This window comes from Rhipicephalus microplus, chromosome 9 (assembly GCF_043290135.1).
Source record: "Rhipicephalus microplus isolate Deutch F79 chromosome 9, USDA_Rmic, whole genome shotgun sequence".
NCBI lineage: Eukaryota > Metazoa > Arthropoda > Arachnida > Ixodida > Ixodidae > Rhipicephalus > Rhipicephalus microplus.
In genome coordinates, this window is record NC_134708.1 from 40,847,153 (window position 1) to 40,919,241 (window position 72,089).

General features: G+C 46.1%; 2 long non-coding RNA genes across 2 annotated transcripts; both read left to right on the forward strand.

Moving 5' to 3' along the window:
* Positions 1 to 27,578: 27,578 nt before the first annotated feature.
* On the forward strand, positions 27,579 to 53,873 carry LOC142771685 (uncharacterized). The gene is made up of 3 exons (XR_012886068.1): positions 27,579 to 27,738; positions 30,099 to 30,359; positions 50,362 to 53,873. It is a non-coding gene; the product is annotated as an uncharacterized LOC142771685 (long non-coding RNA).
* Positions 35,965 to 45,783, forward strand: LOC142771684 (uncharacterized). The gene is made up of 3 exons (XR_012886067.1): positions 35,965 to 36,156; positions 42,324 to 42,579; positions 45,130 to 45,783. It is a non-coding gene; the product is annotated as an uncharacterized LOC142771684 (long non-coding RNA).
* Positions 53,874 to 72,089: the final 18,216 nt, after the last annotated feature.

Here is a 72,089-nt window from a genome sequence, read left to right on the forward strand (position 1 = left end):
AAAAACATCCTCACCATTTCGCTGGATGCATTCTTTCACCTCCTCTCACAGATTGCCCAGAGGTAGGGAATAAAATAAGTCCTTAACGCCCCCAGAAAACGCACAGGCATTTGTGGGACACCCATCACCTAAAGAGTGTGAGCCATCCTGGGGTGTTTTTATGATGAACGGATCTTCAATGGTCAGGGCTGTAATATGCATTTGTAAATACTTTCAAACAAGTATTTGCCCGGAGTCAGGCTCCGATACGATGACCCCAAAAAGGACAGAGTTTCTTGTGGGTATTGGCAGTGAAGAAGACAGAGAGGCTTGTACCTTTGCACGTCCTCACTGACAGGGTCAATCTAGTGAGCCCCGCTATATCGCACGGCGTCTGAGGTTTTCGCTTTACTTTTGCCGGAGCTACTTTCGGCAGTTCTCTGAAGTTCCCTGATAAGGCTGCTACCACCTTTTCTTCATAGAGTGGATTGGGAAACAGGACAAATCCTCCTTCATTGTCGGACTGGAGTAGCTTGATGTCCGCTTTTTTAAGAGCAGACACGAGATGCAGAATTTTTAAAGTTCCTTTTCTCATGGATTCCTTGGGCAGGCACTTGACTCCCTGTTGAACGCAGCTCTCAAATTCACCAGCTTTTGTTCTTTCCGAAGCCTGCCTGACGAGACTGACCAATTCAGTCTTATCAAGCCTCGGATGGACGGAGTATTTTGGTCCGAGTTCCAGAAGGTACTCCACGTCGTTTGGAATCCTTTTGTTGCCAAGAACGACCATTTTTTGCCCCAAAACGGGTGATTTCAATTATTTCTTTGGTAGCCTAATCACCATGCATGGAACACCAAAGAAACTCAGCAGTTTTCGAGGCCTCCCGCAGATCCTGCTGGAATATTTTCTTCGTTTTCTTGAAGGGGCCCTTATATATATATATATATATATATATATATATATATATATATATATATATATATATATATATATATGTTCAAAGGTTCTTTGACTGGATGATAACTGTGCGGAAATCTACGCTCTCACTTATAGCACCAGCAAGTACGATTTTTCCTGCCCTAGCGCAAACCACAGGCATCGTGCGGAATGAGGTACCGAAAGAGATAATCTTGTTCAGAAGTTCGCGTCCACGGCTGGTATTTTTCTATATGATTTTGTATGTTTATTTGTCATTGAAACACTTTCATGTGTGGTATCTTTTCTGACAAAAAGTAATTAAGGTTAACGCACAATGATGCCAAGAAAAAGTAAAGGGGACGTTAACTATATAGTCATTTTGATGTAGATGGGAACAAAGAAAAGCGGACAAAAAGAAACGTAACTTCAGATGGGTAGCACAAAAAAAACGTATAAAAAAGACAGAGACGTAGATAGCACAAGCGCTGACTTCAAACTACGTTTATTTTAAAACATACAATAATATACTATGTGTTAAACTATAAACCTAATGTTTTTCACAGGAACCAGCACTGGGGGGAAGAACATGAAAACGACTATTTCAGATAACCTGTATATCCAGAGGGAGTGGAAGCGAGGCAATAGTTACCTCTGTCAGGTGCCGAATCAAGTAAGATTCAATAAACTTTTCAGTGAATGGACAGCGATGGACAGCTTTTCAATACAAGTAAGCATGCTTGCTTGTATTGAAAAGTTGCAGGCAGTAGCCTTTATATACAATTCTACTTGGAGGAATTCTTCTAGCATGTCTGTGCTCCAAGATATTGAGCAGCAATGCTTAATTGTGATTTCACCATTTCGAACGCAGGGTGGTGTCGATAGGCACAATGTTTCTCCACGAACAGTCAATTCTTGCTGTCGCCAGCAAGTAGCAAAATGGTAACCGTTATCACCATTCAGCATGTTCCTTTCACCCATTGTCACATTAAATAACGCAAGCAACTGCTCCGACACATCAGAGGGGCTTTGCGCCAGTGGAGCTTGCATACGTAATCATGAAGCCATGGCACAGTCAAGTTTTGCAGTGAGATAACTCAGAGCACAGATACTGATAGAGGAATTCTTCCAAACAGAACTGTGCATAAACGTGACTGCCTTGAACTTTTCAATAGACACGCTTGCTTGCTGTAGCCACTAAAGATTTGATTGTCGTGTCTTAGTTAATTAGGGAGCTGACAGCGATGATTTTTTCATTTAATTTTGTGTTCACCTGAATAAATTTAAGTTATTTGGAAAGTGGCTTCATGGTCTTGCATGTGCTAAATTTTAAGGAAACCATAAAACTCAATTTTGAGCACACCGTATACTGTAACAATTCGCAACGATCTCACGCATCACGCTCATACCAGGACATCAATAAAAATCCTTTAGGCCATAAAAAAAAATGAAAATCTTACTACTGAGCAGAATACCACATTCTTCAGTGTTGCCAGATCCTACCAAGCAAGTAAGCGAATATTCATCACAAAAGAAGCCCAAAAGAAGCTGAAGCATTATGATTTTTTTCATTCTTCAAAGTACAATGAAATGCACATTATTGCTTCATTTATTGACTTTGCCAAAGGCTTCGAAAAGGTCTTCCATAACCACCGTAATGTGAAACTGAGCGCCTTGAACATCAACCCTAACATCTCTAAATGGATTGCTTATTTCTTGTCCGATCGCCATCAGTCTTTTTTTGTTAAGAGGAGTACCTTATCTCCATTTGTAAAGGTAAAATCAGGTGTACCGCAAGGTATCACGCTAGGTAAAATCCCATTGTTAATTTACGTCAACGATATGAGTAACCACCAGAGTGACTTGTGGGGCGAGTTGGTTAATTCTTAATGTAGCTTATGGCACTAAAGAAACACAGGAAAGAAGGACAAGCGCAGTTGCGCTTGTCCTTCTCCCTGTGCTATTTAAATGCGAAGCATTTCTTAGCGAACTTCGATCCCTTTGAGCGTATCTATCTATCTATATATAGCCGCTTACGACTTTCAGCTCTCCTGGCCATTCCTGTTATGGTAACGATACCAAACTTCGTATGGCATGGCATGACCGTATGACGAGCATAAAAAACTAGGTATAACATGAAAACCATGACATGTATGTCATGAATTTCATGATTTACATTACATGGTCTTGCTGCTCTTGTGGTGGTTTTGTTCACATGACATGTTGCAATACTAGTGTGGTATGACATGACTGCATGGCGAACACAAACGAACGACCCTAACAGGAAAATCAAGACATGCGTGTCATGTCACGACATGACTACACGCCACACTCATGATGCGCTCGCGGCCGTTTCGCTAGCTTTGCATAGGCCAAATTTGGTAACACGGAACGTGAGGGGATGACGAAGGTACGTGACTGGTGCAAACATGATAATCATGAGATGCCTGTCATGTAACAAGGCTACATGCCACGCTCATGATGCGCTCGCGGCCGTTTCGGCAGCTTTGCATAGGCCAAAATTGGTATCACGGGACGTGAATGGATGACGAAGGTATGTGACTGGTGCAAACAAGATAATCATGAGATGCGTGTCATGTAAGGACATGACTACATGCTACGCTCATGATGCGCTCCCGGCTGTTTCGCTAGCTTTGCATAGGCCAAATTTGGCATCACGGGACGTGAATGGATGACGAAGGTATGTGACTGGTGCAAACAAGATAATCATGAGATGCGTGTCATGTAAGAACATGACTACATGCTACGCTGATGATGCGCTCGCGGCTGTTTCGCTAGCTTTACATAGGCCGAATTTGGCATCACGTGACGTGAATGGATGACGAAGGTATGTGACTGGTGCAAACAAGATAATCATGAGATGCGTGTCATGTAAGAACATGACTACATGCTACGCTCATGATGCGCTCGCGGCTGTTTCGCTAGCTTTGCATAGGCCAAATTTGGTATCACGGGACGTGAATGGATGACGAAGGTACGTGACTGGTGCAAACATGATAATCGTGAGATGCCTGTCATGTAACAAGGCTACATGCCACGCTCATTATGCGCTCGCGGCCGTTTCGGTAGCTTTGCATAGGCCAAAATTGGTATCACGGGACGTGAATGGATGACGAAGGTATGTGACTGGTGCAAACAAGATAATCATGAGATGCGTGTCACGTAAGAACATGAGTACATGCTACGCTCATGATGCGCTCGCGGCTGTTTCGCTAGCTTTGCATAGGCCGAATTTGGCATCACGGGACGTGAATGGATGACGAAGGTATGTGACTGGTGCAAACAAGATAATCATGAGATGCGTGTCATGTAGGAACATGACTACATGCTACACTCATGATGCGCTCGTGGCTGTTTCGCTAGCTTTGCATAGGCCAAATTTGGTATCACGGGACGTGAATGGATGACGAAGGTATGTGACTGGTGCAAACAAGATAATCATGAGATGCCTGTCATGTAACAAGGCTACATGCCACGCTCATTATACGCTCGCGGCCGTTTCGGTAGCTTTGCATAGGCCAAAATTAGTATCACGGGACGTGAATGGATGATGAAGGTATGTGACTGGCGCAAACAAGATAATCATGAGATGCGTGTCATGTAAGAACATGACTACATGCTACGCTCATGATGCGCTCGCGGCTGTTTCGCTAGCTTTGCATAGACCAAATTTGGTATCACGGGACGTGAATGGATGACGAAGGTATGCGACTGGTGCAAACACGATAATCATGAGATGCGTGTCATGTAAGAACATGCTACGCTCATGATGCGCTCGCGGCCGTTTTGCTAGTTTCACGTGTCCCAAATTCGGTATTACATGGTGTGAACAGACGACATAGGTAAACGACACGTCCAAACATGATAATCATGATATGCGGGTCATGTAACAACATGACATGCCACACTCATGATGCGCTCGCGGCCGTTTCGCTAGCTTCACATATACCAAATTTGGTATTACGTCACGTGAATAGGTGATGAAGTTGTGTGACTGGTGCAAATGTGGTAATCATGAGATGCGTGTCCCGTAAGAACATGACTTCATGCCACACTCAAGGCGCCAATAGAATTCGACGTGACCCGGCGCGCGTTCGCGCCGGCGTTCTTTTCGTCGCGTCACGCCGGTGATGCCCCGCCAGCGGCAGATCTTGCTGCCATGTACTCGCAGGTGTGCGCCGCGTTGCGTTGCTTTTACGGATGCGAGTTTTAGATGGTTTGAGCGCGCCCGCGTCCCTACGTCACGAACAGAGGCAGACAAGGTGCTGTCTGGGTAACGTAGTAGCCGCGAAATGCAGCATGTCGCAATTAGCTCCGGTTGCCGCCGGGTCGCGCTGACGGACGCTGGTCACGCCGGTGCTCGCGTTTTACTAGTGTATCGTTTTATTAGTGTATCATTTTACTAGGTTCATGCACACCCGCGACTAGCACCAGTCGCGAAACGAGGTTGGTCACAAAACGGCTGCCTATGAATGATCAGTCTGGTCGTAAAACGCCTGCGTTGGCTCAGTCGCTCGTTGGTCACATTTTCAGTCGTATCACCACAGTGCCAATAGCCCGAACCAATCAGGAGCACAGGAACTGGCAGGCATGTACCTTATGTTGTTGGTCAATGGTGGTACGACCCGTATGTTAGGAGACGAATGCTCTGTGGCAATTAGGGTGAGTAACATGCAGGTGTCAATCCTGGTCTCCTTGAGTCGCCATTAGTCCCCAGCCATAAACCACCTCGTGACTGATGCTAGTCGCATGTGCGAACGAGCGTTTATTCCAAGCCACATGCATCTGCAGATGCGTTTCCACTGATGATGTTGCTATAAGTCGCTCATTCACAACTAACAACTTTGCTCCGACAGCTGAATAACAGCGCGCAAACACACTTCCACCGCTTACACGGCATGGCGACGTATATACAAGGCTTTGTTCAATAACACCTGATCTATGTGCAGGTACGTCGCCAGAGTGGTGGACCGCGTGCCCCGATAACCGGCCTTGTCGACGAGGTGGCTAGGAGTGCCAAACTCGACCAAGCTGAACCAGTGGTGTTGGTACGCGACCACCTGAGGCAAACACGATCCCTTGACTGATTCATGCGGGTCGCCGGAGTCGTGAAGGAACGAGTCATCTGCCATCCTTCGGACGACGGTCACATGCAACTGGATGAGCTCAATGAGGACTGTTGGAGTCACCGGCGAAGCTACATCGCGACCGACGACAACGAGTACGGCGTGGTGCAGATCAATAACTAGTGACCATAGAACAGGCTTGTTTCACATATGGCCTTGCAGCAACCGGCAAAATATTCATGATCAATGAGGCTAATAAATAGCCTATTTCATGAGGGCGACCCGAGACCGGTCATATCATTTTTCACGAAATTTAGCGTCTTTTACTGGAGCTGCTCGAACAAAGCCTAGTGAAAATGCAAAGCCTAAGAAAGCCTTCAGCTTACTTTTAAGGAACCAGGTCGAGTGAAAAATGAGATTTTGTTTGTTGCTCTGCAGTAGATCTTCCTTTTAAATGTGTAATGTATAACGCTTGTCACAATTTTCGCATTTTCTCTTCAAAAGGCATATTGCAAAGATGTACGTTCGTTAACAATAAGAGCGAAATCGCTGAATGGCGTAGCTAATGTTATCGAACCCGACCGGAGGCTATTTGTAGCGGCCGTTGTGGGAAGCAGAGTAGACAGAGCCCTACAGAAACCGCACGCGTTGGACTTCCGGCCTCACAAGGGTAGATATAAAATATATATAAAGCGGCTGATCATTGCGCGTCACCATTAGCTTGCGATGACGACGCGGAAGAACGATGTAGAACGCGGAAGCCTTCAGCCTACCACTCTGCGCAATATACCAGTGTTATACTTCGTTACAGTACAGAAAAATGGGCGCAGAAAGAATAGAACTGATGTTGGTGGCAGCGCGACGGCTCCAGTATTAAGCTGTTATCTGTGTCATGCGTTTCACGAGTCGTAAAATGCAGACAAATGTAGACTGATTGATTGATATGTGGGGTTTAACGTCCCAAAACCATCATATGATTTTGAGAGGTGCCGTAGTGGAGGACTCCGCAAATTTCGACCACCTGTGGTTCTTTAACGAGCCTACAACATTTCCGCCTCCATCGTAAATGCCGCCGACGCAGCCGGGATTCGAACCCACGATCTGCGGGTCAGAAGTCAAGTACCTTAACCACTAGACCACCGCGGCGGGGCCTGGTCAACGAAGTGATCTAGCGCCCACAGCGAACGTCCATAAAGGTTAATGGCTTTGTCCCTTCTGTTTTAGAAAGGTTGCTCGTAATAACGAAAGTGGGGGGTTGTGATCCGCAACACTTTTATTTAGCTTTGAGCTAGCCGAGAACCCAGATGCTCGAAAATTGAATCACCGCTCATTCGACAAGTCGTGCACGTGATTTTCAGCCAGCAAACATCGGTTCGACCAATGCTGCTGAAATTCGGCCGCGGATGAGAAAAACAATAACATGTTTTCGCTGGGAACCGTATATTATGATGCCTCCATTGGCAACCGCGTCAGCACGTTACATTTCAAGTTACGACACCTAGGGAAGTGACGTCACGTGGTCAGACATTCTCTAGATTGTCAAACTGCTTGCTTTAGCGAGTGCTTTCGGAACGATAATAATTGTTTTTTTCTGACGTCCCAACTGCACGACATGATCATGACAGATGCCGTAGTGGTGGACTCCGACAGTTTCGAGTACCCGGGGTTCTTCAATGCGCATCTCAATTTAAGTGCGCGGGCTTCGAGCATTTTCGCCTCCCCCAAAAATGCGAATTCCGTGGCCAGGATTTCATCAGGTGACCTGCAAATCCGCCCTTCAGCACCCTAAGCACTTGGCAACCGCGCCGAATGACTTCAAACATGCTGAATCTTTAAGAACTCGAGAACAAAAGAACTCGTTGGCTTATGAAACGCCCACGACTACGATTCGGATTACTTTACGAGAATTTGAGTATTGCATGATGCTCACCGAGACCACGTGAGCATGGACTGCTTGCTTATTCGCGCATATTTCTACGAAATATGCGCGAATATATAGCACTGGTTATACACTGGAATATATAGCACTGGTTATAGCACTGGTTATAGCACTGGTTATAGCACTGGAATATATAGCACTGGTTATAGCACTGGTTGCATTTGCAGTGGGCTTCACCCACTGCAAATGCAACCAGTGCTATAACTTCAGACCACGAAAATTCTCTGTGCTCCGGCGACTCCTCTATTCAATTAGAATATTCTGATATGACTGGACGCAATCCGCCACGGCGTATCATTGGTTAAAGTGCCCTGCTGTGACCCGAACGTCGATGTGCTCGATCCTGGATGTGGCAGTCACATTTTGGTGGAGGTGAAATGGTGGAGGCCCGTTGTTAAAGGTCGGAAGGAGGTAGTTGCAGACGATGGCATCCCACCGCTGCCACCAGTTATATCGAATGGGGGTCTACCCGGTCTCCTGTGGTAGCGTGGTGTAACCGGGTGGAGGAACTGAACGCTGACAAGAAAAGGATACGAAAAACAAACAGGTTTATGACACTATTTACACTTATTTACAGCAAGGAAAGGTTATTGGTTTCACAAACCACGAGCGTGGTGGTTGAACCGTTACATGGTTCAGAGCGACGTCCAGTACTCGGCGGCGTCGTTTTAAGCCCAGTCGGGCTCCTCCTCTCCGAGTGGAACACCAATCACACACACACAACAGGTGAGGGGGACGAGCATGCACGGCTTACGTGCATGTCCAATATTGAGTCGTGATAATTGCACTGCAAGGTGGCGCCAGCAGGGCTCTTCCTCGTTGTGTGTGTGTCGCTAGTCGAGAGGTCCCAAGATCCTGACAGCATACATCAAAGAGTCCGCTGATAGGTTCGCTCAATTAGTGGGGTGATTTGCGGCGGCCGCCACGGTCTCTTCCAAGGAAGATGCTGTCTTTGTTGTTCTTTCTCGAACGGTTTACGGCGTCGTGGCGACAAGGCGTCTCATCCTCTGGCTAGCACGGACAATGCCTGACGAGCATAGGCAGCCGGCCGGTCAGCTACTTGATTGGGGATTTAAAGAGCGCCGCTCCCCCATCAGCTCTGGCGCCGGTCACAACAGCTTCCCCATCGCCAGATGAGTCGCCGAGGTCATCAGGCACCGCTGCTGCTTGAAGGGACGACGAAAGGGTCCACATTTGAAAGACAGGAACTTTGAAAGTCAGGAATTACCCACATTGTCTGGGTAATTGCCGAAATCTTCGACAGCCTCTGGCAGACTAGGCGCCGATGGAGTTGAGAGCCTCCCCAGTAGACCAGCTTACGCACAATGGCGTCTGCCCGGACGAATCACCGGGCCAAACGTAACACCGTGTACTGTGTGCACTGCACTGCACGTTGAATAACATGAGACGCTCTGAAAGCCCGGAAACCTTCACTATGCCACCTCTCATAATCATATGCTAGGTTCGGAAACGTAAAACTCCGCTTAATATTATTAGCGTGTATTCTTGAGCTAACACGAACACCTGTCATAAAGTATGAATTATACTTTCCAAAAGGGTAAAATGTTACGCGTGCCACCGACCTTCAGGGTATAATCGATGACCACCGGTCATACTCGCCGCCATTGCTTCATGGTTGTTATACAAGAATCTAAAGTTAGGCTTCTTGATTTCCTGAATGCGAGTTCGTCCAGTAAAGAATTTCGTGCTTAACAGAATGACTACCAACCTATTCGTCCCTAACAACCACCTAAGAATGTTTGTACAGTCTTTGAAAACTCGAAATTGATTTCGGTGACCACTATAGCCACACGAACACCTATAGGCGTACAATGAGATTGCTCGAGTATGTTTAACCTACAGGAAAAAAAGTAATTGTCCGGAGCGTTCACACATCCGCCGATGAAATCCAATACGGGTCGAGAGCGAGATTGCCTGTGGCACGCTTATCGTTGCTGATAAAGTAACAAATTACGTGTTGCGTACAGCCATTGTATTTTTTTAGCGTAAAGAAGAGCCATTGATAGTAGATCGCATTTCCGCTTATCATTAAAACCGACGCAATGCAGGCCGTCCGTTCACGGTGGATTGCTATACAGTTTGTCGCATGCATGAGCAAGGTGCTCAGAGATGTGCTCTTTCCTATTTGCCATTAATGCGGAAGTTCCCACGTTGCCTATCAATTTCGGCGCAAAAGTTCCTCGTCGAGAAACTTCCGCTGAGTGATAATGACGCTGAATATAAGAGCACCATATTGTATGTTTTCTCATATGGAATCAATACTTTCACTGAGTCCACGTCGGACAGTCAAGCCACTCTTCCCACTCAGGCGTGCTCGAACATTCTGCACAGGTGCATCATTCTGCCAGTACTATTTGCCAACGCGAAGAAACCTAAACAGTTCCAAGTCACCGTAAAGGTTGCGAGCAAAGCGACCATGGTTGCAGGCCCCTTTCGCGCCGCTTCCAAGCCAGGTGTGTTCATCACTATGGTGGCCTTCTTCGATATTTATGGCAAACATGAATCCGTCGTCAACAAGAAAACGTCGCTCGAGATCAGCGGAGCTAATGGAATGTCGGGTGGTTACATGTTTGCTTTAGACTCCTGGCTTCGGCGACAGGATGGCGATGTAGCTCTTTCCTTTCGCATGCGCCTGGCGTACGGCCAGTGGGACGACTATGTCGAGTGGCCCTTTTCGAGGAGGATTACAATCATCATCACTCACCTGAGGGACCAGGCGAAGGACATCCGACTGCCGATACGAAACAGTGGACACGATTACTTCAAGAAGCCTGCTCCTCGTGAATGGAACAAGATAATGAACACTGGTGACATCAGCTGGCGCACTATTGAACACAACGGTTTCATATTCAACAAGACATTGTATGTGAACGTCGAATTTGATTAGTGCTTGACATGCCGTGGCTCGCTCAATATGCGCAGTACCTTCGTTGTTGGAGTTGTGCTGCAACTTTTTGTTACTGCTTAATGTCAGATATGTGTGATCGCGCCCTCTCAGATGAGCTCCGGCAACACTACGTTGGCAGAGCTCATGCCGGAGGCCACGGTGCAGCGTGTACTAGCGTTAATCTTGCTTATCTTGAAAAGTAAGTGTCTGAAATACGATGCATAACACTTACGCAAAAAAAAGTTAATCCTATCAATGGGTTGCTTAGTGCAACACAAAGAATATGTAGAAGGCTTCCGGTGATTGGAAATGATGTTCTTGCGCTCATTTATTATATGTGTTTTCGTCCACTGGGTTTTGTAGGTGAACATTGTACTCCTAGCTGCTCGAGGTTATTTTTTGCTTCCGGTTTTCGGTTCGTTTATTTTCGAGTGAAATGTGTTGCTTGCTTTCGGAAGTTTGTAGTCATGATTGAAATAAATTGTGGTGGCTTTGTGTCCCAGATGTCACATATTATCACGACGTGTGGCTCGCAGAAAAACTTAGTGCGACTTGATGAGGCCACAAGAAAACAGAAGTCTGTCTCTTTTTTCTTTTTTTTGCGCTTCACATGCCAAAACAATGGTATGTTTACTACGCAAGTCAAAGTCGAGGAGTGAGAAAGTTTTGGTTCACCCTTGAATGTTTAGCTGGAACCTAACTCTACGTCGGTGGTGTTCTCGTTTTCTCGCTACCGTCAATGCCGCATGGTCCTGGAACCCACTCAGAAGTAATGCAATGTCCTCTCTCCTATAATTCCTGACAGGTTTCTTTTGTTTCTAGTACGAGTGATTTCCAGCTGCCGGAACCGCATTCCGATGAGTGCGGAATCGAAGGAAATTCTCAGTGAAGCACATTGTGTCACGATGAAGAAATCCCAGAATACTGAAACCAACGAGGAGCGCTCATAACCAGACCGTTTTTAGCATGTAAGTTATGACACAATATTCAAAATTGCGGTAATGTAAACGCACGTGTTAGCTATTAGAAGCTACACATTACGCATTACATATACCTTTATATTTATATTTATCACACCACTGACCTTTAAATTTTAAGCGAGGCCTATATCTGTGACAGCGGCATGATTCTCAAGAACCTTGCTTTGGAGAATGCTGCAGAAATTCGGGTGTAAACAAGCAGGCCCTCGAGGGAATTCGTAAGTGCTCTTTGCAAACCATTGATGCTCTTCGAATAGTGGACATATAGATGATGAGATGCTTCTTATACAAAAATGCATTTTTTATCAAGGTGACTTGTCATTTCATTGATTGATTGATTGATTGATTGATATGTGGGGTTTAACGTCCCAAAACCACTATATGATTATGAGAGACGCCGTAGTGGAGGGCTCCGGAAGACTTGTCATTTCACATCCTCCCAATGCAATGCTGTATTTGATAGCATGAAATATTTGTTTTACCTAAAAAAACTCCAGGCCTGGGTGGAAGACGCAACACAGTCACAGTGAAAGCTACAAGAGCGGTCTTTCAGAGCCTTCCAGAACACTCATTTGGGTAATTGTTGCAAGCACACTTGCTTGATACCGCCACTATGGCATTAACAATAAATTTTTCTGGGTAGTAGGCCGGCATTTGCTGTGCTATTTTTCGTCACTCTTCTGAAAAGCGTTGTGTCCGCTTAACAACTGCAAGGAATTTCGCGCCAATCGATTGTGCAGTGGCTGACAACAATGAGGAAGTATGGCTGAAGTGGGTATGCGCTACAGTTAACAGGGGAAGAATAAAAAAAAAACGTCGTTCTTTACAGAACAAAATTTGGGGCTGAAGGCCTGATAACCCGCACAAAGAAGACAAACGGTAGAGAAGGAAAGGCAGGGAAGTTAAACAGTCTAGAATAACCTGTTTGCTAGCCTACACGTGGAGACGAGATGGGGAGATGGACAGGTAGAGAGTGAGAGAGAGAGATAGGAAAGAGCGGAGAAAGAAAAAGATAGCACATAACATAGCAGGCACGCTATGCACGCTATACGCAGACACTCAAAGCCCCATCCCTGTGGCGTGGTACGCGACATTAATGTCGTCATTATGTTGTCACTAGTCGTCAATGTTGTCAATAATGTCGTCAAAACGGACTATGACGACATTAATGTCGTCATAGTCCGTTTTTTCCTAATACCTCAGTAGTCCCCAAGTGGCCTTCAGCGGCGGTGTTCTATATCAACAATATGCAAGACTAGACCCACCAGACATTTTTCTGGAAGGACAATGTTAGGCGTCAGCGTGGCGAATGTGATGAAAAGAAAGAAAGAAACTGGGACTTGCGTGCGTAAACCAAGCTTCGCTTAACCCCATGTTTCCTGCACGATAAGGGTTCCCAACCACTTCACCATCTAATTACAGCCAAGGCAAAGTGCTCAAATACTAGCATTTCTTAACGATGAATTTACTCAACACTTACCGGTGGTTTAAGGGTATTTCCACTGTCAGAATAGGGTGGGTGTTGCTTGTCAATTCTTTCGCTGAGTCACGTGTTAGAATAACCGCCCCGTGGTGATAAGTCGCTGATTATAAGAATGCCACGGCGTTCGACTGCAACCGTCGGCATCTATACCTTCGCCGTGTCCACGTCAGACAATGCGCGTACGCCTCTGCGACAACCAGCCACTCTCCAACATGCTCTACAGTTGCACAGACACCTGAGCGTCGGCGCACAAGCTGAACAGGCCTCATCATTTGAAAGAAGTAACTGGAAAGCTGCCAGAAAACTGACCATGATCGTGGGGCCTTTCCGCGGTCCTTCCAAGGCAGGCGCTTTCGTCACCTTGTTGGCCTTTTTCGACATCTATACGCGAAGCATGACTCCCCGACTAAAGGCAATAAGCACGAAAGCATTACTGTTTGAAGCTTCGTGGGCGGTTACGCGGTCAATGTTGAGTGCTACCTTTCGAAGGATGAAAGTGGGAATAAGCTTTTGTTTTTCGTGGACCTGTGTGATGGCCGATGAAACGATTACATTGAGTGGCCCTTTTCAAAGAAGGTCACGCTAACTGTCACGCACCTCAGAAACCGAAAGAGGGACATCAGAGTGTCATTGTGGGTGGATTACAGTGGACATTATGACTTCATCAAGAGGTCGGCTTCTGGTACTTGTAACTTGTCCATAGTCTCTGACGATGTAATGTGGAAAGGTATTGAACTAAATGGCTTCATAGTGAACAAGACGTTGTTCGTGAACATTGAATTCGAATGCAGCAAGTCTCCGTTTTCTAGTTTCTTTTTTTGTGTGCTTGAAAGGAAATATTTCCGTAGAACTTACTTTTCTTATGGACTATTTTACAGCTGTGTTTAAGTGCTGCATGTTGGGCAATGAACATCGCCATTTTGCATCTTTAACAACAAAATGAAGGGTGCCATAGATGACTAACAGTGGTAAAGACAGCTGAATAAGTTATTCGAGCTAATTCTGTCCCCTGCGAGCGTTGTGTGCTATCGCAATCGACATGAAATGGTGGACGAGTCAGCCAAATTTTTAGGTGGCATCACCGTGAAAAACCTAGCTCCTTTGACTCTCGTCTGCATTTCTTGTCTCGGCATCTACAGCTAGCGTGGATTTTTTGACACAGCTTGGATTAATGTACACCGCAACATACACATTGCAAATAAAATACTTGTGTAATTTTTATGGTGCTTTCGACAGCACATATATTTATGAAATTTTTTAGAAAAGTTTCGCATAACGTATATTAAGTGATCCCTCGGGCATGTTGGATTTGCTGTGATACGCTGTTGTTGCTATTTGAGAGGGAGTAGCAAAACTTCAATTATAACGATGCTAAGAAAAAGACTGTCTCGCGGCAGACTGGAATCTATCAGAAGTTAATAAATAAATAAATAAATAAATAAACAAATAAATAAATAAATAAATAAATAAATAAATAAATAAATAAATAAATAAACGGACATCACACTTTGAGGCCCGACAGAGATGCTCTGCAAGAAGTTAGTCCCTTACAGTGAATTGATTTCAATAACTTGTGCTCAAGAACTCATCACAGATTAGTTATCCGTCAAGGCCTAGGGTGAAATAAGTTTAATCGGTGCAATGCGGATAACTTATCACGCCCATGATTTGCCTTGTTCGAAACAACTTTGAGTCGCGTGTTCAGTAAATTCTGCTCCGCTCGCCTCCACGACATTTTTTGTATAAATAAAAAGTGTCGCCTTAGATGGAGTCTGCTTTTAATCACAGAGTTTCCTACGATTAACTTATGGGGACTCTGAGGCTACGACCGTTCAGCGACCATGGGAATGATGTGTAGTACACAGATTTGCATAGTACTCGTACTTGCGAGCAGTGAATTGCACCTGTGGCTTCGTTTATTGCTGTGTTTCGGTTTTGTTTCCGAGGAAAGAATGAACCCTCATGCACGTCGTTACCCGATTTGGAATTGGAAGCCTAAAAGACTAAGGTGGTGAAGAGCAACCGCTAAACTTTTCCCGATTTTTGTTTTGTGAGAAAACAGCTTCAGGCCACACGAACACACTTGGAGCAAGAAGTACGAAGATTAGACAAATCCGTGTACATACCCATCATTCCCATGCTCGCAGAAGTGCTATGCGTTGAAGCTCCCATAGGCACTAGCGCCAGAGCTCCCTCTAGTGTATATTTGGGAAACTATGCTTATAATTATATAAAATTTGTCCTTTCCATGTATTCGGGCTTTGCGCGTCGGTAAACATCCTTTATCTGTCGCATACCAGTACCACCAAGTGGACGTATATCGGATTAAGCGGATCAGTGAAGTAACGCCATTGGAGGCTGGCCTGTTTGACGTCATAAATGCACAATTAGTACTTCCTGTTATTACGCCTGGTGTTACAAACTCAAATGCTCCTTTACACAGATCTAGTGAAGGTTTGGTGCAAAAAATAAAAAAAGAAGATATCTGCTGGTGAGCTGCTGTAGGACTCGATCACAAGCCCGCATTTAGCCCTGTGAGATACGAACAGCGAAATAAATTGGAACAGGGGATGGACACTGGGGGTGCCACGATCGAGGGCTGACTTCAGCATTTTTAGAAGCGTATCCGTTTAAGCTCGTTTTGCTACGGCATCAAAAAGAATATTGAAATAAGATGAACGAAGTTCAGTCTCTTTTCAATGGATCCTTTTCCATCAAAATGAATAATTAAAATATAAACACTTGTTCTATTCCTGTTTCTATTATAAAGGAGTTACTTTCTAAGCTATTTGATTAGGAACCAATTTATTTAATTAATATCTTCCCTTTCTAAAGCACGGCAGCCCGTGATACGTGACCAGTCTCTCGGGGTGAGCTGCGCCCTGTGAAAGCGTACGGGGGGGGGGGGCAGGGGGGTCGCAGTGCAAGCCCCGTACATTGTTATAATATGGAGGGAGACCTGAAGGGGAGCCCAGCGCACGCTTGTGGAACTACTAACCATTCAACTTGAAAAGTCAACTCTGAAACTCTTTCCGAGTAGCTCCACTTGTAAACAGTCGTCCGTTTTACTTGCTATTATATTTATCGGCTTACACATTCCCGTAGTTTTACAACGCTTGATTTAAGGTCTTCTAATGAGTAACGATGCATCTAATGCAATTACTTCTTTAGCAGAGCTGTCGAACTTTTTCGTTTGTACAAGTGGATCGTACAGAAAACTCGGCCGGGTTTTCACCACATGAACTCGACAGGAACCCCCGCCCCTAAAAAAAAAAAAAATGGCAGATCCCACGTACAGTGGCAATCGATGATATGCGAAGCACGAATGAGAGAGGCTGATATGTCACTTTAAAATCAGCACAACGTTACGACGTGGAGGTAAATGATGCCGTACATGACTTCCGGGTCGTGATTTTCAAGTTTGGATGAGTCATTTACCTTCGTCATCTATTAGCATCACGTGATACTATATTTAGTATATGAGGAGCTACCAAAACGCCCTTGAGCACGCTATGAGCGTGGTATGTTGTCATGTTCTTACGTGATGCGCGTGTCAGGATTATCATGTTTGCACCAGTCGTATATTTCGTCATCTATTGACGTCACGTAACACTAAATGTGGTACATGTGAAGCTAGCGAAACGGCCGCGAGCGCATCATGGGCGTAGCATGTCATTTTGTTACATGACACGCATCTCATGTTTATCATGTTTTCACCAGTATCATACCTTCGTCATCCATTCATGTATCGTAATACCAAATTTGGTATAAGTGAAGCTAACGAAACGGCCGCCAGCGCATCATGAGAGTGGCATGTAGTCATGTTACATGACACGCAACTCATGATTATCATGTCTGCAACACTCGCAAACATTCGTCATCCATTCATGTACTGTAGTACCAAATTTGGTATGTGACGCTAGCGAAACGGCCGCGAGCGCATCATGAGCGTGGCATGTAGTCATGTTACATGACACGCATGTCATAATTTTCATATCAGGGTCTGTCGCTTGTGTTCGCCATGCAATCATGCCATACCAAGTTTGGTATCGATTCCATTATCGAAACGACGAGGAGTTAAAAGTCATAGGTGGCTAGATAGATACGCTCAAAGATGCCGAAGTTCGCCAAGAAATGCTTCGCTTTTAAAAGGACTAAATAAGGTAGCTTCCTACCTTATTCCTACCTAATCCAGTGTGTGTTTTTATTGGGTCATTCCATGCCAATTTTCCCAAGCAGAGCAGTCGCCAAAAATCACTTTCTGTACAAAAAATCTGAGCAAAATACACATGTATAAGCATTAGTGTTTGTCTATTTTCTTAAGATATTTCGAGCGGGAAGGCTGTTTTGCACAAGTTACCGCCAGTCGAAATAACGAAATGCGGGAAAACCTGGCAGGAAAAGAAAATTCTCTTCAGAAAGAACATTTCGCGCATTCTCTCAACATCTGCTTTTTCGCATATTTCGAGCAGCCTGTTTTTATGACAGAACAGTTCCTCAAGATAGCTTTCTGTTTTCAACTCCTTAGCGCATGGGTAATTGAAGAGTTTTAGAATATTTTGGACGAAAAACGATCATGAATAAAAGTCATCAACTAGTTGTATCGAACTCCCCATTAAGCTTACCATTTCCTTAATATTATTATTTTTTGCTGTGCGCGGTGCATAGGCTAAAAAATAAAATCCTGAAGCACGCCGCTCTGTAATACTCAGAAAACGTGATCACTGCGGTCTACTCCACGAATTACCGAGATCGTTTGGGGGGTTGTAAAAAAAAGTCTGCGCCTGTTGACTGGCCCTTTAAGAAAAGTCTGTTTGAACACCCATTTTTTCGAGGCCCTGGTAAGTAACTTTTCCAGGCAATGAATGCTTCATCCTTTCGTCTCAACACATGCAAAAAGCACACTTTTCAATGATCTTGAATGCGATTTGAGATATACTGAAAGTGCACATACCTCTTGAAGCTGACTGGCCGCCCGATGGCTGCAGCAGCATGATTTCTCCAGCAATTTTTCTGCATAAATATTTCATAAACATAAGTAAGATAATATCATTCCTGCACATACACAGGGTTCATAAAGGTTTGAAAGGTGAAAATTGAAGGATAATCATGGAACTTCATGGCCCTGTCAAACGTTTCTCAGGGACTTAAGGGAACAGAGTAAGCCCTGTATTTGCCTTGTAGTTGAGGCGAAGTTTATGTACTTTTTTCTCCATAACCGTAAGAGCTGGAGTAATTATTTTATTATCATTGTATTAATGAGCCATTCTTATTTTTACTAAAGCAAATTTATCACTGAAAATTGTAATGCTAACTTTTGGTAAATTTTTACTCCAGGTGCCTCGCTATCGCACAATAGCTATTAGATGTCACATTGCGCAAGAGCACTTTCTCATACAACAATTATTGTGCTTCAGCCTATTCCCTTTTACGTTACCTAAATACTAGCCGAAATCTAGGATCCTAAATACGGTGGTTGTTGCGAAAAAGGAACTTAAGTACGAAAAAAGCATGTTTTGAGATAATCGCATATAAAGTTGGGAATCTACATTATTTCAAGAGTATACAACGAGTAACAGCAAATTGACGGACCCGTTCAATAGGCATAAGTCAGATACGCATCACCAATATAAGTTTTTTTTTCTTTTTGTGCTGAAACGTCTTGGCTGGCTACCTTCACTTGTCACCTGGTATGCAGTCGTGTTGTCAGCACAGTACTGTCAATGCAGTTCAAGGGTGCGTGGGTCCTACGTTGTGCACTGCCCTGGTGAAATTCTAAAGTAGTTAACACATTGACACGGGCTATATTGCCATCATTAAAAGTGAACACGTACAGACTCAAGGGTGCACATTTACAGTGTTTGATGCCCGAGGAAAACGTTTTTTGGAGCCCACTCTCACACGACAATCAACTGAATCGTTATGGTTTTGAGTTTTCCCATAGAGGCATTGAGCAAGTATTCTGGATGAGCTAGTTCCAAATAATTTGGCTTAATAGCCCGAATACAGATGCTGGAAGGTGTTCTTTATCAACCAATGGTTCACCATTCAACTGCGCTTTGTTGAATTACACTAAGTTTCGGCATCGTTCAATAAGGCCGTGTCAGTGATTGATATTTTTTGAAGCCATGGAAAAATATGTGAACCGGACAGCTTTTCGCATGTCCTCTAAACTGGCTCTATTTCGTTTAATGACTTAACGACAATAGTTTTGGTGCTTTCCAATGATGACACCACTAAGAAGTATCCAACTAGATATGTATTTCCCGACAGAAAGCTTGATGCCTTTGTTTTCGCAGTTCCGCACCCATTTTTTTTTCTCAATGTGCCAAATGCACTCTGGCTTGCTAACTGTAACTTCTGCATATAGCTGTAATGTTTGAACTGCAAGAAATCCCTCGCTACGTAAGATTTCGGGCATGGCAGGCCTCCACCGAAGTTGTGAAATAGTGTCATATTTAAAGAGAAAAAAATTGCGCTAAGACAAATGACCGCTTATAGTTCAGAAAATGCAAAAAGAAACAAATAATTTTTTAAAAATACATTTACTTACCCTGTCCCCTACGGTACCCAAACAAGACATTTTTTTACAACCTTTCAAATTATCACAAAATTTACTACACTTATAGAGTTTAACACAAAGCCCAAATTACTTTGGTAAATAGGGAAGTTTCTAAAATCAATAAAGGGGTGTTACAACCCTTTAAATGCGAAATTGTAATAGACAACCAAAATCTACCGCACCGCTTTTGCAGCTAACTCATGCCTGCTCTGGTGAAGTCTGTTTAGGAGTACTGAACATTCATTCTCACACATGTGCTCCAGGCAACACAGGTCAGGTAGAGTCACAAAATACATGACATGCAACCGAAATCCAAAGACAGGGAGAACAAATGCAGTGATTATGAGAAGAGGGCTACCAAGAAAGTTGACTATTAGTGTAACCTGTCATGCAAATAAAAAGTAGTGTTCTTGTGGGAGCATTGTTAGGAAGGATAAGCAACCACCACTCGTACAATGTACTAACCACATGCACCACTCGTTAAGACAGGGAAGAAAGAGGGAATACAAATGGAACGGTGATCAACCTAGGCCGGCAGGCAAAAGAAGCATAAATGCAACAGGCATAAGTTTCGTAAGGAGATAAGTAGAGAGAGTGAAAGCACGACATGATGACATGATGAATGAGGAATGAAATTATCGATTGTAGAAAGCATAAACAAACAGAATACAACTAAACTCGCACAGGTGTATTAATCCTGAAGGGGGAAGCTTGCTGTATTAATGCTAACCTACAACAGATAACGGATTGCACTGTGGACCTGTCTGCACTGGTCCCAAATTCAAGTGTTTTCATCACCTTTAGGAGCCTTCAGAATGAAACTTTCAAATTCAAGGCTTTGCAAGGTGTTCCAATTTACTATACAAACCCTGCACAAATGCTTACCCATCCCTTTGACCACGACCTCTCGTAACTCCCGGTTTCGTTTTTTTTTTCGTCAGCAAGTTTCCTTCTCAACGATACAATTTCTTGCTCAAGCCTCGCCATCTTGTTGTTTCTTTCTTCACCTTCCACTGCAGGCAATTCGGACAAGGCCACCATCTCCTTTCGTTTGGCTGCCTCCTTTCTTTTCTTTTTTTCTTTTTGGCTCGGCTCTCCCTGCAAAATCAGACTGCATGACAACTCTGCGTGGCTGAAGAGTATTGCCTCGACATGCCCACATTCTCTACTATGAAAATGTGCTTGCTCGAAATTATTTCAATTCTATTAACACATATACAACATATGTTGTGATGTAGTCCAAGCCACATATAATGAATTATTGAATGTATTGAGCACTTGTGAAATCCTTTGGTTTTTGATATACGAAATATTTTATAACATATTCACTTAAATACCTTATTTCCTTCTGATTGAATATCATTAGAATACTACTTGAACGAACTACTACTTGAACGAACATCAGTTCAGAAAACTGTGCAAGCGAGCATGCCGAAAGCAATGGAGAGAACTGAGGTTGACAAGGGTGCAAGAAGGTACGCTTTTTCATTGTGCGTCATGCCCTCAAGCACTTTTGTTCTCTTTCCTCCTTACAAGACACGGCTTACTTTTAGTGCATGTGATCGTGAAGCAGTGCACAGGTATTTCACGGCATCCCATCATGGCCGCAACAGCTATGCAGGAAGCTTTGAAGAACATTTCTAATAGACCTAACATGATGATTGAGTTTTTCAGGTCAACTTACGAGTCTAAAACGAGGTACAATACATTTCATCAGAGTTGCCAGAAAGAAAACAAAATTTAGTTACCCGAGAAGGCGCAGCTTTAAGGACGTCGTCAAAAACGTGCTCTGGGAATCGCATGCGCCTTCTGAACAGCTTCCGGGCTAGGTCTTCTTTGGACTCTGTAACAATAGTTTAATGAAGTTTCTCAGAGAGGAAGTGATGAGGTCATGTGCAGTTGTTTCAGGCAAAGTAATGTACAATACCAATGTAATGATGACACATAAGTGGCCAAAAGTCTGAATAATTATGACATGCAAAATCACAGTCAGGCACAAAGATGGATAGTTTAAAAATAATTGGCAAGGGCCACTATGCAGTACAATTGCGGTTTATGGACTTAATAAACAAGTGTAAAGGCAAAATTAACTGTTGCACAGTGCACAAATATTCCAACTTTTAAGCATACACACAAGCACAGTTTCCCTACAAATCATAGAGAAGCTGAAGTGCTCTTAGTGGTTCTCACCAACATCTCTATCGATATGACCATTTACCTACTTGCCAAGTTGTCTAACAATAGAGACAAAGGCAAGAACTGAGACCGACAGAATGAAGTGACATGCATTTTTTTCATGTTGCACGAAATCCATACCTTTCTGTCAGAACCCTGTGATGGTCATATCCACAATGTAAGGGGCTTAGCACACCAGGAATATGCACACAACAAAGTATTCTTACATGCCACTGAACTTGTTGCCCTATAGCCTGTTTCAATATGGCATCAGAAAAATATTGCTACAAATGGATTCTTTTTTATATGTTTTCTTTCCTGTATTCATTTCTTACAGAATTTGTAATCGATCCAGTATATATAAAGAAGAAAGAGAATAACGATACGAGAGAGTAAAGTTGTTTCCAATGTGTGGCTTACGTGCATTCACTTCAACTGCCTTGATTGTCACATGAGAAAATTATTTGGTTTGGAAGGCAGCTTAGTGTCGACATGCACTTGATAAATTTACTTTGCAACTGTGGAGCATGTAATTATGCCTGTGTGGTTGGTGTATACCTTGCACACAACTTAGCACTGATAGCTCACTGCGACATCATGCCCAAAAACGACAACATTTTAAGTCGTAAAGAGAACGATGTTGTTGAAAATGCGTGGTTACGAACGAATTGAAACATACCTATAAGTAGCAAGCCCCGGTTAGAGGTAAGGCGCATTTAAAATCCCACGCGATACGACTGCACAATGGGTTAGACAAAGGTGATATACAGAAATCTATTAGAGGTAAGGTGAATTTCAGAACCCACGCAATACGACTGCACAATGGGTTAGACAAAGGTGGTGTACATAAATCTATAATTCACCAAATACATAAAAAATAGCTGACTGACGAGTCCGCGCTTAGTCCTGCGGGCTTGCTAGCATAACAATGATCTACGATTGCCCAACTTCTATTGGGCACAGGTATACGCCACTAGCCTTGAGAGTTTAAATAAAAGGCCTTGAATTTGTTTGTTTTGTGTGTGTGTGTGCGCGTGCGTGCGTGCGTGCGGCACAGCCAAATGTTTCGTGCATGCACAAGATTCATTGTAGAACATAGCGCGAACGGTGACGAGATTGACCAAACAGGACTAGCCCTGCCTATTTGCGTTAGCCCAGTTAGGGCTTTCTCGTCATCGTTGTTTACGCCGTGTTCCACCACGAATCTGTACTAACAAACTCAACTTCGTACGCTTCTATTGCACAAGGCGTTAGCGCAGGAACCAAGAATCCACGAAAACAACTTGCACCATACAAGTAGCTGTTACAGTCGCAAAGGGCCGCTATAACTCAATGCACGAAGAGACGGTAAACAAAAAAATAAACATACAAGCAGTAATGAACAGCCACGCTTTACAGCAAGCTGCACGCTTCTCACCTGCTAATTCCACGACATCGCCAGGAAAGTAATCTTCGAGATCGCCTTCTTCCTGCTTTTCTCTCCAATAAATCATTTTATTCTTGCCTGAGGCAAGGTCCGTTTCAGACGACGGCCTGAAATCGCGTATCAGTGAGGCCGCCACGACGGCTTTCGCGCCATCTTTATATGCGACGTACGCATACATGATAATAAACAAAAAAAAACCAACTGATCAAACAAAACACGCACCACCAGAGTCTCGGCGGGAAGAGGGGCTTGCAAGCAATGGCGTGCGCCAATAGGCCTAAGAGGCTATGGATGGCTTCGTCTGCTTTGAGCTTTTACGACTTTTGGCTTTTCTGGTGTCGTCTGCTTTTGTAGCTGCACCCTCTTGAAGAGAACGGGGTGCTCGAAGCGTTCGAATCACGAAACATGGATAAATATGAAACAGTGCCGATTTCTTTACTGCTTGTAATAAGTTGTAGCACAAAATGAAGTATTGTATTTCGAAGGTGAATTAATAATGCCACTCTTCTCATTTGCAAACCAGCAGAGCAACATGAGAGGTTTGCATCATTGCATGTCTTTCACAAGGCCAGGCGTGACAAGTTACCGGAAAGACGCAATAATTAACAATATACGAGGGCACGCATAAGTTGCATGTTCATTGTTAACATACTTATTCTTGCGTCGATAGCTGACCTGAAGTTGGGGCGATGAAATGCCGGCTGCAAGGGCAGTGGTCAATGGATGCGACATGCTAGAGCCCTGGATCCATGTGCTTAGATTTAAGGTGCACACTCATGAGCCCAATATGTAGTCAATACTTCTGGAGCCGCCATCTGTGACATCCCTCATAACCATATTGTGGTTTTTGGGCGTGAAACCCCAACATTATTGTACTATAAATACTTACAAAAAAAGGTACACTGAGACAGGGCTGAGTTGAACATTCCTGAATTGCACAGTTTAGCACTATTACTTGCAAAGTGTCATTCGATTTCAGTTGCACCTTTGAGGACGTCTGACCAGACGTACAGTGCGGACATGTCTGTATACGTTGCACCAAGAAACTCCAACGTATCATATTATGTTGGTAGGTAGGTAGTAAACTTTACTGATATTCTGTGTAACTCCCGTATTCATAGAGCAAGGACCGTGGGCTGCTCCCACGTTGGGATGGCAAGGCGAAGCCTCACCGCCACGTCGTGGGCCTGCTGGACTGACTGAATCTTGGTTCGGACCACAAATACAAAGTGTCTTGCGAAATCTCTTCTCCCGCGTGGAGCTGCAAGGAGGGACACGATAGAAGATCTCCGTGAAACGTCGACTAGATCAAAAGACAGGGATACGAGTGCATTGCGACCGCAGTATAACCGACTGAGGGCGTTATAGGTTTCAGTGGGTCAAAAGAAACACCCCACAAGTGAGATAATGCTTCGTGACCCGTCGCGGGTCCAGCCCGCTTCGACTTCGGATAGCCCGAGCACGACAATTGAGACCGCAATCATTAATTGCGAATTGACGTCGCAGCACGTTTATTTATAAGTGTCGAAACAAAAACAGAAAAAAAAACAAGTAATGTTACAGACGGCATTCGAGAAGTGCTACTCATCTACATGATCAGCTATAGTCAATGGTCAAAGCACATCAGAAGATCATCGGTGTTTTCTACCGTGGTAGAGACTATCGACGAAAACCGGAAGCTGGTACACGCGGGTGAAAAAAAAACTTTATCATCAATTCTGAATGATAGGATTGAAGTTTGGTTTGGTCGCTTGAAACCATTCTGACAGTGTCTCAAAGTGGTGAATTCTATTTTCTAATAGCTGTGCAACGAGAGCAAGCAGGTATGCATGTATTATTTCCTCCCCATTCATCATCTACGGCCCGCTCATTTCAGTAATAAAGCTTAGTTGTTCATCAGGACGTCTTGGGCGGCTAGTTGGTTCATTACTTCAAAGCACGTGCCTTCCTCCGTGCTTCAAAGGAAAAATTGCGCAACTAAAAAAAAAGACACCACAAAGAAGGAACCTTTAAACAGGTCGAGAGCAGCAAAACAGTTTGCGCTCGACCTTATTAAGTGTTCCTTCTTTGTGGTGTATTTTGCTTTAGTTGCGCAATGTTTACTTTGAACTTGGTTGTTCAGTTACGTCAATATTTTAGAGCCTTCGGAGGGCTCAAGTAAGAGGTGCTGCGGCAAGACACTCAAGTAAGAGGTGTTAAATCACTTGATTTTGCCGCAGATGCTAATGTTTGTATCCGTGCAGATTCAACTTCCAGTGTGTTAACAAGCCGCCTTTAAAGTCTTGTTCATAGGCAAGAGTGATGGTGAGGTCCTTGCCGCGCACTGCACGCCCATGACCGGGAACAACGAAGCCTGCTCTCATCCCACTGTGCTGTTATTCTACGTGGTGTGCGACGCACATGCACGAGAATAGCGCTCCTCAATTGAACACGTCTTGTTTGAGTGACGACGACCGTGGTGTCGGCGGCGACTTTCTTCACCCACGGCTCCCGTACCCGACCACTCTACACAAACTTGTGACCCTTGAGGGCCTTTCTGGGCTTAATCTGCTCCAGGGTTTTCAAACTCGGCTTCGGAACGAAAAATTCATGAATGTCGGAGCTGTCGACGCGCCGCCACAAGTACATGTTGCTTACACAGTCGCCCGCACGAAGTGTGAATGAGTCACTCTGAGCAAATTCTCCTCTGTTCTTCGTACTGCTCGAGGTCTTTCTGACACAGCATTGCAGTGTAGTCTTGCGGTGAGGCTGATATCAAGCACGACACTTCTTGGAGTTAACTTTGCTTCGCGATCACACTCGATCACGCCTGCAAGCTACGCCAACGCTCGCAAACACGACGACGCTGCTGCACTCCCCGCGGCTACCTCTGACAAAAAAATGGCTGCCTACCCAGAGTCCATAGCCTCGCCACCGTTCATGCAAGCTCCATTCTGTATCTAGGAGTCTTCTGTCATTGAATGCTGAAGTCCATAAGCTTTTTTTTTTCAGTTAAGCTTCATTTGCGAAATTAAAGGTGATCAAGCTTATATTATCTAGTACACAGAAAATCAAATTGGCATGATGTGGTTTGTGGCTTAAAATATTGCTATGAGCCTGTGTGTAGATTGCATTATTTATATTACGTGATTAAATGCAGGCTTAGTGCTTGCTTAAACTTTACGACATAATTTTTCAGGAGGCCTAAGGTAGATGAATGTTATAGCAGAGGAGCTGTGGACAGCAAAGGGCATGCTTCGAGATATGAAGTTTGCCATCGACGTTGGAGAGCCAGTGAATGGCTTGAAGGGGCCCTCACCACTCTCGAGTCTGAAGGGTTTTGACCTTGTGCTTGGTCAAACAGTCGAATACATGCACTGTGTTCTTCTGGGCGTCACTACCCTATCGGAAAAAAACAAATGGTGGGCATGGTGGAAACCACCACCCACCATTATAGTGGATTAATGTAGTGGGTGAATGGTGGGAAACGCCCACCATGGCGCATGGTGGGTATGGTGGGTGCTGCAGTGCCGGCAACACTTGAGCGCGAAATGACGTCAGAATCACCGTGACGAGCTGCCACAAAAAATAAAAAAGAATTCTATAAAAACGGTATAAAAAACACCCGTCCCGTAAAAAAAAAAGAAGGCGCTGCGGAGGATCGAACGTGCAATCTTCGGATTCCCATTCCAAGACGCTAACCACTGCGCCACACTAACATGACGTTGGCTGTGTGTTAAATACTTAGTTGGCATACAAACTTAAGGCTCAACTTAAGTTATGTTTGTCGTGTACACAACATAGACAAGATCTACACCTGCTACTAAAAATTGCACATTTATTAAACACAACCACCTGCGGCCTGTAACGATTGCCACTATGTTAATGGCACTAGTGCTATTTTTTTATAATTCACAACTTCAAGAAAATAAACCAAGTAGACTGGGGAGCACCAACAGTTTACCGGCGGGGTCTGCCAAGTTTAATATCCGTTTCGCGCTCGTTCTAAAGGGCGACATCTGCTCACGCTTTTTGACGCTTCTAGGCTCATTCCATAGATACGCCCGCCTAATTTATTGGATTGAGTATTGGGATGCTTTTCGTGCAATGTAGAGGGCGGTCGCGGCAGCGCAATGCTGTAGCTCTTTCGCTAAAGCAACAACTACATAACGGCTTGGCCAAACGAATGCAGTGTGCCGGAAACATTACGCTATCATATTGGTTCACCAAGCACACGAATTGCCATGTCTGAGTTCTCGTACAAGAGCTAGAGAAGTGCCGGCGAGTGCGACCGGCGGCTGTCGGTGAGAAGACACCTAATTACGTTCTCTGGGAGTACTTTAATCGCGTCGCATTGATGTTTGTTGCTTCTTGAGCGGACACCATACACAATGAAAAATGCTTCATTTAGGTTAATTGATGCCATATGGCTGCGCTGTATTGTCATACTTAATCGTCGTAATCGTGTATTCTGAAACCCGGAAGCACGGATAACACAATTGTACGGGCTCGGTCACTAGGCCTAACCTTTGGTGGAAATCATGGTGGTAGAACATGTGGTGTACAGATCCCAGCTTGGTACACTATATAAATTGCCCGCCATTATAAGCCCACCCATCATCTGCTTACTGCTTACCAGCATTATCGCGATGGTGGGCAGAGCTTCTCAGCTTGGTACACCATGTGGCCCACCATAACAAGCAGCACCCATCATCTGCTTAGTGCTTCCCAGCATTATCGCAATGGTGGGAAGAGTTTCTCAGCTTGATACACCATGTAGCCCACCATAATAAGCGCCACCCACCATATGCTTAGGGCTTCCCAGCATTATCGCAATGGTGGGCAGAGTGTCCCATTATTGCCCACTATCTAGCCTCTGCTTTCCACCATCATTTCCGCTTTACCCATCATCTGTACACCATACCACCCAGTATGTCCCGGCATAACCACCATATTTTCCACTACGTCCCACGATAGCCATCATAATTTCCACCATGCCCACTATTATTTCCACTACGCCCACCATGTTTTCCAGTATCCACCATGGCAATTTTTCCCGATAGGGTAGGTGTTTCACTGATACTTGGTTTGACTCAAGTAACAATCAAAAGCCTTATTACATAGGTTAGTATTGCCTTGTAGATTGCAAGGTGGTTTGAGTGTAGCCTTGTGCCTTTGACTAAGTACAATGCATAGCTCATTACCAAAAAATTCCCCCAACTAATATGATGTAATCAGCGAGACAGACACAACACCCGTTCGTCGGGCAAGCTGTTTTTTTCTGCTTCTTCTTTCTCCTCCTCGCTTGCCTAACATGCGCGTCTGTGCCTGATAGCCAGTTTCGGTCTTCGTCATCACACTGAATATTTCCTGAATTTTCTGAAGAAGCATGTATACCTGTTGCTAAATTAGCTATAAAAATGAACAGAGGATGTATGATAAATATCTTGTTTACTGGTTTGAAGTATGAATACAGATTCTTGAATGTAATTGTTTAAAAAAAATGGCTGGTATAAATATGAACATGCTTTACAAGAAAGATTGCGTGGCTAAATCATTGTAGGTTAACAGTTCACGTGAATGCAGCAGTATTTAGAGAAAAGCTGTTGCTTTAAGTATTTAACAAAAAAGTAAGAGCATTTTCAGTTGATGTAGTTTTATTGGAATGAGATATCGGTTGGTTACTTAATATAGCCTATGCATAGGCACTAGTTACACACTTTGCCGTCTATTAGCAACTAAAGTGCATGCTCATTTTCTTTTTAGAGGGACACTAAAGAGGAACAGTGATGTTGCTTAAATCGACAAAGTGTATTCTGAGAATGTTAATGGCATATGTTTGACCACCATGAGTTCATTATTAGAGGAGAAAATCAAGGTTGAAGTATTTTTAAATTGTATGCCAAAATCTCCATGCGTCACATAAGAAATTTCAAAATGTACTTTATGTATTTTCGTCGCATTGGCTCGATGAAATTTTCTCATACTTCATATGCTATGTCTGTGGCACCCACAGATAAACAATGTACTTCATTTTTATCTCTTAGAAGCTATGTAAGGCCCAGTAGATGCGTACGAAATTTCATATATTATGGAGTTTAGTGTGGGAATCTCAAGGTTGCATCGCCACCCCCATTTTCTTTTTTCAGGTTTTATTACTAAGCGTCATGTCGTAGTAAGAGTGACATTTTTGGGATTGTGAAATTGTATTTTACTGATGGACAAAAAATCGTTTGGCTCTTTAGTGTCCATATAAAATATTTGAAAACTTCATCTTCGTTGACATATAGTCATAAATAAAGCTTATATTTGTGAAAAGCAACTTCAAAGGCCAACAGAATTGCTGCTGTGACATGTTAATGTGTCCTCCCTTGAGATTTTTCTCCATTTATTCTCTTGCCACAGGCATGTACATATAAATTCTGTTAATTATTTAATGTGAGGTACACTGGTGCTGTCACTTGAAATGGGGTGGGAAGTAAAAAAGAGAAAAAAGTGACATCAACTGGACAAACTCTCTCGCAGCATGTCTCTGGTGCCTGCAGTTATTTGTCACTCATCCTTCTGTAGAGGACAGTGTCCCCCTTTGTCCCTTTCCTTACAAAATTATCTGCCACATACATGAAATTTTATAATAAAGTATATAAGGTTACACTGTATGCAGGGCGTCCAATAACTGTGGCTCAAGTGGACAAGAAGGTGCTCTCCATCAGGCCTCCTCAGTGCTTCACCAGACTTCCACGCTCAATCAAATAGCGCTGCCATTGGAAGGCAAGTGAATGGCGGCACTGGCTCCTGTTCTACGCTGTGCCAATCTGTACAGGGATCCTGCCCCAGCGCTACCTTAACCACTTTGTGCTCCTCGTTGAAGCTGTGCACATACTTCTTTCAGAAGGGCTAACTGCGCCACAACTGCAACGTGTTGGTGAGTTGCTCAGATTGCTGAACTATAGAGATTGTAGGGTTGTCAGTTTTCATGTAGAGATATTCAACTCCTCAAACGGCCAACCATCGCTGGCCACAGTGCACAGGATGGGTCGAGCTCCATCGAGTGCACCCTGCAGAGCACACCATCGGGCAACAAAGATGGAGCACATGAAACGTTTGAGGTGTGCTTCGTAACATGTCGCCAAACTACAAACCGTTCTTACTTACTCTCCCGCTCATCGACAATGTGCAAAGACATGTGGAAAAATAGAAAGTATTTGACGAGCAATCACCAATAATCGTAAACTTGGGCAATGTAGTTGTGTCTTCAGGGGTAGAGTTACAGCAGCTGACGCGTGAATTCTGGCATTATAATTGATAGCACGAGCCCGACACTCACTGCAGCGACAAGCTGAAGTGATTTTTTTCACAAAATGCCTTACGATTCTTACACAACATTGCAGCTTACAAGTCTCCTATAGCAAAATTTTTGACATACTAGTCAGCTAGGGCAATATATGGTGTGCAGCTCACATTCACACAAAGCTTATTGTAACACAGGCAGATAATGCATGCTGTCTACAAGATGTTCAGTGACATAGACTAGGAATCTGATTGATATGTGGGGTTCAACATGCCAAAACCACCTTATGATTATGAGAGACGCCATAGCGGAGGGCTTCAAAAATTTCGATTACCCGAAGTTCGTTAACGTGCACCCAAACCTGAGCACCCGGGCCTACACCATTTTCGCCTCCATAGAAAATGCAGCCGCCGCATCCGGTATTCGATCTCACGACCTGAGTTTCAACAGGCGAGTACATTAGCCACTAGACCACCGCGGCAGGGCGAGACTAGACATCGAGTTAGATCAGTCACCGGGGCTACGTAATGTTAAAAGAAAAGGTACTACATATCGTGAATGCGGGAAGTTGCCATTTCATTCGGTTGAGCCACTGTAATCTGTTGCAATTCGCATGTTTAAAGTATTTTAAATAGTAAATGCAAGAACCTAAATAGATCTGTCTGTGAATGATTCTTAGGACTTGCTGTACTGGCTTAACATGTTTATGCAAAATCATCAAAATCGTTTCAGGGCCGAAAATGATGTAAAGTGAAACTTCCATCTTTCTGCATCGTCTCTGTCACTGTTGGTGCTTTCCAAATCCAGAACTTGGAGTGAAAAATTATCGTTGTCAGCAATGCTTTCAGCCCTAAAGAAACAATCTGAAGAAGCGCCTCCTTTGAGAGGCTCAGACTACACCATGCTGCCATGCTTGCACTAAGAGAAATATGCATGTGCTCACAGAACGTTCTATTTTTTACAATGATTTTCTTTCAAAACTGTGGCCGCATATGTCCATCTGCTGTCAAGAAAACTAAACCAAACAAAACCGGTTGCAGTATAAAGTGAAATCTCGCTATACCCAACTTCAGGGGACCGTAAAAATTTGTTCGTTATTCTTAAAGGTCGTTATAGCGAAAGCTCGAAAATTAATCATGAATACTTATTTCTCACCGACCAAAACGACTTACCTTTACAACAGTGGGTCCTTGAACTCGTTATCATGAGAAAAACAAAAAACAAATGCACAAGTAAACACCACAAAATGCACGTTTACTTTACAGAAGTCTGCTTTTTTTTAACGCGAGCAGCACAAACTTTGCAGCGCGAAGGCCTCCAGCTCATCCACATTTTTGTGGTGCGATTCGGTTCTTTGGTCACAACAGCCTGCTCTTTGCCTTTCAATTGCCGAAGAATATTCATTGTCTCGCTTAGTGAAAACTGCTTCCGCTTCTTCGTCGCAAGCAGAGATGAACTCATTTGTAGTATCATCGCAGCGTAAACACCCACTTGCTTTGCGGACGCGATAAATAATTACCGAAAAGAGATGAACACAACAAAAAACAAGGCCTTTGAAAAAAAAACGTGAAGCGTCATGGCTGTCATCGTCTCTTTCGAAGAAAAAAAGTGCTAAAAAAGAAAATTTCTCTCGTTTCGCTTTCTGCTCTCTCGCTGTCTCAGGTTTTCAGCGCCCATGCTTCCTGCTCCGCAACTCCCACTTTGCGTCGCTGACCTTGCCCTCCCGTCTTGCCCTCGCCTCTGCGCCCGCCTGTTTGTAAACCTGCAGTGTCTCTGTTTCAACAAAAAGAAAGAAAACAGTCGCCCTTTTGTTTTTTTTTTCCTTGACACCGTCACACGTCTTCCGAAAAGCAAGGCGTGCTCAGGCCAGAAGGCGCGTGCTCAGGCCAGAAGGCGCGTGCTCAGGCCACAAGGCGCACGCGCGTGCGCATGCCAATATGGAAGAGATAGGCCTCGAACTGAAAGTGCTGTAACAGATGACGCTCCATATTGCTATCCACCTATTTTACGAACACAAGTGTAGCGGCAAGGGAGAGACGTGAGACGACGTCGAAGGCGGCCGACGGGGCCGTGCCAATGGATAAGTGGCATTTAACGTCCGAAAACCACCATATAATTATGAGAGACGCCGTAGTGGAGGGCTTCGAAAATTTCGACCACCTGGGATTCTTTAACGTGCACCCTAATATGAGCACACGAGTCTACAGCATTTCCGCCTCCATCTAAAATGCTGCCGCCGCAGTCGTGATTCGATCCCGTGACCTGCGGGTCAGCAGCCATGAACCTTAGCCACTAAACCACCATGGCTGGGCACGGGCCGTGCCAAACTTGCAACTTTATTCGTTGTGGCTGAAGTGTAGCGGCGGCTGCCAGCGGCCGTAAAGCCAGGCGCGTGAACTCGTTCTCTTAACGCGCACCTCGAGCTTTGCATGAGCTGCGCGAGAGGCATGGCACTGTGGCTATGAAATGATGATTGTGATGATGCCACTACAGATTACTCCCCCCCCCCTACACACAGAAATGAACCAAGCATAAAAACAATGAGAGCACGAATACAAAAGTGTCCAGGTCGAGAAGCTGAAGAGTCCGCGAGCAATCCAGCTCGTAAACGGAAAGGGGCTATCAGCAACCAGTGTACCTCTGGTGGGCGACACTGGGAAAAGTGCAGAGGTCGAAGGAGACTCCAAGACCCTGTGGTCATAGACAGGTGGACATCATAGTAACCTTGTGGGATCACTCGAGAGCACGCCCCGTGCCGGGAACGCTCACTGCAGGCGAAGGTGGTCGGTGGTGGAGCCGTGTCAAGGCGCTGAAGAGGCATAGCCGGTGATGAAGCCGAGACGGTGCAATGCATCGAAGCGGAGCCAGGACGACCGAGTACTGAAGTGCAAGTACCGCGGCGGGGCCTCCGACAGCTCACAGGGCGCAGACCAGGCTTTCGACAAGGAGTAGCGGGCTGGTCGTGCTCGTTTGGACGTCGCCGTCGATAGAACACCGGCGTCAGCGTTTCGTTCCGGCTGGCGTGCCGGCAGGGGTGGTCGAGTCGATGGACGCAAAAACGTCGGGCCTGAAACACGGCACCGCGCGCACTACGCGTAGTCATGCGCATGATAAGTGGTTGGCCATTCCGTCGGGAAGACCTAGTAGGCGCTTGCGCCGTCTTGAAGACCATGGCTGCAACGCATGGCTGTATAGCAGGATGCCTGAAAAGGGGAAGTTCTGTTTTACGGCGAACGCGATGATTTCTTCTGTGCGCTGTCACGGGTGGTAGACAGGCAGTAGGATTGGGCGTCGTCACTCGTGTCATCAACGAGCCTGCGTTGCGGACACACGTCTGGTAGTTGCCGTCCAGTGTCAAAGGTATAAATGTACCACCCACGCAGGTGGACAGCCCGGTGGTTGTCCGCCTGCGTGGGTGGTACAAAACGTGCCATCTGTACGGCTATTGACGAAGCTGCCACGTAGTCCTCGGTCATTGCAGCAGCATTCGGAAGTTCGGTCGTAGCATGTAACGGGCAGGAACTTCAGCTGCGGGAGACGTCGAGATAGATGATAGTGGCTGCTTGCAAGACGTAGAGCGCGTTAAGGCCGGTTGAGAGTCACCTTTGGACACCGTCAACGGCGGTGCCTCCACGATCGGGGGGCGAGTAGCGGGCATGACGATGTCCGTAGTGTCGGCAGGCTCCAAGGCGTGCTCCCACCTTCCGCACTTTAATTTCTTTTGTCAACTACGTTGTTTGACAGAAATACAATAAAAGGCACGCGTCAATTAGCATGCTAATACCCACCGGCCCTGCAAGAGACAGTCATCGGTGAGCCCTGCTGACGCGGTCCACGTCTTGCAGCAACGCGAGAGGCGTCCGTGCGCACCACATCGAACGCGCATCGACGTCACTCAGACGCGCCGTCGACGTCGGACAAGAAGCGCGTGCATGGACGAGGGTATAAAAAGCGCGTCGCGTGTTCGCTAAGTGCTCTCTCTCTGGCCTTCGCTTGGGCCTGTGGTGTCTCATGTCATGGCACATCCTGATGCCTAGTATATCGAACTACTGTACACAGTAAACCGATTCTGACCCTTAAGGGTGCAAAAAGGGTGCCGACACCCTAAGCACACCCTTTGAGCACCCTATTCGCTTCTCAGCACCCTACAAGCGGAACCTAAAGGGTGAACACATCAAAAGGGTGGAAACTAGGGTGCAACAACTAATGGGTGCTGATGAGCACCCATTAGGGTGCACAGTCGCCGACAAAGCTTTGTGAGTAACGTGGTCATAGAGCATAACCAACAGCTTTTAGATGTCTAGTGGTTAGACACCATGGTCTCATTAATAGCCCCACCGCAGTAACTGATATCTGAATAGCGATAGTGCCAGGCTGAACGTAAGTTCTGCACTGGTTCTTGCATTATTGCTGCCTCTTTCTCGTCGCCTCACGGCCGGCGCTGACCAAGCCATGCGCTACAAGCTCACTAGCCAATGGCGGAGTACGCAGCTTGTAGAGCTACAACAGGATTGTGACTTACACATAGCCTCGTTTGCGCCTAACACTGAAAACAAAGCTTCGTCCATGACAGTATATATAAATCATACATTTGTTGATGCAAAGAAATACAAACCAACAAGACCGTGGTAGATAAAACAGTTTTTGTGTTGTACAAATATTTGTTAACCTTACAATGTATCTGTTGACACGTGTTACCAATTTTTATGGCGGGCTATGGACTGACGTTCTAATATTATAACTATAAAGAAACGTTTTCTTGATTTTGTTCATAGAAATATTCTTCAAAGCAAGTTAAAATGAGCCTTGACTAAAACATTTTCCTAAAGAAAATTCACTAAAGACAGCTAAAATATTGTTTGCCAACTAATACGCTTATTTTGATGTGACAAATTTTGTTTGCTGCCTGTACTTTGTACTAAAATACAACCGCTTTGACACTGTTTTTAACAGCCAGCTTAACCACTCAACCAATGTACAGATGTTAACAAGGTATCGGTATAAGAAATACACAAGCAAGCAAACGTTTCAAATTTCGCGCGCTCTTTCACATTTCAAATTTTGCGCAATTACGCGTATTGTGATTTTGTCATTTTCAAAGATAAAAAATAATCTATGCAATACGCACTAACGTATCTTCTATCTTCACTATTTTTTACTTAAAATTTAAGCAGAAATAATCTATTTACTTATCATATAAAAAGTTATGTGCGCAAATGCGGATCGGTGGCGTCAGCAGGACAGAAATGGCGGTATCTTCCTGGAGGCCGCGACGGCCGTGTGCCGAGCGTTTAAAGTCGATTTTTTATGTTGTTCAAAGTGTGCTTGCGCTGTCTTTCGTGTTGTGTCGGTGCTGCTTGTTACGAAGATGCACTATACTCAAGAGAGGACCGGCTGCTTTGTACCGTCGAGCGCTCGCCAAACTAAAAAGGTAGGTGGATGTTTCTGCTGTCGACGCTTTGTTTTTTGCTTCTCCGGCCAGGCCGCGGCGTGCCCGATCCAGGCTGTTATGCTCCTCCCGCGGTTAACACCGAAAGCGCTATAGTATAATAACGTTGTGAACTAAGGTTTTTCTAGCTGGTAGACGATAAGTGAGTTTTTATTAATGTAGTGAGCCTGCTGGCGTGTCTGCTTTCATTAGGCTCAAGTCTAAGCTCAGAGACGTTACGCGCGGATGAATTTTTTCTGTGGAGAAGGAGGTTAAAGCAATGTGCGCTGTGATGCTGTGAGTCGGCGGGCGATGCTCTTCACGCTGCGAATCACTATATTTTTGCAATGCCGTCGGACGCCGTTTGGGGACGGCGCATGGAAGCCGTAAGCGTCGTCTGTGTGTCGCGTGCGTTGGAGTATTCCGGTGATTCGCGTTGAATTAGATCTTTCCGTATTTAATTTAGAAGAATGGAGAAGAATAACGTGGTGTCCGCGTTGGTATTTACGCGGCCTTGTTCGTTTTCTGTGCCAAAGAAGTATATGAAAAAAGTTTTATATGTTACTCGTCCTCTTTTCAACAGCTACATGATCATTAAATGTGTGTGACTACTATAAGGTAGATGTGTTTTCCTGTGTGACCAAATGTGTTTGCATCCACCGGGCACGTATAATATTAAATTACCATGATATTCAGCTTGATTAAGTGTGCGTAAACTTGACACAGCGTGCTGTAGGTGCGGTTCTCAAAGCGTTGTTGCGCCTTTGGGTAGCGTGGTGCGGACTCGGGCCATCCGAGTCCCCGGAGAGGACGAGTAGAGAAGCCGGAGAAGGAGAAAAAAATGTTTATATACAGTATTTACATGGTAGCGTGGTACAACGTGAAAAGAGAATCACCCACGAGCGCCTCTGCGCTAGCGTTTTTATACATCGTCCGCCTTCCCAAGATCCCTTGCAAAGAAAATTTATGCGCAGGATACTCCAATGAGATCGTCGTCTTCCTCTCCGTCCCCGAAGAGGGAAAGCCAAACACCGCCTCCCTCTGAACCTAGGAAAGGGGGCAAGGCATGCCCAGTTCGCTGTTTGGTGAGGGAGACCCCACGCGCCAGCGTGGCACCACAGTGAGATGACGTGGAATCCCATGCGCAAAGTCGCTCCCTGATGCAGCCAGGTTGACTCAAGCAAGGCAGAATACCCCGTACAGCTGCTGGGTCGACGCTGCTTCGGAGTGTCGCTCTCGGCGGCTGACAAAAGCTTGGCCAACGACTTTTGTGTCAAGAGGAGCCGGCGACGTGGTTTTTCCCGATTGTCCGCGTCCGTCGCCGTCCCGGTGCAGGGTTGACTCATCAACAGCTGCCAGGTGCCAGCAGGCCGCGAAGACCACGTGGAACTTGGGCGAGGCACAACAGCACCCCCGCCGCCAGATGATACATCGGGAGGTCGAGTTGTTCCATGCAGCTCGGCCGGGTCGATGTCGGCGACGTTCCGGCAAGGCTCTTGCCTTCTCGAAGGGCCTGGTCAAACTGGAATGCTCCAAGAGCTGGCCTCTGCGCCCCGCTTCGGTGAAAAGTGGGTGACAAGCTCCAAGAAACGACCTTTGTCAGCCACACACAATGCGACAAGCACCGCGTGTACGCCACTCTCATCGCCAGGCCTCAGATTTTACAAAGCAAACATCTTATCTTAATAACTTAAGCTCAAGGAAACAATGTGCATACTAATCGGGACAAGTGTCCAGTAACTCTTTCATACGTAATTCCATTTGGAATCGAGATAACATTATAATCAAGCTAAACAAGCAAACGGTAGAGCTCGGGACAACGAGGGAGTCAGTAAAAAATTTCTCTATGCCCTCACTGTAACACATTGAAAAAAAAAAGTACACATAAACTAGGTAAAGGTAAACAAAAAAAATCAAACAAACCTTCCGCGTCTTTTGACGAGTCAAAACGCTCGACTTAGGGCGTCTGCATTTGTATGAAGGCCACCTCTCTTGTAGCGCACCTCGAAATTGTGCTGCTGCAGTGCTATGCTCCATCTGAGCAAACGACCATTCTTAGGTGACATTTGGTGTAACCAGGTTAGTGGAGAGTGATCAGTTTCTATAATAAACTTAGAGCCAGCAACATAGCAGCCTAGTTTTTGTACGGCCCAAACAATGCAAGCACATTCTTTTTCCGAAGTGCTATAAGCCTCTTCCCTGCTGCTCAATTTGCGACTCAAATACAAAACCGGCCGCTCCTCTCCACTCTGGTCCGTCTGACATAGCACTGCTCCTAAACCGCGTTCGCTTGCATCACACTGAATAGTGAAAGGTTTTGCAAAATCCGGTGCCCTCAAGACGGGTTTCTCACTCAATGCGTGCTTCAGCTTCTGAAAAGCGTCTTCCTTTTTAGAGTCCCATTGAATGTTCACAGGTTCGGTCTTGCGTAAACTATCTGTCAAAGGGCTGGCAATCTCGGAGTAATTCGGGACGTAATGCTGATAGTAACCTGTGAGGCCGAGGAATGCTCTCATCTCGGTCTTAGTGCTGGGACGACGATAACCGACCACCGCGGCTACCTTGAGTTCGGACGGTCGACGACGCCCATTTCCTACAATGTGCCCTAAATAGCTTACTTCAGCACAGCCCAAATGACATTTCTCTCTCTTTACCGTAAGACCTGCATTTTTGATCCGTTCCAAAACCATCCGAAGGTGTTCAACATGGTCTTCCCATTTGTCCGAAAATATCGCCACATCGTCTAGGTAAGGCAGCGGACCTCTCAAGTTCCTGCCGTAGACAAGTTCAGCCGGACTAAAACCCGTACTCTCGTGTGGGGCCGACCTCAGAGAAAACATCGCAGCTGGTATACACCTCGGAGTCCTCTTTATTCATTCTTGCGATAACATCGGACACTTCGCCTGGTAGTACGCATATCAGTTTTTGTGGCCAAGTCTCCCTACTAAACCCTGCATTTTCGCATGCTCGCTCAAAATGCACGAGGTATAATGCAATGTCGTCACCCGCCTTGAAGGTGTGGATTAGATCCTTTATCTTTGATTCTCCACCCCCTGAATTTCGATTTCCCACGGACATACGAAGCTCCAGTTCTTTCAGACGGATTTCATGTTCTTTATCCTCGCGATCCCTCCTTATTTCATCCTCTCTCTGTTCACGGGCTAAGCGCTCACGCTCCTCTTTCTTTGCCAAAATGGTTTCTCTGGCCTCAATGGCCTCTTCTAAACTCACTTCCTCTTTTCCCAAGTGCTCCAAAATTTGTTGTTTTCTTTTAACCGAGCCGACCGAAATATTCAGCTCCTGACAAATTTCGAGGAGTTCTTGGACCTTAAACTTCTCCATCTTAGATATGCACACCGTTTCTCTTCTAAGGTAATTTTGCCCACGAGCCACCCAATTCTTGGTCTGCGAATCAAAATTTACCAAAATCACCCTACCACGTTACCGACCATCTGCGCTAACGAGTCTGGCGAAAAGAAGAGCAAACACGCGGCACTCACCACTTCGATGCAGCCGACGCAGGCGAATCCCATAAGCTGCCAGCCACTGTTGCGCCTTTGGGTAGCGTGGTGCGGACTCGGGCCATCCGAGTCCCCGGAGAGGACGAGTAGAGAAGCCGGAGAAGGAGAAAAAAATGTTTATATACAGTATTTACATGGTAGCGTGGTACAACGTGAAAAGAGAATCACCCACGAGCGCCTCTGCGCTAGCGTTTTTATACATCGTCCGCCTTCCCAAGATCCCTTGCAAAGAAAATTTATGCGCAGGATACTCCAATGAGATCGTCGTCTTCCTCTCCGTCCCCGAAGAGGGAAAGCCAAACACCGCCTCCCTCTGAACCTAGGAAAGGGGGCAAGGCATGCCCAGTTCGCTGTTTGGTGAGGGAGACCCCACGCGCCAGCGTGGCACCACAGTGAGATGACGTGGAATCCCATGCGCAAAGTCGCTCCCTGATGCAGCCAGGTTGACTCAAGCAAGGCAGAATACCCCGTACAGCTGCTGGGTCGACGCTGCTTCGGAGTGTCGCTCTCGGCGGCTGACAAAAGCTTGGCCAACGACTTTTGTGTCAAGAGGAGCCGGCGACGTGGTTTTTCCCGATTGTCCGCGTCCGTCGCCGTCCCGGTGCAGGGTTGACTCATCAACAGCTGCCAGGTGCCAGCAGGCCGCGAAGACCACGTGGAACTTGGGCGAGGCACAACAGCGTGCAATTACGCCTGGGTCAATACATTTTCTCTATGAGTGGCCGAATAGCCGTACCTTAGCTGTGCAAGCACTAGGTTGAGCAGTAGTTCACTCGTTCTAGTGCAATTTTGGTGGTACTGCTTGTTCCCCCCTGCTCACATATCATTGCATTCTTCTGGTTTGTAAAAAAATTGTGGGCGCTGCAGCCCGCTTTAGAGTTAAAACTTTGCCGAATACCTATATGTCTACAAACATTCTAAAACTAAGTTATACCAAAGCTTCCAATGACACTTTCGAATACAAGTGTAATGCTTTATCTGATATCATAAATTCTTTATGACCTCGCTGCAGATTTACAAGTGACCTGTGATATGTGCAGTGTATGAATGCCTAATTTATTGCTCAAAACACAATAAGGTTATACATCACAGTATGCGTGCATATGTTGCTGCTGACATGCAAACTTAGACATTGTATTTATCTAAGAATGAACAAATCTAAACTGCCGTTTTTTGAAGATGTACGCATCAGGCCAATTGAATAATATCAAAAATAATGTTCACCAAGTGATTGTTGTTTACTGCCTTGCACCAACGTCACCAAAACCACCTTGTTGGTACTTAGACCACATGGTAGGATGCAAGATTCATGACGTCATATTGAATGTTAATGTCACATGATATGCAAGGTAAATTGTTATTAGCATACAGAGGCCAATAACGTTATTGTCTCATCGTTATCATAATGAAGCAGGTTAGGCAATATGTGATTCTGCTGCCTTTACGTCATGTTGGGAAACCATTACGTTATGTAGCTATCTGCAGTGTCTGAGATCCTGGTTGCCGGTCAATATTGCAGAAGCTTGCCTGCTTCATTGTGATGGCATGGGGTTCAAGATTGATGTTTTGTCTTAGCGTTTCCACTTTTCCTCCCCTATGGTCATTAGACAGCTTGTGCTGTTTGATTAGAAGTGAGGAGTAGTGCCTTTTTAGCCAACCAGAACAATTTAGATCAATGATCACTATGAAGCAGCACACAATATACATTTAGTGAACTCAATTTCAGGCAAATTATAAACTTCCGAATGTTAGCCGTTTGAAGGAAGCTTTATTCGTTGAACTCATGAGAATAAATGGTAGAGAAGGAAAGGCAGGGAGGTTAACCAGACCAGCAAAGACGGTCTATCACCCTACACGGGGGAACAGGGAGATTGAAGTCCTGTCGGAGTGGTCTGGTCGCTAAGGTACTCGGTTTCTAACCCGAAGGTCGCAGGATGATATCCCGGCCTTGCTGGCTGCTTTTTCGATAAAGGTGAAAATGCTGTAGGCCTGTGTTCTCAGATTTGTGTGCACGTTAAAGAACCCCAGGTGGTCGAAATTTCTGGAGCCCTTCACTACCTTGGTAAAAATTCATGTGTCAGTATTGCTTTAATTTTATGCTTTATCTGCAGTGGATGCATATGCGCATACGGACATGTATATGTAGTGGTATTGCAATTTTACGGAATAAAATATTCATATGGGGCATATTGCATGACATTTACTTAAGAAACACATCACATGGGTATCATAACTACAGAAATGCAAATGTGCCTCTATGGATGCACTCGTGCATATATTTGGTCAGCTTCAAGAAAAGAATTTATCGATTGCAGGCAGCAGCATTACTCACGCATGTTTATCTCTTAATTACGTGCAGTCGATACAGCTAAAAGGGGGTGTCTTCATCTAAAAGTTCTAACTTCATCTTCGTGCATGAGTGAGCTATAAAGGTGAATGAAAATTCACATGTATGACATCGACATGAAAAGCTCTGCAGCAGCATGTTTTTCGTTGTATTTATACTGCAGCATGCCCTTTTTGTATTTCTCAGTTGCGTGCCACTAAATATATGTTGGCCATGCGTTTCTAGCCATTCACTGCAATTCGGCAAGCAGCGCATGCAGTCTAGACAAACCACACTAAAATAATTTTTTTGCACTGGTGCAGAAATTCTTCGGCACGGTCTGTCATTTCATTTGAGTGAGGCTGCTCAAGGAAATTTCCTGACAAGGTCAAGGAGCCCAAGCACCAGCGAACTCTGAACCATTGTTTCAAGCATCAGCTCTGTTCAACCTGCTTATGCGCTGTGCCTCACCAAGCTACTGGACGCTGCCTACTTATATGAAGTGGTCTTCATATTCTCCTCAGTTTGGCAGCAGTGTGTGTGGTCTTCACAGTGCTTGCCAAAATCATTTTTGCACAGGTGAGACACTTATTTCCTGCTTTAATTGTGTTAGTATTACTGCATGCACTCCTGCCAAGCAAAAGTACTAATGTTTCCTGTGAATTGTTTGTCATGGTAAACAGAGGATTTCAAGCACAAAATTCTTACTGAACTTTGGTCCTTCAAGAAGTGTGGAATGAAGGTGGTGACAGTGTCAACGCGCTCTCTTTAGAAATAAAGGCTTTGCATGAAAAGCCTGTTGCACCTTGAAACAGGCACAAAAAACTTCCAGGTGAAAATAAGCAACTTCAGATGAAAATTGAAGAATTTACACTGTATTCAAGGTTGAACTATCCGACATCAAAGGCGTCTTAGATGAGGGTTTTCTTTTGACGCTGTCCGAAATTTTTGGGCGATGATGGAAAAACCATTACTCCTGATGATATTGACACTGCAGACAGAGTAGGAACAAACAAGCCTAGTTTGAAAAAAAATAGTAGTGCATTATGAACGATGTTACAAATGAAATGTTCTGGATAAGGCAAAAAACTTTTGTCTGTCTACAGTGGCCTTTCCTTTTAGATCAAGTAGTCCTATTTATGTGAACGAACACTTGACAAGACAAGGTAAGCAGTTAGTGAGAGCACGAATGCAAAAAAAACAAGTTGGATGGAGGTACATTTGGATGCAAAGCACGAAATTTATAGCAAAAAAAAATTGGAAACACTAGCAATTTTAAAGACTGCCTTCTTAAAAGATCTGGCAAAACGCTGTGTTGATGCCTTCAGAGCCACACTTTTCTTGAGCTTGCAATGTCAGTAAACTATGACTGACATGGCAGAATTTTGATACCTAGATAGTGAAAAAGGCCACCAGCTATCTTCAATGCCTTTACCTTAAATACTCTTAGCATTATAAATAAGACTAGTAGCCTGTGTCTCTATTTCGATGACATGCCGGTAAAATTTGATGCCATTCTTTTGACATAATCCTTGCATTTTTTGTGCGATATAGCCACCAAAAATACCAGGGTACAATTATCATGGCATTGTGTAGGTCATGAAATGGGGAAATGGAATAGCGCTGTACATCTAACGTTAATTTTTGGCCGATGTCAATAGACTTCCGTGTGTTAAGCCCTGTGTTGAGTGTCTAGTAGTCAACTTGGGGGTTTTGTTTTGCAGCAATTAGCGTGCCTCCATTAGGTCATAAGTAGGAATTTTGAGTTTCTGGAAACTAGGTAACTTGATTTCTCGGTCACAGATGCACAGACGATTTTTCGCTCAACACCAACGGGGCAGACGCCGGCGGCGGGTTTTCTGCGACACGAGCTCTTCAACGCTATCATGTTAAAAAGCTGACATAGGCAGCATTGACCAAATGAATGCAAAGAATAAAGTCAAGTGTCCTAGCAGGAATCCAAACCTAGTATTCTGCTTGGTAATTAAGTATTCTACCACAGAGCCATGCCCAGCCTCGGTTATACTTTCCAAATAGTCTCAAATGTTTGTGTAACATCAACTGCCGTTGTAGTACTGGCTTTCAAATTTTATAACTATTACATGTGCACTCCTATGATGCAGCCGTGAGGTCGAGTCAAAGTCAATTGTAGTCAGGCAACATCCTGTGAAGTATTTGTGTAGCAGTGTTGAGGGCTACCATCGTCGCGAGTGCCAGCGCAAACACCAGTGCTTCATACCAGCCTACCACTTCTAGTGTGGCTAATATCCATGTTTCTGTTGGCATCGTTATGAAACAGCAAATAACTGCTAATGTTGTCAAAGGTGTGACATCTCCCCATAACAAATGAAACATATGCGGCTGCTTAACGTATGTGTGTGCGAGAATTTGTACTTATATTGAGCTCCACTTCATAAGATCACTCAATAAAAAAATTAAAATACATGTTATGCGTGTTTCGCATAACATCGATTCCCAAAGCATGTGGGGTCTGCCAAATTTTTAGCATCAATTTTGTAACCTAAATGCTAACATAAACAATTATTTATTGAACATGAACAGCTGGACTGCAACATAATAAGTTTAAGGTATTAGGAAAACTGAATATGTTCATGACTACAGCATACCTAACAGGCAAATACTAGTACTACATACATGACACACTATTGTAGAGCTAGACTAGAATATTTCTTATTGGCACTTTACAATTCTTTAAAAACCCTAATTACTTTCAGTGCCTTATTCGATTTGTTCAAATCGGATGTGCGCAATCACTTGATGAATAGCTTTTTTACTCAAACCTAACTCATGTTTCACGTGTGCATCATGCTGAATCATTGCTCAGATGTTTCTTATGTATAAATTTTCTTTCTACTATGCTATTTGTTTTTTATGTGAAATCTGTTGTACGTGCTACCCTCTGTAGGCCCACAGGTACTGTCAAGTTGTTTACACAGTTTTTTGCCTGGGGGACCTCCAACAAGCATGTTTTCCGTTGAAAACAAAGCGAATTTTGATGCTGACTTCTACTCACATCGAACTAAGAACACTCCAGCATGACAACGCATTTTGTATCTTGGACAGTCTGTCTTGTGAAACTCTTAGTGATTACTTCTGTCTTTATTTTAGGCTTCCGGGTGCGGATGTGCTGTAGAGAAGGAGCGCCCTGACCTCACTTTTGTAAAAGGAACCAAAGTCGCCTGGGCAGCTGAAGATGGATTGTGCAAGTGTTTGAATGATCACATTATATTAATCCAACACCACTTGCATTACTTTGCCAATATTTGTGATTTTGTAACACACAAGTTTAGAAACACACACACATATATAAAAGGAGAGCTGTAAATAGGCCTTGAGCAAGTTTGTAGTCAAGGCTTTTAGCATGATGACCAAAGCATGTTATATAAGCCCACATGTTTTACCACACACCTACTCTCCTATCTATTTTCTTTTTCAATTTTGTGGGCACTGGCAACACCCTCAATAAGCGCCTTTGGACTGCTGGTACCTCTAACTTATATTTTGTTGTTCTAAATAATTTATTTGTTACCTACTATGCAAGGAGGGAAGTCAGAATGTTAAAAGTTAAAAAAGAAGTCTCGTCACAAAAAAGATGTCTACTCGTAAGAAAAAAAGATTTGAAAAAACAGAAGATTGATCCTCACTCACAAAGATCTCACCGTTACAATCGATGCAGAAGGTCATAGCTCATGTTTACTATTGTCAATCTTTTTCGGTTGTATGCTATGTACAATAAAATAGTGACTATTGGCATCATGTTAATTTATTTGTCATAAATTTTTGTTGGGGCCTAATATCTTGCATTCTCACATGCATAAAAGCTCACATCTGTTACACATAATTTAAAAGAGTGCAATGTGGTAAGGTTCTGTATTTAGTGCATATTATCTGTGTGTCTTTCAAAGTGAGTATATGGCATTTGAAATAATCACCAGTATTCGAAACTTGTGAATTTTTAATTTGCAGGCATGCATGTCTGTATGATGACCCAGCATCCATAAATTGTGCATGCATGTGTGCAGCAAGGGGCCTTGAATAGATTACATTCATTCTGGACCAAAAATGGGTAGCACAGGCCATATACGCACTCTGGGATCAATTTCATGATTATTAAAACACACATATTTATTCAATATAGCTTGCTTTAAGGTATATATTTACATATTGTCTACTTCCACCTTGAACATTGCACCATGCATCCGGCACTCTGCCGAGCGCTTCTCGAGGGCACTTTGGTAACTAGTACACAAAGGTACAGACAGCTGTAAGTGGGCCTCCACTTTGTTTTCTGCTGGAGAACAACGGCTTTGCCAAATCACACTTCCTTTGTGGTGAAGCTAACTTTGCTCTTGCAACAGTACCAGCTTATCTAAAATTCGACACTGTTCTTTAGAAGTGCAGCTTGTTCTATCCAGCAGCCAAAAACGAAAACATGAGGAACAGCACCTGGACAGGGTAAGGCACAATTGCAGCACTTCTCGATAACAGTGCCGGATTCTCTATTTGCCTACACATAGAGAAAGCAAAACACTGGAGCCAACTTACCAGTAGCTTCACTGCAGAGACACTGTGTTTTAAAAGACGATGATGCAAAAGCCCCACCTAGAGCTGTCACTGTGTTTCAGTGCTAGTTTCATAAGCGCCTGCGGAAGGCACTCTGTGGAGGGCCGGCCGTGTGCATGGTGCACGTGTTCAGGGTGGAATGGACGACTTAGTGTATGTGTTCAAGTACTAACAAACTGTATGTGGGCTGTCACTCAGCATGGTCTACAGAGTATACAGCAATCTGCATTTTTAGACATCTCCAGCATCAATCCTAGATTTGGCCCACTGGTACGTCGATGTGGAGCACCCTTCCAGCACCCATTTGAAAGGGTGTTATGACTTCACAGCACCTTTTTTTAAAGGGTGCACTCATTACACCCTTCAAAATTTTTTGCTCTGCACATTTTCCTTAAGGGTGCTGAGCTCTGCACCCTTTCTCAGCACCCTTTTTTGAACACCCAATAGGGAGCAAAGGGTGTTCGTCTGGCGACAAGCTCATTTACACCCTTAAGGGTCAGAATTGGTTTAGTGTGTAGATATGTAAATAAATTATGCGATTGTGTCGTGAAGAAGCCTCCTAATGCCTAGTTCACACTGAATCATCCGCTTTTTACAGCGACCAAAATTCCCCTGCCGCCGAAACGCAGCATCATTCGCACTGGACGCGTCCCGCGCCGCCGAATATGCCATCTACTACGGGGCGAACGCGGGATGCATGCGCTGTCAACCGGTCGTTGTCACTTCTCGCAAACGCTACTACGCTATCCGGTGGTGTATACCTCGACGATTCTCTTACGCAAGAAGCAAGAAAAGACAGTACTGCTTACTTTGCTGGCAAGTGGCTGTCATGTAATGCACGAAGAGCAGAAAAACCACCGACGCCAGCGGCGTTGGTGGGTTCGTTCTGCTCTGCAAGACCGCAACAAGCTCGGTCACGCCAACAGCAAGCTCGGTCACCTCTTTCACGAAATACGGAGGCGAAGTAGGCACAGAGTAGGTTAAACTCCCGTTGGTTTCAACATTGTTACATGCACTGCGGCAACAAGTGAGTAGGGCTTGGCCGCCATTTTTTGAAATTCCTTGACTAGCGCTCCTATTGGTCCGCGGTGACCGATTTGGCGGCAGACGCTGCAAAAATCGGTCCGCGAGCGATCGGCGCGGAGAGGGCCCTTTCGGCGGATCTCGCCGCCGCCGAACCAGATTCGGGGCACTTTCGGCGGCCGGAATGCTCAGTGTGAACGCGGCCTAAGAGTTCCTCCTGTCCCGGCGCCTAGGTTTCCGCCTGTAGCCCGCTCCTCGATCGCATCAGCTTTCTTTCTGCCTATATTTGCGGGTACCAAAGACCTTGTGCAAGGCTTCGACTCCCAGCTGAGACCCCAAACAGGCTCCCTGGAGCAGTTGTCATTTCGATTTACCGATGTAATCACCTAGTAAACGACCAGAGGATCCTAACCTAAACAGCCACGATATTTGTAGGCGCAACATGCCCGTCAGAAATAAAGTCATGACCATTGATTTTTCGCGTAGAGCCTCTAGATTCTTGCATGATTCAATGCAAAAACTGCTGGAGATTTGGCCAAAGTGCGGGAGAATGTTAATCGAACCTTCCCTGCCGCGCCTGCGGATAGAGCCATTCTTTAAGTGAGTGTATTGAAAAAGCAGAAAAGTGTTGTCTCTGTGGAGAGAATCACTGCGCAGACGCCTCTGACTGTTCTGCTCGTTCTCACAAGGTTAAAATTCTGGAGAATATTGACTAAGTTAGAGACAGGGATTTTTTATGTTCTAGCCTTACCACACGCCACACTTTAAGTATAAATTAAAATATATCGGAGGCTATTGATACTGCTGTGGAAAAAACAGTTGCTAAGGCTATGGATAAGGTCGAATACAACCTGTTTGACTATTTGGCGCAAATTATATCAAATCAGATGCTGCAAGCAGTCCAGACTAGCACAGAATTTTTAGTATCAGCCATTACCAGCGATACCACGTAGCTCCATAATGCAGTGTTGGACGAACTTTCTGCATGTGTAGGCAAAGCTGAGCTGTCGGAGCCTGTGCAACAGGTGCACTTGGACCAACATACGCCTCAGCCGAGCAAAAGTGCTACAACGGATATCAAAATTTATATGCAAGCTCACAAACGTACCAGATCACCTATCTCCATTGTTCTTAAGTAGAAAGTTAAAAGGAATTAATCACCTGAGTGGCATCGCTGGTAATGGCCGATACTAAAAATTCTGTGCTAGTCTGGACTATTTGCACTAAGAGGCGGCACTAGTCTTGTTGTAATTGAGAATTTATACAGCGCGTTTCCTCCTCTCGCTACAACGCTGTCATCCCCACAGCTGCGCACGCGAAAAGCCTTAGGATTACATCTGTGGCGCGTCACAAGATGAATTTTGTCGTCTAGCAGTTCTTCGGGCCGAATGAGAAGCGCTTGCACGCCCGTATCCTTGCCACCGCCGCTGTCAGAGGAGATGACGAACCGACTTTACCGCAGTGTATCTTCTTAGTAACGCATAACTCGGTGGCCACGCGGGCGTCGCGCCCAAACTTGACCTTGGCTTTTAGACAGCTGAGCACCGAAAGCCTTCATTTAAGGATGTTGGCTACGCGCGGCTCATATGCACCCAGCTATGTGTGCTCACGTGGCTAGCTGTATTTGCATGAAAATCACTGCATCCTACCTTTCTCGGGGCTCTCTAAAACTGAACTGCAGCTAAGCGCAATCAATCGGGCTCCGAATAACTAACCATCAAGTGCTCGTCTTTCCAAGGTTTGCAGCCATGACAAGTAGGTAGGTAGCTAATTATTGCAGCTGAAAAAAACTACACTTTTTTTAGTTTCAGCGCTCCTTCAAGAAACCACAAGTGGTGGCACATTATCCCGAGCCCTAGACAAAGCCGTGCACTCTAATTGCATCGCTGTTGAGGAAACTAAAGCCGGCAAGTTACTACAGTTCAATCGTCACAAATCGCATAATTATGATATGCGCACGATCCATGGGAGTGCGTATGCCGAGTTTCACATTACAAATCGTAAGGAAATTATTCCAATCAGGATGAGAACACATGCAACATCTATGGAAGCGCGTTCCGCATATGCCTTAAAATCCCGAGTTCCAAGAGATGCTGTGAGTATCCAGGCTGAGTTGAACAATTGCAGTCTTGGTCTCTTAACGATGACAAATTTCTCTCGGTATTCTGATGGTGTTTTGGTTTTATTTCCACCTGATCCTTGCTAAGAAGAAATAGCCATCTCACTTTTTTGTGTGCAAATGACTGATGCCTTCTAAGAACATTGCAACAAGCAACACGAAAATAGGTTTCTATTTGCCATCGCCGTTTCACAGCTTTACTGTAAGAGGTAAATGAAATGTTTTGTCCTTGTTTTATGAAGGCGTCTAGCATCCGCTTTTAAATGTGGTTGCTTCTTTAGTCCTACTTATCATCCGCCAACAAAATTTCTGATATCATTAGACCAAGTATTTATCTGCTAATTTCGACCAATTTTCTAGTGCATAAATACACGTTCAGTTACACTATATGCTTGCCGCACTTAGTTATTAGCACACCTGCATGTTAGAAATCCGACTTTAACTGCAGTTACATTTCCGATCTATTAGTAATACCGCCATCTTTCGCTCATTCAGTAAGGGATTGATTGCCTAGAATGAGATCATCCCTGGAGTTTAACGATGTAACAGTCCTTTCACCTTCTTCCACCGCTTACGCTACAGTGCACCATATATGTTTATACGTCTACCTAAACGTAACATTATATCACGTGCAGGTATGTCACTAGAGTGGTGGCCTGCTGTACGACGTAGCCAGGACTACTAAACTCGACCGTGCAGAGCTCCAAGTTTTGGTACGAGACCACCAGAGGGGAATAGAGTTGATGGTTGGTTTTATGCGTTTCGTCGGCGTTGTCAAGGAGCGAGTCATCTACCATCTTCCCGACTACTTCTGCACGCAATTTGACGACCTTAACGAGGAATGCTGGTGATATGTGCGGTGGTACCTGGTCACCGATGACGTGCAGCACGACGCATATGAAGTTGACCTTGTGTGACCCCAGAGGAAGCTTGTTTTTTTTTTAATGTCTGTGTGGTTTCTTGTGCAGGATGCAAAGACGTGCTTGCAACAAAGTTAATGTCTACGCAATCTCATTATTTTATAGGCCACTCTGGTGCTACCTGGCCTATAATTTCATATAACGTCATGCAGCTGAAGATATTAAGAGCGCTCTTCAGCTACGTGAAGTTATATGAAAGTTTAGGCAAGCTGGCATCAGATGTGAGTGCTCCTCAGCTACCTAAACGTATATGAAATTTAAGGCCAGCTGCCACCAGAGGGGCCTATTAAATAATGAAATTTCGCGGAGACATTGACTTTGTTGCAGGCATGTCTCTGCATCCTGCATAGACTTTTCCTCTCTTCGCACACGGCCCATCTGTCAAGCTGTGTGATGCTACTTGTAAGCATTTAGTCACGTGCAGCATGCCGCAGCCCCTTTGAGCAAGACTTGGAGTATATACTGTTGCAGACATGTCATAATTAGCGTTAAGAAAGAGTGCGTATGGTGCGGATACGTTACCGAAGAAGCATTTTCTGAAATCATTTTAAGTTCAGTGCATCAGGTGTGGCGCATACGCGATGTCGATGGAATCCAGCTAGCGCGTGGCGATTACTTGTGCTTTTACTACATCAGCGGCGCATACCTGCTAAGAGTTTTCTGTGAGACACACGTGCATTCACTCAGACGAAGATGTAGATCCTAAACTTTTTGCTCACACCTACCTTGGAAGGTTAGCCAAGAATCAAATAGCTGACAAAAATCTTTGAAAGGAAGAACGATTAATCTCTAGTTTTTTTTTAACGAAATGATGTTCAATAACTATTTCGAAAATAAAAAAAACATTCGTGCAATAATTTATCACCGATACCTGCTCCTCCATACAAGCATCGCACAATATGCGATTCTTGTATGGAATTGCAGGGATCCGCTGAAAACGGCTACTTTCCCATAGGTTCTTAACCGTAGACAGTTTAAAGCAACAGGTCGGAACTATTCAAATCGTTTACATTTAGGAGCATAAAAGGTAAAAAAAAGACTAAGCATATAATACGAAGAAGACATGATATGATTGGTGACTAAATTTAAGGCACGAGTTAAATGCGATCATTCAGTACAGGCGTGAGCATAAGTGTGCAGACCATGAGGTCACCTGGCTGAAGGCATCGACGTGAAATCTAGCAACAAGACGCCTGGTGCGGTGCGCATGCACGTCCCGTCGTATCAGTTGGCCGCTCATGTCGCTCTCTCCGACCAGCTAGCGGCAAAAACGACACTTGGGTTCGCTGTCTTTGCTCTGTCGAATTTGTGCCGTCATTTTTTAACGTATAGGCTTCCACGGTGCCGATGCCAGCGCTGGGATCACGTAGTTAGTCATGCCAGTTGGTTCATAACTATGCGTAGGCAGCCTCGCAAAGCCTGATGAAACCAAGCACACAGAAATAAATTTTCTCAGCTCTGCTCGCCTTTGTCGCGTTAGGCCAAGTTGAACTTAAATAAGCCTAGTCAAGTGAATTTAGTGTAGCCAAATTTAATCTAGCTTTGTTCAGCACGGTATCGCCTGATAAATTCGGGCGCAAGTAACCTTAGGCCCCGTCCAGGTTGCTATTCTTATGTTAAGCGTAGTAAAGCTTTGATGCGCCCAGTGGTTCGAAGAAATAACAGGTACAGCGAAATCCGAGTACGCATAATTGATCATGCTATCATTTCATTTTGCTGAGAAAAATTTGCCCAAATAAGGCAAGCCTTATCGCGGCCGAATAATCTCAGTCGACTTCCTCACGAGCCTCGAGGTGCCAAACCCTGTAACATTCCAACTACTGACACTATACTGGTCAAGCTAATTTATGTCTACCTATTGTTACTCAGGACGCGTATCAGATATGGTTCATCAATTAGTCTGATATCTATTCACACAAGAAACATAGCGGTGTTTAACGTGGCATAATTAGGTTAATTAGGCACAACTTATCTAATGAGGCAGCGCCAAGGTAAGCATAGAAAAATTCATGTGTGGTTGATCATGGCATCATCAAACTAGTCTGAATATAATTAGGCGTAGTTAAGGAGGTTCTAATAAAACACAATAAAGTAATTTAGGCTAAACTTTTATGAGCTCAAAGTCAAAGAAGAGGAAGACACTGATTTGTAATCGCCGAGTCTAGTCTCATTAAGCTAAATAAATCTATATAGCCTTAAAATTATTTTTAAATATAAGTTTGTACTTACTGCACTTATTTCATCATAACTGGGCTCATCTAAATTAAACTTTCCTTGACGAAACAAAGCCAAGTTGGGCTGAGAAAACTTAATTTTGTGTGCTTGGCTTCATCAAGTTTTCTGAGGCTGGCTACGCTTTGTTATGCTTATAAACCAGCATAAGTAACGACGCGAGCCCGGCGCTGGAACCAGCGCCATCCCAGCCGCTACGTAAAAGAAAACAAAAAGCACAAATTTGATGGAGCAAAGGCAGCGACACTCAGTGGTCGTTCTGGCTACGAGCGCGGCAAAGAGAGCGACATGAGAGGCCAACTGATACTTCGGGTCGCGCATGCGCAGCGCAGCAGGCGTCTCGTCGCTAGATAGCGCGTCGATGCCTTCGGCCACGCGATCCCGTGGTCTGCCAAGTTAGGCTCACGCCGGTAAATATAGTTAGTACTTCATTTTGTGTTACGGCTTAAGCGGCGTACGCGACCTTCCACCCAATCCAGAGGGCACAGCGACATCAATCCATCGATCACCCATCTGCACAAAGTCACGCTTCATAAACTGAAGCGCACGATGTCGTAGCAGCAGTCTAAGAAACGAATTGACAATGTGAATGCTTGAAGTGACTTTCATACATAATATTTTTAACACTTTCAATCAGTTTGCATGAGAGCAACTTAACACCACATCCCGCACTATGTGTTAGGGGCTCACCTCTGGACTTGGTTTCCGATGCTAGCAGCGAAGAGGACTGGATGCTTCATTGACCATTCGGTGGCTTCCTTGTCCGGGCTTCATTCACACGGGATCGGAAAGTCCCGTCGCAAAATAAACTCAATGGAGCAAAGGAACCAGTTGAAAATTGAAGGCAGAGCAACGCGTCGTGGGCAAGTAGTACGTGACGTAGTGAAGCACACTCGAGAACGCCCGGAAATGGCTGTCATGCAGGCGTTGTATTTCAGGAAACCCATATTGGTTGTGCCACCGATTCGATGGATTATGCGTCGCGATACCATATATCTCACTTGAGCACTTGCCTGCAGCCAACTTGCTTCGGTGTCGCTTCTCTCAGACATTAAAAGGTGCGAATAGCGCGCTGGGGCTGCCATGCAGTGCAAACAAGTCCGGTGCAGTGCCCGGAGTTCGAGTCGAAGAGCACCGTGAGGCGATAAAGACGCACGTCTCATATTGCCGGTGGACGTCCAGGCCGTGCAGCGTAAGAAGCCCGCACAGAGGTTTGAAGCGCCCGATTTGAAGCTGGCGTTTGGTGCGGTGGAGGCATTGGCACTTGAGACGTTCCAAATTGTCAATAGGCGGCCACAGCTCTGGTGCGACGTATGAGCTCGAGGGGTCGGCGCGCGCTGCGATAATGTACGATTGCAACGTCACTGCACGGGTTCGTGGTGTCGATCATCACTCGAACGCTGATACGCCGCTGTCCGCGCATGCGCTCAGACTGTCTTGCATTCGTGCACAGTCGTCGAGAATCGCCGCTGCAAGACCACTGTTATTGCCGAGATCGAGAGTTCGGCGCCGACGTCCCGTGACGGGTAAGCGAGATTAACAAAGAACGGAACGTAAGTGATTGTGGCGCAATCGTTGCTAATTTTTTCTAAAAGGCAGGACACGCCGGAATAATGATGAAGATACAGTCCACTGTGTAATACGCGTATGCGGCTAAGGAAGAAGCGCATATGCCCCATGGCCTCGCAAGCTTCAAAGCCCTTACGTATAGGTAACACAAGTGAAAACAGAGTGAGCGAGATGAACGTAAGATGAACCGTTACTTTTACCTGCATCCTGAATAGAAAATTTGTGAATAACGACTTCGCTATTTCGTTTCCTTGCGGCGCAAGAGCAAGAACAGATAATAATAACGATAATCGGGGGTTTTACGTCCCAAAACCAAGATATTGTTTAGCAAGATGCCGTTTTTGTAAAGAACACCGAAAATTGCGATCACCTCCAAAGTCTTCTTTAACGTGCACTAACAGCGCAGAGGCCTTCACCATTTCGCCTCCGCAGAAATGTGACCGCTGCAACCGAGATCGAACATGCGACCTCCGCGGGTCAACCTCCGAGAAGTCGATGACCTCTGTTTCGTTCTTCTCCGGTTTGCGTGGAAAATGTGTGCGTCTCTGTGTCCTTGCTTTGTGTAACTGGCCTTTCTTGGCACAGCACTACGGTGGCGCCTGCTCCGTTTAACAAAGGCAAGCTGTGCACACTCAGTTCCGCTTGCATCATTGCGTTACGCAAGCTATTCAGGCTCGCACGTGGGCCATATGGCGTTGGCATAGCTGCAAACTAATGGGACCAACGACTCGCCGGAACGCGTCATTAAAACCAGGTAAAATTGAGATGATCGTGAATGATAGTTAAAAATTTGAGCATCGTCGCGATTCGACTAGGCTTATATTCCTTAAATTTTCTCGAAAAACCATGCGTGTCATGTAAGAACATGACTACATGCTACGCTCGTGATGCGCTAGGGGCCGTTCCGCTAGCTTCACATGTACCCAACTTCGGTATTACGTGACGCGAATGGACGACTTAGGTAAATGACACATCCAAACATGATAATCACGACATGCGTGTCGTGTAACATGACTACATGCCACACTCATGATGCGCTCGCGGCCGTGTCGCTAGCTTCCCAAATTTGGCATTACGTGACGTCAATGGATGACGATGGTATGTGACTGGTGCAAACATGATAATCATGAGGTGCGTGTCATGTGAGAACATCACTACATGCCGCAGTCAAGAGGCCAATGCATTTTGACATGACCCGGCGCGCGTGCCCGCTGACGTTCGTTTCGTCGCGTCACGTCGGCGTTGCCACGCCAGGCGCCGGTCCTGCCATATACTCTCAGGCGCACGCCTTGATGCGTTGCTTTGACGCATGTGCGTTTTAGCGCGTCCGGCGTCCCTCCGTCACCAATAGATGCAGACGCAGTGCTGTCTGAGTAATTCATCGGCGTGAAATGCAGCATGTCACACATCACGCCGGTTGCCGTCGGGCCGCGCCTACGGACGCTGGTCACGCCGGTGACGCATGCCGTTTGACTATAGAGTGCACGCGTTTTGCTAACCTAGCCTCGCTGTGCCCAGCGTTCGCGCGTGCCAACGTTATGTTGTAGTATATTGGGCCCTTTATGATGCACTCGCGGCCATTTCGCTAGCTCCACATATAAATACCGAATTTGGTGTTACGTGACGTCAATGGACGAGGAAGTATCTCCACATTTACTAAATTTATTATCACGAAACGTGAATACATGACGAAGGTAAACGACACAACCAAACATGATAATCATGACACGGAAGTCATGTACGGCATAATTTACCTCCACCTTTTAAAGTTGTGCTGACTTTAAAGTGACATATGAACCTTTCTCATTTGTGCTTCGCATATCATCGATTCTCGCTGTACGTAGGATCTGCCAATTTTTTTTTAAATTAACAGTCCACGTTATTGAAGTAAGACCTGTATTTTAGTATTCACGCATATGTAATGCCAACATCCACAAACTGTCAGTATAATTGCCGCCTTCCCTCGAACGCTCTTGACGAGTGGCAGTGTCACAATGAATTCCCTCTTTCCTTTCATTTTACAGCGTCTAAAGAGCGGTTCACGAAACATCGTTAAGTTGAGCGTTACACTTTTGCCAAGTGAGATTTTTCCCGAATTTTACAATCCACCATGGTCGCTGTATTTCTCGTCGGCCTAAAAAATATGTTCCACCACCACTAAAGGTTGCTACTAAGTCTTTCAACTCCAGCAAATATTTCGGCCATTTTTTAACATTTGTTTTGTACCGCAGGTGCAACAATTGCTATGGATCAGATGAATTAACATGCTCAGGCTTACAAATTTCTGTGTGTGTGTGTGTGACAAATCAACCGCATCCCCGCCTCTTCCACAGTGCACGCTTTCCACCCCCACCTGTAGCCTGTGCGTAAGCCAAGAATGTTTTTTAGCCCTCCTATACTAAGATCCCATTCAGGTGATAACAACTCCGAACTTGGAAATAATGACGCGTCAATTTTTTCTCATACATCACACCACACACACAAAAGTCCCACAATAGCTAAGGCATTTCCAGACCTGTATTGTAAAGGTGTTGGTGTAACAGATACAAGCGACGTAATTCAGAAACGCGATAGGTGATTTAAAGCCTTCTTTATTATTCATCCGGAATAATAGAATTTCGAACTCGAAGCAAGTTTTTTTTTCCACATTTAAGCCCTCACAGGACGATTAATGTGTAGCCATTTGAAGTGCTATTACAATACAAAAAAAAACTGAGCAGACCATTCAGCAGCTACACTTCTTGAACAAGGAAGTAACCCTGACAAACTCCAAGTGATTTTTTTGAGAGCTTGTAAACAGTTCTCAAGCTCATACTGGATGTGTTTTATAGTAATATATGGTATGAAACCATCGGCGTGGTCTTTTTTTTTTGCATAGCCACGCCATCTCCTTTCCGAAAAATTTGAAACAGAAATTATCTGAGAGATCCCACGCATTTTCAGAATCTATATCATGCGAAGCAGTCGGCGAGAAGTTGACTATATATGCCGCACTTTTTTGCATTCATATACGTTATCAGTGTTACGTTTTGCAACAGACGTGCCGAAAAGACCAGACAAGTTCCGGGTGAACGACGTTTATTGACCCATGCCTTGTGGGTTCGTGGCTCGGGCAAGAAGAGGCGCGCTAGCAAGCGGCACTCTGCTCTTAACACCTAGTGGCGCATGCGCACTTCGCAGAGTGCTCTTATCAATTGAGCGCAAGCCGACACAACAATTAGCATGCTAAGATTGATACGTACAGCCATCGGGTTTGTAAAAGGGAACGCGTGAGTGCGTGGCAAATAGCCTCATGCACCGCGTGTGGCACAGCGCAGCGGCAGTATCTGAAAGTAAAACGACATGAGCATGACCCATCTCCACGAGGTCGCTCTCAGATTACACACACGAAGATTCACGACCATTCTGATGCTTTCCAAGGTGTATCTGAGAAGGTACACTAACTCTAGCTGACTCTACTGCTATGCGCCAGCAACGACGGAGCATATCCTCTGGCCATGCCCAATTCATGAATAAAGCCAAGCTGTTTTTATGAAAAAAGCCCAACGTCTGTTGCCTCACCTCTAGCAAGACATGGAGGAAACTACCCACAGCGTACTCGAAGAACCACTCATCAAAGTCAGGCTGAATACGCCGTGCGATGCATTGCGCACGACGGCCATTTACTCTCCGCCAATAACAATCTCACCAATTTGAGAACATCACCTGCTTTTGTTTTTCGTTTTTTTTCTTCTCTTTCTTATACCAAGGTGCTCAAACCAACCACAGAGCGCTCACTATATATATATTCCAACAACGTTTTCAATCAATCAATAAATCAATCAGTCAATCAATCAACCAGAGATACCAGGAAAGATCTGTTTTTCTAATATAGTAGACACCAAGCGCAAGCCGTAAGAAAGTGTGCGTGTGCCACGTCTCGTTTAGTCCTTGGAATGTCCGCTGGATGACGGTACTTCTATATGCGGAATATATGATGAAACGATGCGAGATGGTGTTACTTGGAGTGTTGATTAGATGGACGAACGGACACACAGACAGGTACATGGACGGACGCACGGTTGGCTGCACGGACGGATGGACGCATGGACGGACGCAGGAGCGGATGCATGGACCATAGAGTTTCCCAAAATTAACTAGATGGTACTCTGGCGCTACGATCGTCCAGCGACCATGGTAACGATGGGTATATAGTACCCACGCCCCCTAGATTTCCCGTGCCTGCCGGATGAGCGCGAAACGCTGGTCATCTATGGCAGCGTTGCCTACGTAGGGATAAGGGTCTGTGTACTTGGACATTGAGATCGGCAATTTCGGCGTTTGTTATTAATTTCAGAGGCTGCCTTGTATTAAAAAACGTTGCTTGCTGAATGACAGCGTCACTTACGTAGGGTTAATTAACGTTTACGCATTTTTAAAACTTTTTTCCGTTATTTTTGTTGCATATAAGCTCCAAAAACGTAAAAACCTATTTGAAGACACCCCTACTTGAGTGGGTCCACCACCGTAGTTTCGACGACCACCGCTTCCCAAGTGACCTACGATAATCCGGCTGGCACGGGAAATCTAGGAGGCGTTGGTAGTACACACGTTTGCCTAGTCTTTGTACTTGCGGGCGGCGAATCGTACTTGCGGCTTCGTTTATTGCTGGTTACGGCTTTGTTCTGAAAGAATGAACGAGCCTTTTTGAACTTAGTGACTTGATTCGAAATGGTAAGCCTAAAAGAATAAAGTTGTGGAGCGCAAACGATGAACGTTTGCTAATTTAAGTTTTCGTGATAAAACAGCTCCAAGCTACACGAACACACACGGAGCCAGAAGCAGGTAGAAGTACGAAAATTAGACAAATAATTGTACTACCCATCATTCCCATGCTCGCTGAAGCGCCGTGTGTTGCAGCTCCCATGCACGCTAGCCCCAGAGTTCTCTCTAGAGGGGGGGGGGGGATAAACAACAAGAGGGAAGGCAGGGAGGTTAACCAGGCACATGCCCGGTTTGCTACCCTACGCTGGGGGAATAGGAAGGGGGCATAAAGATGAGAGAGAGAGAGAGGAAAGAGAAGAGAAAGAGAGAGAGAGAAAAAAGGAGGATTGTCAGTCAATCGGCTGGCGCGTATGCAGCTTTGCGCAGAAGCGGTGTCGTACCCAATGAAGTGATTCTCTCTAATGTATATTAAGAAACCCTATGGCATGGACGAACGCAGGGACGGACGCACAGTTGGACGTGAGGACGCACAAACAGACGCACGCATGGATGGGTGGATGGATGCACGGGCGGCCACCCAGACGCACGCATGGACGGACGGAAGCAAGAACGAATGGACGGACGGATGCTTCGCCCCGCTCTCCATCATTCACTCCATGAATATGCTGCCATTTTTTTTCCTCTATGGTGCCCCAGCCCCATGCTTTCTAAAGACCCCGAAACTTTAATGCTGTCTAGCCACACTTCACTCTGTTTTCGACACCGTAGGCGACTAGGAGTAGCGCGTCCGCTCAAACGCATGTTAAAAAAAGCTCTTCTCTAGATAGCGATAACCACACGATCTACGCAGACGACATCACCATCTGGTGCCTCAGCGGATGTGAGGGTCAGGTCGAGAGTGCTTTGCAAGAGGCCATCGATGTGACGGAGCGCTATCTCATCCCCACCGGGCTAAGGTGCTCGCCCGCTAAGTCCGAGCTCTTACTGTATAAGAAGAGGCCCAGAGGCGGTTCTCACCGGTCCTGGAAGCCAGCAATGGAGAGCCACATTAAGTTATTCACCGGTAACGGCTCCCCAGTTCCGCGGGTGGACACTATTAGGGTCCTTGGAATGTTTATCGAGTCTAACGGAGCCAATGGAGCCGCCGTCAAACGCATTTGTTCCAAGACCGAAAGCGCCCTCGGACTGATTCGAAGAATCGCTAACAGGCACCGCGGAATCAGGGAGGTCAATCTGATCCGGATTATCCACGCATTCGTGCTATTCCACCTCGCTTATTCGGCGGCTATGCACAACTGGCTCGTGTCGGAGCGCAACAAAATCAATGCCCTAATCAGAAGAGTCTTCAAGCTGGCCCTTGGCATTCCCGTTCGAACGCACACGGAAGACCTCCTGAAGTTGGGAATCCACAACACGTTCGAAGAAATTGTCGAAGCCCAAGAGTTTGCACAGTTTGTCAGACTGTCTGGCACCCCAGCGGGTAGAGCCATACTCGGCATGCTGGGACGAAACCCCACGGTTGTCGGTCCTGACGCTGTGAAGCTGCCCAGCGACGTAAGATCCAAGATCCAGATTGCGCGGATGCCGCGCAATATGCATCCAACCTACAACGAAGCACGAAGACGAGCCAGGGGTAAATCTCTGCTCGCCAGTGCCCGCTTGGACAAGGATCGAGCCTGCTTCGTCGATGCTGCTTCGTACATTCAAGAAGAAGCCTTCTCCTCAGTGGTCGTCGACTGTGATTGCAGAGTCATCAGCTGCGCTACCTACCGCACTTCTAGTTCCAGCGTTGCAGAGCAGGTTGCCATTGCTCTTGCATTGATGGACGGTGTACATGACACAATTTATTCAGACTCCAAGGCCGCTATCAAGGCCTTCCAGATGGGCATGGTGGCTCCCCAGGTCCTACAGATTATTCAAAAAGTCAAAGACCTCAAAAATCACTCATTGGTCTGGTTTCCTGCGCACCTTGGAACCATTGAGGGTGCCTCGCTCAATCCCAACGAGGAGGCGCACTCGGCTGCACGAGGTTTGACTGACCGTGTGCCGGGTAACGCGTCATCTCCTGGGCGACCTGAGCCTCTCTGCTCGTACAACGAGATATGCAAGCACCACTATCTGTCAAGAAGACTGCTGCCTCTACCACACTCTTCGCTATGCAGGGCCCAAGCTGTTACTCTCCGACTGCTACAAACAAACACTTACCCGAGCCCTGCGGCACTGCACACAATGTACCCTGAACGGTTTCCAAGCCCGGACTGCCCCCTGTGTGGTGGTTATGCGGACTTCGAGCATGTACTGTGGGGCTGCGCCTCTGCCGGTCCCCCTTTCACCCAAGAGGAAATGAAGCGACTCATTAAGGCCCAGGACCAGACCTCTCAAATCCTGGCCGTCCAGAGGGCCCGCGCGAGGGCCGTCAGGTTTAACCTGATGGTCCCCGAGTGGGCCTAGCCAGGTGACGCTGAGTTTACTCGCGTCTATTGTGGACCGAATAAAGTTGTTTCACTCACTCTAGATAGCGAAGCAACCTCCCCCCTCTCTCTCACACACACGTATGGACTGGACACACGAACGCAGCACGCAGACGTACACGAGTACACGATCAACTGCGTGTCCTCCTGTTCCGTAGAGGGAGAGAAGAAAAGCCAGCCAAATCAGTAGAGTGGCGAGCTGCCCCCGTAACCAAGGTAGGCACTGCGCCGTGTCGCCTGTAGGCAGACAGAAATTAGGTGCCTTCTTCCTTTTCCTCATGAACCACTAACAACAACAACCAAGGCATCAACGGCGCCTCGCTGAGTCCCGACGCGGCGATTTGCGCCGAAGAAAACCGACGTTCGGGCAGTTCTACGGTGAGAGGAAGCTCGGGTGGCGCCATCGCCGCCGCCGCGCCGGCGCCTGTTGGCGGTTGGAGAAGCATTTCCGCAGAACACCTACCACTGCCAGTTGCATTTCCACCTCGCACGTACACACAGAGGCTCCTGCGCCCAGCGGCTCCAGCAAGTGGTAAGTTTGCCGACATGGAACATTTGAAACAGTTTTGCCTGTGTTTGCATCGCCAAGCAAAGAGAATATTGGGGATGAATGTATTTTGCCACAGGCTTATGTGCTGCTACTGTAATATCATGCTTTTTTATAGTGGACCTATTTAACTTGTAATGGGAGGTGAAACAATTTCGATGCGTTTGCGAAGTGGACAAATTAAGAAAGGCCAGACTGAATTTCGATGCGTTTGCGAAGTGGACAAAGTTAAGAAAGGCTAGACTGATGACAGAAGGTGCAACATAAACGTAGGTTAGCCAAGAGAAAATCCTATTTAAATGGCGCGTCGAGAGAACACGTCGTCGGCGGCCGCGGTGGCGTAGCAACAATTGTCGCCGGCGGTGCACCGATCCGTTGGCGCACACCTCTACGTGCACATGCCTCAAAAGTTATGTACAACACGTTCGTACGCACGCATGAAGACAACTTTGGAGTTATTGTTTTTTGTACTAGTCGTTTGTGGAGCCGTGCCTGCTTTCTGTCCTCTTAGCGAAGAGGATTGTGGGTGAACTAGCGCGCTCCGTCGAATGTTAGCGTGCGTGAACCTTTTAGAGCTTGACTACTCGATCGATCTTCGATGGTGATAGAAGGCCCTATATCGCGACTGTTGTGTTCAAGTGTGTGATGCTCGCTGGTCGCAAATGGCGTGTGAGCGAAGCTTCGATCTATGGGCCAGCATTTGTGATATGATATAGGCTACGACGCGAGAAAAAAAAAACGGAGATGGGTTCAGAAATGTATGCATCCTTTCGTTGCCTATTTCAATGTCAGCTATGTCTTTTTTCACATCTTCGTGAAAAGGCCGCGCAGCTTGTACGCTTATGACCAAGTAGGTAGAATCAAGGCTGATGTACATATTGTCACGTCGCTCCAGGGGGTGTCGACAAGGTTTATTGATGTCTGAGCAACAGGGCTCTAACCAAGCGCGTCGGTTGGGCTTGTCTGCCAGAGCGGGGGTTCACGCGCACTTCTTTCTTCTCTGTGGTGTGTGCCTTCACCTTGGCATACGACCCACTACTAGAAGTAGGTGGCAATATTCCTCCTCAACAAAAAAAAGAAAGAGCATCGTCCCGATGCTGTAAAGTTATTGAAAAAAACAAAACAAAGTAGGTTAAACAATGAAAAAGGGCACCAATGATCAAATGTTAGACGCGTTAAGTTCACCAATGATGAGGCAATTGTCAGAGCACAAATAAAAAAAAACACAGAAAAGGTGGTCTTTTAGGAACGCGCAAAATAGGGCTTCATGCGCACCACGTGAACTATGTCAGAGGTCGGTTGTTTTTGTTGCGCCCATCGTGACGACGTAGCGTCCGGAACCACTTCGTAGTTTACGTCGCTCACGCGGCGTATTACTTTATACGGACCGAAGTATCTGCTGAGCAACTTTTCGGAGAGGCCACGGCGTCGAACAGGGGTCCAAACCCAAACTTGGTCTCCCGGACTGTAAGATACGTCATTGTGACGCATATTGTAACGTCGTCCATCGACCTGTTGCTGCTGACCAATGTGTAGCCGGGCGAGCTGGCGCGTTTCCTCGGCACGCTCTGCAAATTTTTCTGCGTCAGTTGTTAATCGATCAGCGCCTTCATAAGGAAGCATCGCATCCAGCATCGTCTGAACTTCGCGGCCGTAGAGAAGGCGAAACGGTGTAAATCGGGTTGTTTCTTGAACGGCGGTGTTATAAGCGAACGTCACATAAGGCAAAATGCGATCCCATGTTTTGTGTTGGACGTCGATGTACATGGAGATCATGTTTGTGACTGTCTTATTTAGTCGCTCGGTTAAGCCGTTGCTCTGCGGATGGTAAGCAGTCGTCGTTCGATGCCTAGTGTTACTTAGCCGAAAAACTTCATCAATAAGCTGTGCAGTGAACGCTGTTCCTCTGTCGGTTATCACTGTAGATGGAGCACCGTGGCGCAGAACAATGTAGCACATGAAGAACTGTGCTACCTCAGAAGCCGTGGCTCGTGGTATCGCCTGTGTCTCAGCATAGCGGGTCAAATAGTCAGTTGCAACAATGACCCATTTGTTGCCGTCGGACGATAAAGGAAATGGGCCGAGAATGTCCATGCCGACTTGGTCAAATGGCTTGTGGGGTGGATCAATTGGCTGAAGTAATCCAGCCGGCTTGCTTGGTGGCGACTTTCGACGCTGGCATTCACGACAGCTTTTAACGTACTGCTTCACGCTTGCCGAAAGTCCGGGCCAGTAGTACGCCTCACTTACTCTGGCGAGCGTTCGCGAGTAACCCAGATGACCAGATGTGGGCTCGTCATGGCACGCGGAGAGGACTTCGTCCCGCATGTCCTTCGGAACGACGAGGAGGTAAGCGCGGCTCGTAGAACGGGCGTTTTTTTTTGTACAGGACATTACCTCGGTGGCAGAAAGACGTCATGACACGAAATAGATGACGAGGTATAACGGCGCTATGACCCTCCAGATAGTCGATGAGCGGTCGAATCTCTTCATCCTCTCGCTGGCGTCTGCTCAAGTCAGATGAGCTAAGGGCGCCCAGGAAACCGTCATCGTCGTCTTCTTCTTGATTGACTAAAGGTATGGGTGCACGCGACAGCGTATCAGCGTCTTCATGCTTCCGTCCAGACTTATATACGATGGTAACATCAAATTCCTGTAGACGCAAGCTCCATCGGGCCAGTCGTCCAGAGGGATCACGAATGTTTACCAACCAGCAGAGGGCATGGTGGTCCGTCACCACTTTAAATGGACGACCATAGAGGTACGGGCGAAACTTGGTGATCGCCCACACTACTGCGAGACACTCTTTCTCTGTGGTCGTGTAATTCACCTCGGTACGGGACAGTGAGCGTCTGGCATAGGCAATGACTCGTTCTTTGCCGTGTTGATGCTGGACGAGCACTGCGCCGAGGCCGATGTTACTGGCGTCAGTGTGCACCTCTGTGTCAGCATCATCGTCAAAATGCGCAAGAACAGGGGCTGACTGCATCCGCTGTCGTAGCTCGGCAAAAGCAGCCTGTTGTTCGGTAGCCCATACAAACGGTGTGTCGTCGCGTGTAAGGCGAGTCAAGGGTTCCGCTATCTTCGAAAACCATCTAATAAATCGTCGATAGTAGGCGCACAAGCCCAGAAATCGCCGGACAGTCTTTTTGTCTGTAGGATGCGGAAACGCGGCTACAGCGGCAAGTTTGTCGGGGTCGGGTCGGACTCCTTTCGCGTTGACTACATGGCCAAGGAATTTGAGCTCTTCATAACCAAAGTGACACTTCTGCGGTTTGAGTGTAAGATCTGCTGATTGAATAGCCTGTAGCACACTCCTGAGGCGATGAAGATGTTGCTGGAAGGTTTCAGAAAAAACGACAACATCATCAAGGTATACGAGGCAAGTTTGCCACTTCAGACCAGTAAGCACAGTGTCCATCATTCGCTGGAAGGTTGCAGGCGCTGAGCACAAACCAAAAGGAAGGACACGAAATTCATACAGGCCATCAGGGGTAACAAAGGCCGTTTTCTCGCGATCTCGCTCGTCAACCTCGATCTGCCAGTACCCGCTTTTTAAATCCAAAGAGGAAAATTAGTGGGCGCGGCGTAATCTGTCTAACGAGTCGTCGATGCGTGGCAGCGGGTACACGTCCTTTTTAGTCACGCTGTTCAGCTTCCGGTAATCGACGCAAAAACGTAGCGTTCCGTCTTTCTTCTTGACTAGGACGACCGGAGAGGACCACGCACTGTTGGAAGGCTCGATGATGCCGTCGTCAAGCATTTCTCGAACTTGCGTACGAATGGCTTCTCGTTCCTTCGCTGACACACGGTAAGGCTGTTGGTGTACTGGGCGGGCGTCTTCGTAAGTGATGATTCTGTGCCTAGTGATCGAAGTCTGGCGCACCTTAGAGGAAGTAGCGAAGCATGACTTGAATTCAAGCAAGAGTTTTCGCAGTGCTGTCTGGTTTTCTGGTGTGAGGTTAGAATTAATATCGATATTGTTTAGAGACGTATCGGCAGCCTCCACGGCGTCCGACGAGAAGCAGATGGGAACGGTACCTAATTCATCTGCAAACGCTAACGAAGTGCCACGGAAAAGGTGTCGGTGTTCGTTACTGAAATTTGTAACGAGCAGTTGAGATCGGCCATCACGTAGCTGTATGATACTCCTAGCCACACAAACACCTTGAGTCAGCAGGTGTTCAAAATTACTTTCTGCAATCGCTTCACCATTTCGCAATCCACAGCATGTGACGTCGACAATAACACTGGCTCTTGGAGGAAGCGTTATACTTTCAGCAGAAACACGAAGAATGTCGGCACGTTGTTGGTCGTCCTGCTTGTCGATCGCTCGGTCGGCTGAGAAGGTGATGCGATTCTCTTGAAGGTCAATGACAGCTCCATACTCCTGCAGGAAGTCAACACCAAGAATAACGTCGCGTGAACATTCACGGAGCACAAGGAAACTTGCTACAAAAGTATAACCGCAGACCCGAACTCTACTCGTGCAGGTTCCAAGCGGAGAGACGGTGTGGCCACCAGCCGTTCGAATCACAGAGCCATGCCAGAGCGTGATTACCTTCTTTAGTAGTCTGGTCATTTTCCCGCTTAGTATAGAATAGTCAGCTCCGGTATCAACTAAAGCACCTACTGCATAGCCGTCTATCAGCACCGGTATATCCAGAGAAAGCCGCACATATCGCTCAGTCGAATCCACGCCCTTTACTGTTAGCGTCGATCGGAGGTCTTCAGCACGTCGACTGCCAGCGACCTCGCCTCCAAGGGTCGCTTGCGTTAGTTTTCCCGGCGGGGACTGGGGGACCGTGCGCCAGCATGGCGCTGTGGCGAAGATGAAAAGCGCCTCGGCGACGGTGAGCGTGGCTGCCGTCCAGAAGGCGGTGGCATGCGCTGTTGAGCCAGGTAATCCTCAATGTCCCGGGGTCGCTGGCCATACCGAGGAGGCGCTGAATATACTGAAAAGCCGCGCAGCCCGAGGCGCCGGTATGGACACTGGCGGTACAAATGGCCCGCTTCACCGCAGTGGAAGCACAAAGGTCGGCGATCAGGAGTGCGCCACACATCAGATTTCCGAGGCGAAGCACGTCTGTCGTCAAGGTAGTGTGCTGGTTGTTCCGCAAGATGCACAGGGTTGGCGTAAACGAGGGGTGGGGGCGTGCGTGTGTTCTCGTAGTACCGTAGAGGCTGCGCCGACTGAAGTGAAACTGTAGGAGGTGCCTGAACAAACAGCGGGGAAGAGGAAGCTGGGCGCTTCAAGGCTTCCGCATAAGTCGCACGGTGGTAGTCAGCCGGGGTGGGTGTGGCGTTATCCAGACTCACAGGGTCACGCAAGGCATGATGCAGCTCGTCCTTGACGATACTTGCAATAGAGCTCACCGTAGGTAGTGGTGGTGTGGCAGCCTTTTGTAGCTCCTCACGTACTATAGAGCGGATAAGGTCGCGCAGACACTCGGTGTTGCTCCCAAAAGTCGTCAGAACTTGAGCAGTGGACGTGTTCACTTGCCGCTCATACAGGGTGGATCGATGCTGAAGCATCTTTTCCATCGTGACGGCTTCAGACGAAAACTCGGCGACCGTGTTCGGAGGGCTCCGTACAAGGTCAGCGAAAAGCTGCTCCTTAACTCCCCGCATCAGGTGACGCAACTTCTTCTCTTCTGTCATACTTGGATCAGCCCGTCGGAACAGACGCGTCATATCTTCCACATAGGTCATGACAGTTTCGTTGGGCATCTGGATGCGGGCCTGGATCGCTCGCTCCGCTCGTTCGTGGCGATCAACACTTCTGTAAGTGTCCAACAGCCGGCGGCGGAAATCGGGTCACGATGTCATCTGTTCCTCGTGATTCATGTACCAGGTACGTGCTCCATCCTCCAAATAGAAGTAAACACGCCGTAGTTTGGCCGCGTCATTCCAGTCGTTCAAAGCAGCCACGCGTTCGAAGTCGACCAACCAGTCCTCGATGTCTTCGAGCTCGGTGCCATGAAACGGTGTCGGAACCTGTGGACTTTCAAGGGTGTACCGAGTCACCGGGGGGTTTCCCGTACCTGTTAGAGTGGTTTGAACAGACGTGCTCATCATACTTGTGTGAACTGTAGGGTCAGCTTCGGGTGGCAATCCCCTGATCCTGCGGCTTGTCCGATGAACGGGAGTGTGGACTCGCACTGGGCTTGTGGTGCCGCTTCCATGAGGGGTCTGAAACATCCGTGAGGGGCTACCCCGCACCTCCACCAATTGTCACGTCGCTCCAGGGGGTGTCGACAAGGTTTATTGATGTCTGAGCAACAGGGCTCTAACCAAGCGCGTCGGTTGGGCTTGTCTGCCAGAGCGGGGGTTCACGCGCACTTCTTTCTTCTCTGTGGTGTGTGCCTTCACCTTGGCATACGACCCACTACTAGAAGTAGGTGGCAATATAAGTGCCACTTAAGACTGGAAAACAGGCCCAGGCAAGTCCCAAAGCAGGTCGAAACGTGTCATGGAACAGCTTATTTTAGATACAACGCGCACTCGTGGTACCGATACCGACGCATTTCTGAACTTTCAACAAAAACGTAAGTTGGTCAACGCGTGTTTGCGACGTATACTACGCGATAGCTGAGCAGGTATATATATCCTTGAGCTCTTTTAGGGACACGATCACTTTCGCGTGATTTTGCGTCGTGTTGTGCAGTGACTCTTACATGTACTTTTATAAAAAGACGTGAGCTTGTTAAGCCGTCAGCGTCGAGGCAGCTCACCTTGCATCGGTCTCGAAGAGGCGTGCGCCAGCTGGCTGTTTCGTTCGCGGACGCGGCGAGTGGTCGTGCGAGCGTACGAAGTCGTATTGCAAGTGCGTACGCTCGAGTTTATTATTTCAGCTTCTTGGCGAGGTTGGCTACGTATTTTCAAGTGGACAATGCAGAAAAAAAATGGCGGCTGATCCACGAGGTGAGTGATGATGATATTGGGTGAAGCATCCGTCCGTCCATTCGTTCTTGCTTCCGTCCGTGCATGCGTGCGTTTGTGTGGCCACCTGTGCGTCCATCTGCCCGTCTGTGCGTGCGTCTGTTCGTGTGTCCGCACGTCCATCTGTGCGTCCGTCCCTGCGTTCGTCCATGCATCCGCTCCTGCGTCCGTCCATGCGTCCATCCGTCCATGCAGCCATGCGTGCGTCCGTCCATGCATCTGTCTGTGTGTCCGTTCGTCCACCTATTCAACACTCAAAGTACCGCCATCTCGCATGTTTTCATCATATATTCTTCATATAGAAGCACTGCCATCCAGCGGACATTCCAAGGACTGAACGAGAGGAGGCACATGCACACTTTCTTACGGCCTGCGCTTCGTGTCTACTTCCCTCCTTTAACCACCTCGAGTTCATGGTATATACTAGTTCACTGTATTCATGGCACTGCGGCCCGACGCTCGCTAAACCTTTCTAAAACCGAGGAGGTTACGCCCGGCAAGCATAACGTAGCAACCCTTTCTGTCAGATACTGCTCAACGTACATGCCAATGGCTGCTAATGGGGAATAAGAGACAGGAGAATTCGGCTTTTAGTTAACGCGCACACTGCGAATTTTTTTATTGTTCAACAACGCACAGCAGAAATCCCTCACTGGCACCACCTTGCAGGTGAAAACGTAAGGCTGGTTACACACTACGACTACGACTACAACGAGGGAGGAAGGGGTGCCGCTTTAAGAAGGTTCGCGCCTAAAAAATGGCACTAGCGCCCCCCTGTCTACGTTTCTTCACAAATGTTGTTTTGATGAACCTTGCTGCAGCTGGGCCTCTCCCCAGTAGAGCTATAATCAGGGTTGGAAGAGTTGCCCCATTGTGCGCCAGTAAGGTTCACCTGTTTCCATCATGAGCCGAACCACCCCTGTTGCTCCTAACTAGCTTATCAGTGCCATACTACGCCGCAGCACTCCAAATCAGCCGAAAGGTGCCACCGTGCCAGAAAACGTGGCTGAAACGTTGGACTTTCAGTTTTATCGAAGCAGTTACACTAGCGGTTTCGTGAAGACTGATCACTCGAGGAGCAGCTGTGGGCAAGGTTCCCTTTGGCGTTGCATAAGTCTGTTGCCAGACTTTGGGGTGGTTGTTACCAGATTGCCGCTAAATTTGGCCGAAAAGGTTTTTCCTGTAGTTGTGGCTTCTCCGTAAGAGTTTGGTGCTATCCGCGGTGCATTTCTTGGCTGAAAATTTTTCTTTTGTAGGTGTGGCTTCTCCGTAAGGGTTTGGTGCTATCCGCGGTGCATTTTTTGGCTGAAAATTGTTTTCCTGTAGTTGTGGCTTCTCCGTAAGAGTTTGGTGCTATCCGCTGTGCATTTTGCGAGTCCATGAGCGACGCTGGCTGTTTTTATTAACGGAATTAACCGAGCCTAGCAGAAGTCGAGCGTGGTGCTGCCGTGCAATTAAGAGGCCGTTTTAATTTCGTTTTAATTAACGTAACGAACCGCGCAATAGAGAATTCATTTTAAGTAACGGAATGAACCGAGCCTAACAGAAGTCTAGGCGCGTTCTCTTGCTGTGTGCGCAGCTGTGCGATTAAGATATCGCGTCTCAGTATTAGAGATTACGGGGAAAACTGTATACTATTGAGTCGCAGGAGGTCATGCGCTGCCCCCCTCCCCCCTTACTTTTCTTTTTTTTCCTCAGCTGATCGTGTCGCGTCGACCGCGCGCTACGACGGGGGACGCTACGCTTCCCCTAGCTGTGTCAGCACAAGACATATAGTTCGGAATCGTGTATACATGTGATGAATAAACGTTCCAAGGCTGGTTAATCGGGGTATGTCGGATATGCTACAGCTATGTACGCCTGGAAGGCTGCTTTATCGAAGCAGATGGAGCGAATTAAGCGCGACTTGCGCGTACCTGTAAATGGGACCCGGCCGACGAGCCACCGTCGCCTACAGGGCCCCACCCACAATAAGCACAAACTACCAAAATTCCAAATAATGATTGTGTATTGTTTCTCAGCTCAAGAGCTTAGTATACAACAATAAGAATAAAATGACATAATAAATATAATAATGACAATAATATTAATACAACATAATGACAACGTAAACATAAGAATATAATGACAATATGTCTCACTACGCGCTAATCACAATTAAACTGGATACCGGCGAGCAATTACCTCCATTATTCGAAGAAAAGGGTCTTTCACGTTGAGACATGCAAGGACCAAGTACGTCTCGAGAGGCAAAAAAAGGAGCCTTGCCCCTGCCTACCCTGCATCGTGAGTGTCCCATTCATTGCTTCTCCAATTCGGAAAAATTTTATAACCTAATGGCAGCGTTTAGAAAAGCTATAAAAAGATGACGGTCACGGTACACAAACGTAGCGGCCATGGCGTCAGGCTCCCAATACAGCCGGGTAAAAAGACAGGTGTACAGGAACGCTTATCACTCACACGCGCGTATTGTTCATTTGGACGCTGTGCTGTGGTTTATGGACTCGGCGGTTCATGCTTGCGCGTTCAGGTTGAAAATTTGCGGCCGGCTGTACATAGCTACAGAATTTACAGTTGCACCGCAATGAATCGGCAACCAGTCCGATAGCAATACATTGTAATGTCGTATGTAGTAATGTTCTCATCTAACTCTTTTTCATCCGATGTCACGTAACTCTACAAGATGCTGCTCTAAGTGAAAATGGCCATGACAGGGAGAGCAACATTTCTCGCGCAGGGTCCTCGCGCTGTGCAGAGGTATGTTGTCACACGAAAATACACAATAGCAGGGGTATCTTATCAATTTTCACTTTACATGTGGCATTGTGCAGAGGGCGCCCACATGCTGATAGTAACCTAGTATTTATGACTATCGCAATAATGAGGCTGTTGCATAATTTAGCTTGCTGTGTGAAAATAAGGCACTGGACAAATTTTGCTTCACAGGTGCTGGTAAACATGACTACATCTGGTGGGAA